Genomic DNA, 72089 nt, shown 5'->3' with positions numbered 1-72089 from the left:
CACAAGGCTGATTGCCAAGATTCACTTCCTTTTCTCGGCATGTCGCACTTGTGGCTTCAGGTGTCATGGCAGCAGCATGAATCTGTGTCTATAACAACCCATCTTGTCATGAGTTTTAGACTGGAAGATTAGTTGTCAACTTTCCCATTACTGGTTTCTTTTTTACTGACCGTGTCTCAATGGTCATGAACTTCGTAGCTTTAACACTGGGTTCCACTGGGCATGCCAAAATGTTGACACTAAAAACTATGAAGCCTACGTGACGCATAGGCTGAGTAACTAATAAGCTAACTACGTCCTTCAGTTATGTGCAGGGCGTGCCAACTCGGTCGAGGAATAGAATGTGTTGATGTCTCGTTGGGCGCGCTGCTGACTTCTCGATCTTACGACTGCGATCGATGAAGGAACATGTCTCGGCCTTTGGATTATAATGCCTGAAGACAAGGTTGCTAGTTCTATGAAGTTCACAAATCATCGGCATCAGGTTCGATCATAGTGATTATATTCGTGAGAGTATAAGCATGCCGAACTGGTACCAAACTATACAGACACAAATACTCGAAAGAAATATATATCTTGATTGTAAATGTGATTCGGCCATCGGAATGCCAAACTCTAAAACTTACTTGTGAGTATCTAATCATAAAACAAAACTCAACGTTCAATGTGCCGAGCCCAGAAACCTGTAACACCTCACTTTGCCGAGAAGGCTGACGAGATGACCTCTACCAACAAGGATTTGAAAATCCTTCTCAGCCGAGACTTGAATAAATAGCCAGTCGGCCTCAAAGCAGTGTTGTCCATCCAAACTAAAGGTGCTCCTTGGTCGGCTAATTTTACGGCTCTAGTGCAGTCTATCCAAACTGAAGATGTCGACGGTTGCCTTCACAGTGCTATTTATCCAAACTGAAGATGTGTTGGCAAAAGAAAGAGGAAGTGGATAAAATCTCAAAGGTTGTTGAGAAGCTTTGCACAAGGCAATTTGTGTGTTGAATTGGAGGGGCTTTGAATGATGCACTCCCTTCTCTATTTATAATAATGAATCCCCTCATAGCCGAACTAGAAATGGACTAGGATTAGAACTCCTCAACCCAATCCGATCAGGTTTCAACCAATCCTAATTCCTGTAGGACTTTGAACCAAGCTTCTTAACAAACCAAATTCACCCTTTAATTCTCAATGTCCTTAGTCTTCAGAATCCTTGTTGCACTAGTATCGACCAACTCACCCTTATCCAAACCAAACCTTTTCATAATAGGATTCGGCTGACCTTAACTGGACGGCCCATAACAAAATTCTAAATGAATGCCACTAGGCCGAGAATGACCTAAGCTCAGCCTAAAATAATATTTTGGGCCCAAACAAAAATATTTGTTTGTATCACACAAAAAAAAAGGTTATACTAGGTGATATAAGTAATCAAAGGGTTAAAAATGAATTTTTTTTATTTTCCCTAAAATAGGCAAGGATTTGGGCTAAATTAACTTTTCAATATTTAAAACATACGGATTTTTACCGTAGAGGAGAATCGAGACCCATGTAGGAGGCAGAAAAAAAATTATCCTTAAAACTTTCCACTAAAAATAGAGATAAATATAATCGTAATGTGAAGACCTTAATTTACTGATACCATTCTATTTATCTTTATGCCCATATTTATTTGTTGCCATACGATGTAGTAAGTATTATGTACCATCACCACAATTGAGATAAAATTGATATGATATACATATGACTTGTCAAATCACAAGATAACATATACATGGGCAGGCCCGGCCCAGGCCCAGTGCAACCAGGGCCATTCCAAGGCCCAAAATTGAAAGGGGCACCAAAAAAAAAGTCCAAATAATTAGGTATAAAAAAAATTTGTCCAGAGCCCAAAATAAGAACTAGAGGGCAAGAGGCCCAAGTTTGAAAATGAAGGGAACGGCCCAGGTTTTGGGCATTTATAAATAATAAAAAAATTAAAAAAAAAAGACCAGCCCAGGTTTTGGCCATTAAAAAAATAAAAAATAACAACACAAGGGGACCACTCGTCCCCGCCCCCCCCCCCCCAATTAACCCTAAGTTCCCCTTTTTCCCGATTCCCCACCCCATTGTTACCCCACTGCCCTAGCCCTTACCGTCTGATAATTTGTTGCGCTGCTGCAGGCTACAGCTTCCAAACCCGACAGCCACAGGCCCACAAGTCCTTGCATTCAACAACCCTTTTGAGTTTTGAGGTAAACTAATTTTTTAATTTGAATTATTAATTCATAATTTAATATAAATTTTGCAAGTGACAGAATTATATGATAATTGATGTATAGAATTGTTGTTGTTGATGAATTGAATTCTTGATTATCATGTGTAGGTAATTTTTGAATTGTTGATGATAATTTTAATAGGAAATTTTTGTTATATCATATGTAGGTAATTTTTGCAAACAAATTATCAAAGCCATGTCTTTTAGAAAATAACTCTCTAGTAATATGAAAAGGAAAAAAAAGGCAAAGGATAACGAAATTGCCTAAAGTTTAAGAGGATCTCTTAATAAAAAAAATTCTATAAAGAATGAGTCGGTTGAAAATTTGAGAGAAAATGATGTTGGTGAAGAGTCACAAAATATTGTTGGGGAGTCTCATGATGATGAAATTTGTGGTTATGTGGAGAAAGATGTTAATGACGAGTCTCATGACCAAGAAAATTGTGGTGATTTAGAGGAAAATGTTGGTGATGAGTCTCAAGATCATGAAAATGGTGGTGATGTGGATTTAAATGTTGATGATGATCATTTTGGTGTAGAAGAAAATATTGAATCTCTTGAACCTATTTTTCATTTAGACATTTATGATCCAATAGTTTGGGATGGTCTTAATGCAAAAATGAGAGACTTACTTGTAGAAAAAGGACCAATTTGAGAAACTAATTCACTTATCCTAAGGACAAATTCTCTAGAAAATTTTCCTCACACTACTATGATCGAAAATTACGAACGGGTAAAATTTACGATAGGAAATGGCTCGTGTACTCAAAAGAGTTGGATAAAGTCTTTTGCTTTTGTTGTAAATTGTTTAAAATAATTGCCTCAAAAAGTGAGTTAGCAAAAGATGGAACTAGTGATTGGAGACATCTTGGTAAGAAGCTTGACCAATATGAAAAGAGTAAAGAGCATCTCATTAATTCGAGAACTTGGGTTGAGTTGAAAAGTAGATTGACAAAAAATCAGACAATTGACAAAGAATTTCAAATGCAAATCAAGAAAGAGCCAAATCATTGGAAACAAGTGATGCTTAGAATTATTGATGTTATGAAATGTCTTGCCATACGTAATTTAGCATTTCGTGGAACAAATGAAAGACTTTATGAAGACTCTAATGGCAACTTCTTAGGTTTACTTGAAATGAATGCGGAGTTTGATCCAATAATGCAATAGCATTTTCGACTTATTGAGAATAAAGAGATTCATCATCACTATTTGAGCCATAAAATTCAAAATTGAAGGAAATTTTGTGAGAAACATGTTCATTTGAGCAACATCTATGGCATGCAATTAACAATTAAAGGCGGAATCATGCTTGTATGCACTCAAAACAAAACATTACCCATGAAATTCAAAGCCTAGTAGTTATGTGAACCAAGACTCAACTCAAGAACAAAGTGAGTTGAGAAATTTTATACCTTTGTTGATTCCTCTTTGCATAAGCAAAGGCTAATCACCCAAGGCGAGGGCCTTCATTCCTTGCTTCTTAGCTCCATGGATTTCTTGGATGAAGATGGTTGAAAGGAACCTCTAAGTCTCCACACCAAGGAATGACTTGAAGAAGAGATGAGTGACCTAGAGGAAGTAAGATTGCTAGCTAAAATCCTCTAGGGTGGCCAGCCTCTTAGAGAGAAAAGGGAGCTTGTGTTCTCATCTTTTCTCCAAAAGAAACCCTAAGGATGAAATGGCTATAAAGTTGCCTTTATACCACCTCACAATGGAATGGCAAACTTGCAATTAAGCCAAGTTCACTACCCCTCTCTATATGGCTGGTTTTCCCAAGCCTTTGGGCTGTTTTGGGCTTCTTGAATTTTGTTTGTTAAGTTGTCATACAACTTAAGCTAATGGGTTTGAAGATTCGAAGCCCAATTTGGGCTTTAATGCCCAAAACTAACTCAAGGTTTAACCCGAACTTATTCGTTTGATTAATTAACATATTAATTAATTCTTGTCATAAACAATTAAACCATTTAATTGTCCTTACTTATCTCCGTTGTTTTTTCAATCTCTACCTTACACGGTGTACGATCCATTAGGTTCCTTTTAGCGAGGCAGTGAGCGATTAGAACTCTTTCAAATCGATTGTAAATTGAAACTTACTTTCAATTCTCCCTTTAGTGATTATACACGTTTAGGGCTTCCACAAATCATGAGTAACACCTAGCAGTATGTCATGGTTACCCAAGCTGATCAGAAGAGGTGGAGAACCTATTTAGTTTAGGATTACAATGCAATACGGTCTTACTCTAATACAATACTCTTGACCACATTGTTTGGTTTGATAGTTTATTCATGTCTACTATCCAATGTGATTCTCTTACTTATATGATTACCTTGAATGTGATTTGGAACGACTTCTTAAATATCATTCATACTCTGGCCAGAGATTCTTAATCATATCATAGAGTATTCTCCCTCAAATAGTTTGAAGGTTAGAGATCCCTTATTGTGCATTCACTTGCCTCCATGGCTAAGTGGCTTAACCCCAACTATGCAATGGACACCCTCTGACGGAGTGACTTTGACATAGTCAAAGATCAAGGACCTAACCACAAGACAACTATGATGCCTCAGGTCAAATGACTACTTTGCATTATTCCAACCACGAGTTCTCATGTGACATGAGTATGAGAACTCCTTGTTGATCGTGTTCAGTGGACTCATTCTCTATTGAGCACCTACATGCTTGTCTTGGTGTCAGTCACACCAATGACTCGAGACCAGTCACTCTCCTTAAGAGAAGACATAACACGTACTGATCTTAACAGACTATCAATGCCCAATTGACAATCCTATGATCAGTAACGTTTAGGATATGTATACGGAAGAGAATGGTCTCATGAATCTAACTTCTTTAGATCGCATTCTCCCAATTACATATTCCTTGGACTTATCGTTTAAGCGTATAACATTTATATGAGACGGCTACAAACAATAATTTTTGCCCTTTATATTAAACTATATTAGTTTAACATGTGAAACGTTCGTAAAGTATCATCATATGATTGGTTTTAGGGCACATTTCCAACAAAAATGAGTTGATAGCTACTTTAGCTTCAAAAGTCAAAACCGCAATCATTAAAAAAGTAAAAGAAGCCAAATTTTTTTTTTGTCATTCTTGATTGTACTCCTAATGCAAGTCATGTGGAACAGATGACTTTAATTTTGTGATGTGTTGACTTGTCAAGTAGGTCAATAAATATAAGGGAGTATTTCATGGAGTTTTTAAGTGTGAAAGATACATTAGGACAAGGGCTTTTTAACGAGCTGCAAGATGTCCTAAAATCTCTTGATCTTGATATTGATCAAGGTCTAAAATATCAATGATATCGAAAATATTGATAGTCCAAAAATACGGAAATTTTGATGGAAATATCGGGATATTATCGATATCGATAAAAATTGAATAAAAACCACGGAAATTATAAGAAAAACTTGGAAATTTTTATTGAAACTTTGCAGGATGTTTATTTAGTCAATTATCTACTAGTTTATTACAAAAAATTGGAACGAAATGCATTTCATGATGGATTTAACTTATTTAAGTTGATTATATAGTGAGCTGACAAACATTTTGAGTGTAGAAAATATGTAGTAATTAATGAAAGAAGTTAAACACACCATAATCATTTATATATAATGAATTAATACAATATTTTACACTTTATACATTGCATGGTAAGATACATGAGTGACTTAGTATCACATAGAGTTCCTATCAAGGTCTAAAATATCGATGATATCGGAAATATCGGTAATCCAAAAACACAGAAATTTCGAAAGAAATATCGGGATAATATCGATATTTTAGACCTTGATATTGATGATATGAGGGGACAGGGTTATGATAATGGATCTAACATGAGAGGGAAACACCAAGTTGTCCAGAAAAGATTGTTAGACATAAATCCCATAGCCTTTTACATGCCATGTGGTTTTCATTAGCTTAATTTAATAGTTTGTGATATGGCAAGTTCATGTCTTAAAGCAAAATCTTTTTTTAGAGCATGTCAATGCATATATATGGTGTTTTCCAACTCTACAAAGCGTTGGAATATTTTGGTTGAACATATTGATGGTTTAACTTTGAAGTCATTGTCAACTACTCGATGGGAAAGTCACATTGAAAATGTTAAAGCAATTAAGTCTCAAGTAGCCCAGGTTAGAAATGCTTTGTTTAATTGGTGGAAATTACTGAAAATCCTCAATTAAGTAGGGATGCAAGATGTTTAGCATCAGGCGAACTTTCAAGTTTTGATTTTGTATTAAGTTTGGTTATTTAGTATGACATTTTGTTGAAGATTAACATGGTGAGCATAAAATTACAATCTAAAGACATGCGTCTTGATGTTGCTGTAAAGGCATTTGAAGCATTTGTTACATTTTTTGGAAAACTACAGAGAAACTGGTTTTGCTTCCGCCATGAGTGATGCTAATGAAATTGCACTTGATTTGGAAATTGACCCTGTTTTTTCAAACTAAATGTCATAGACCTAGAAAAAGACATCATGATGAAGTTGATGGTAATGAGAGGGAACAATAATCTGCTAAAGAATCATTTAGGAAATATTATTTTCTTGTTATAGTGGATATTGCTCTTTCTCAACTGAAACACAAGTTTGAACAGTTAAAATCCTTTGAATCTATTTTTGGCTTCTTGTTTGATGCACCAAAGTTAATTTCATTGGATGATCAAGAGCTAAAAGAAAATTGTATGAATCTTGAAGCACATTTGAAACATGGAAATACCATGGATGTAGATGGAGTTGACTTATATTCCGAATTGCAGGTTTTGCAAATGATATTACCTGAAGAAGCATTTCTCTCTAATAACCCTTGGACATCCATGGAAATAGCAAATTTTGTAAAAGAAACTGACATGTGTCCTAATGTCTTGATTGCTTATCGTGTACTGTTAACTGTACTTGTGACCATGGCATCTGCAAAAAGAAGTTTTTCAAAATTGAAATTATTAAAATCTTACTTGCGGACCACTATGACTCAAGATAGGCTAAATGGATTAGCAATCTTATGCATTGAAAATGATGAGATTGAAGACTTGGAGTATGATGATATAATTGATGATTTTGCTTCAAAAAATGCCAGAAGACAATTTCTTAAAGGTTGAAATTTGAAGGAGATTTGCTAGGAGTGGTTGTATATGATTGTACTTTTGATTGTCGGGGTTTAGGTACCATGTCCCCTCCTCAGTTGTATATTTTCTCAAGTAATATAATTTGGGCGTGAGGTCCTAGCCCTCCAGCTTCGACTGGGTTCCAGCCCTCATTAAATATTTTTTTTAATATATGTTTTCGTATTAAAAAATGTCACATTTTGAGCTTTCGCACTGGGCACCCAAAAACTCAGAACTAGCCCTGTACATGGGTAGCAAAGCCACTCTTGTACACCTGAGTTCGATATGTTTTTTTTTTCTCAAAATTTGGATTAAAGTATAATATCGTCCAAAACAAATGCAGTACATCAATATTGTTTTCAGATATTAATTTCCTAAAAAAAAATCAAAATTTATATTATATCAATGATAATTATATAGTCCAACCATGATGATCCGACGATTCAAAAACCATTGTGAGATGTCCATCGTTCCACGTACCCATTTGTCTTATAGGATACAAACTTGCTAAGCCATTTTTTCCTTTTCTTTTTTCTTGTTTTTGTTTTGTCAAAAATTTTCGTAGTTATATGGATACTGAGTCTTTACATTTAAAAAATTAATGGTATGAAGAAATCATTTAAAATGAGATGTGGCCACTAGGAAATAAACACCGAGTAAACAGTATTATTATGAACAATAACAATGACATACATACATACATACATACATAGATGGCATGCTAAAAGAAAACCAGATAGCACCCATTAATTGAAAAGGACATTTAACCACTCAACTATTGTAGCGATATTGTTGAGATTAAGCATCACACTCTCACTGATCACACCACATGATAACTAGTAAAAACACAACATTGCATATGTAGTCAAAAGATGATGTTCCACAATCCACATAGATCTAGAAGTGGTGGTGCTTCTTCTTTCCATAAGCCTCTTCCTCTTCTTCCTTTGTCTCTTTCTTCTCATGATGCTCATGGAAGGCAAATCCACCCGAACCAACTGCAGCTGCTGCAGCAATCTCCTCTTCTATCTTGTGCCTGTGGGCATGCTCTGGGTCTTTCTTTTCATTGTGCTTCTCATGCTACACACATCATATAGAAACTGACATAAGTTATATATCTTGCTAGCATCGATCTCACATCAATGTAAAACAAAACCTTGAAATTAACACATATTTGATTAGATTTGTCCTCGTATATATAAGATCAGGTGGTTAAGGCTTAATAATATCAAAACTCTACATGAACTATTACGAAGGTATCAGTTAACTCATTTCTTCTCCTGATTGCAACTGTACCATTTACATGAGGACTTTGATTCCGTATCTTACATACCTATATGGTTCATCAATTCCGTCCATTGTTAATGGTAGACTTTGATTCCGTATCTTACCTACCTAGTCCATCAATAATTGCGCAACTCTCCATATCACTAATTAATTTTACGATAGGACTTTAATTTTCTTCACAATTAAAGTTGCAATGGACAGAGTTGATAGATTGGAGTACTGTAAGACAAAAAAATGAAGGTTAAGGAGGAGGACGGTGATTCGGTTGCAAGAGTATGGGTAAAGTGATCAAGGGTAAAGTGATAAAGAGTAAAGTGATCAAATATTCAAAAGGATATGACAGAAAGAATAAATTTTTTTTAACTAAATTGTAAATCAAATGATATGTCGTTAATAAGAAACAAACAATCGATACTTAATTAATAATCCAATCATCTATTGGTTTGCAAATTTGGTTTAGAAATTTTGATCTCCCGTATTACCCTATCAAAATCATGAAAATTTTGAGAATGATAAAGTTAGGAAGACCAAATTTCTAAACCAAATAATGTGTCACTATTAGAAAATAAGCATGTTAATCAAGACTTGAGTAATAAGTTCATTATCAACAACCACATCATTTAGTTTTCAAAATTTGGTCTTATTAGCATTATTCTTTTAATATATATATATATAGAGGTGGGTTAAAATACAATACGTACCAAGGCAAAAGCGCCGGCAGCAGCTACACCGGCCTCGCCGAGGTGCTCGAGATGCTTGTGGTGCTTCTCCTCCTTCTTGTAATCAAGTTCAGATTCATGAGTGGTGGTGCTGCCATATGCCGCAGTAGTCTCACTGTACCGGCCACCGCCGGGTCTTTCAACTCTTTCCTCAGAGTAAGCAGTGGTCTCGTTATAGCCGCCATAGCCGCCGGGACGTCCTTCACCAGAATAAGCATTGGTGTCGCCATAGCCACCACCTAGGCCGCCGGTACGTCCTTCACCAGAATAATCATTGGTGTCGCCGTAACCACCACCGAGGCCGCCGGGACGTCCTTCATCAGAGTAGCCAGACTGAGGGTAGTCTGAGGGTTTGTCTTCATCCTTGTGGTGGTGGAAGAGACCGCGGTGGTGTTTCTCTTCAGACATGATAGGTTTTTGGATATTATGCGGAAAACAGAATGGTTATGATGAGGAGGAGGATTTGTAACGTGGGTTGTGATGGTGTGAGGGAGTTGGGTGCATGGTGGAGGGTATTTATAACGTTGGTGCCCAATATTTACCCATTTTTTCTTCAATTAATGTAACCGAGTATGCTTGCAGAATTTTTCTTACCGTCTGATTTAATCATACAGCTGAGATTGAGTGTCCTCTATAGTCACTTTTTATTTTTTTGAATACATCAATATTTTTACATTAAAGGAAATGAGAGTTCGGCTAAGCCACATAGTGAGCAATCTAATTTGATATCAAATTCGTCATCCACGAGATTCGAACTTAAAACCTCTCACTTTCAAATGAAGAAAAATATCATAAGACTGTAGTACTAAGTGGTCACTCATTTTTTATTTAGCACAATCAAATGTTGTCAAGTGCTGCTTATTTTTTAAAGTAAAACAAACATTAATAAATATGTTTATTATTTTTTAAAACAATAAAACATGTTTAAAATTTCATTGAACTAAAATCAAAAGTGAGTATTATCCTTTTGAAACAGCTACACAACCTTTGGATCTTTTTTGTGAAGATCATAAAGGTCCTTACATTATATCTGTTTATCGTATATTGTACGACTAATTTTTATTAAGTACTATATGTGTTTAATTTTAAATAAAACAATTTAAAATGATTTTTGACCAATCCGAATGGAATTCAAATCTGCCAATTGCCCTTTATTTATCATTATATAAAAGTGAAAAAAAATCTATATTTGGTGCTCGGTTGCACCAAAGAAAAATCGAATATTTACAGGTTCAAATGTAAAATACTAAATAGGGTAAAAGTAAAGGGGCTCGATCATGTTATCTAGACACACTGATATAAATTAAGATTATTTGGATTCTCTTTGTGAAGATCATGTGAATCACTGCCGTCATAAATTATTTTAATTTTTTATATTTAAAATTAAATACAAATAATAGCTCACAAAAAAGATCTGGAGAGGATTCTCATTCCACTGATAACATCCTAATACTGGTAAGTCTTACTATTATGAGTAATATTAAAAAGGTTACATTTTTTTACAGCGTCAGCATATCATACACCCTACATTACAACATATGATACATACAACTAAGTTTTAATGAAATAATTTATTGATTGACATCACTTGTCTTATCAACTAGTATAATTATATTGTGCAATGCGGTCCCCTTGCGACATGCATCGCCAGTTATGCTTACCTAGGTGGACGGTTAGGATTGCTCTATCGTAAAGTGATGGCACCCATTTAAAGTGGGCAAGGGCAATCATATATGGATAAGATTTTCTTGAATTAGGAATAAAAATTTGGTAGTGACATCTACAAATGTATTTTTAATTCATAAATACTGTTCTCAATTTTTGTATAACTGGCAAAATGAATTGAAGAAATCAATGGACAAAGTTAATAAATGTGTAAGAAATAAAAATGAGTGTAAATAGTGTATCTTTAAAAAATTTCTTAACACTATGTTTGGATGAAGAAATTTAATATTACTAAGGAATTTTAAAATGACGGAAATTGAAATGATGAGATTTTATATTTTAGAATTTGTGAATTTTCTTATTTGGTTAACCTAAAAGAACAATTGAATTGAATACGGAATTTATTATTTTTAAACTTTCAATTTGAGAATTGGAGGTCTCAAATTCTAAGTATTTTTTTTTTCCACGCGGAAATTCTAAATTTATATGTTTATGAATCCAAACAAAGAATTTGGTGTATGTCAATTTATAAAGTTTGACCTTCATCCAAATATAGTGTAAGTTAATAGTACCTTCAAAAGTAGGAAACTGTTTTATTCTTTATTCAAAGATATAACAAATTATCCCTCAAGTAGTGTGGTGTTAGTTGAGGAAATTCTCAGCGGAGACTCACCCAGTCTTATTGGAAATTCTCAAAAAGTGGTAAATAAAGGAAATTCTAAAAGAGTGTGGTTAATCCAAACTTCACACATTTTTTAATACGCGATTGGACAGAACACAGGATAAACATTATTCACAAGAAATGAAATTGTAGACATCGAAATTGCGGTGAAATAAATGTTCACCAACGCATTAAAATTTTGACGTGTCAAGGCATATATGGCATATGCCACGTGTCATACAAATTGTACACATGGTGTGTGACTCAACAAAATAAAAAGAAATACCCTTGGAGGATTACACAAGTTTTTCTTCTCATTTTGGGCAATGACAAGGCAAAGCACATTTCAATCCATTGAAGATCAAAACAAGGTTTTCTTCTCATTTTGGGCAATGACAAAGCATGCACATATCAAGTTTAAAATGATATTAAGTGGAAAATTAGGCCATAAAATTACCACTTCAAGTTTAAAATTGTATTAAGTGGGAAATTAGGCAATGGTGCTTGGAAAAGAAAAAAATATTTTGTGGTGGTGATTCATTCTCAAAGCCTATAAATAGGCTTCTACATCAAGGTATCAAAAACCAATTCACAAATACATTTCTCTACTCCCAAAATGTAAGAGAATACTCCCCACACATCCAAAATCCTTGAAGCTTTGAAACTCTAAAGCTTTCAAGCATCCAACCTCCCAAATTCAAGCAAATTCCGAAGGATCAAGAAAGCTCTCTTCGTTCTTCGTCAAATCCTTCTTCAAGATCAAGCCCCAACGGCCCTTGACGAACTTCCACCAATTCAAGATCAAGCATCGACGGCCCTTGAAGAAAGTGTTCAACAAATCCACACAACTGTTCATCCCAAGATCAAGCCCCGACGGCCCTTGGATCAACAATCATCCACCTTCAAGATCAAGCCCCAAAGGCCCTGAAGAACTTCCACCAATTCAAGATCAAGCCCCGATGGCCCTTGAAGAAAGTGTTCATTGTTCATCATCCGTTCATCCCGAAGAATCAAGAAAGCCTTCTTCGTTCTTCGTTCATCGTTCTTCCAAGATCAAGCCCCGACGGCCCTTTGATTAACAATCACCAATTCAAGATCAAGCCCCGACGGCCCTTGAAGAAAGTGTTCTTCGTTCTTCATTCTTCGTTCACCGTTCTTCCAAGATCAAGCCCCGACGGCCCTTGGATCAACAATCACCAATTCAAGATCAAGCCCCGACGGCCTTTGAAGAAAGTGTTCTTCGTTCTTCGTTCATCGTTCTTCCAAGATCAAGCCCCGACGGCCCTTGGATCAACAACATCAACAAATCCACACATCCAACCGTTCTTCAAGATCAAGCCCAAAAGCCCTTGAAGATCCGTTCATCACCGTTATTCAAGATCAAGCCTTAACGGCCCTTGAAGAAACACTCATCCTCAAGATCAAGCCCCAACGGCTCCTTGAAGATCCGCTCAAATCCACCTTCAAAGATCAAGCCCACGGTCCCTTGAAGAAACTTCCAACAGTTCATCCAAGATCAAGCCTCGACGGCCCTTAGATCAACGAAACATCCATAAATCAACACCTTACGGAGATCGAATCAGAGGATCAAGTTAAAAGAGATCGTAACCCAACAAATCCATTAACACCAAAATATTATTTTGTGCACGTTGTTCTTGTCTCTTTCGTTTCAGGAAATTTTCGTGTTCACAAATTGGCACGCCCGGTGGGACAATCTCTACCTCTCATATCTTTCTCCGTTTAAGGAATCCAAACACACCTCAAAATCAATGGCATCAAGCAAGGGACAAGCCGTTCTCGCAATCACTGAGGGAAGGATCCTAAGCACTTCTGCCGCAAATGGACAATCCATTAGCACCACAACCGCTCCTTAACATGCCACTTCAAAGTTGGTGCCGCTAAAAGAGCAAAGGGAGCATCAAAGGTGTGAGTCTGTCATCAACCTGACCTCGCTGGGGGCACCAAAGCATGTTGCTGAGGCACACAAGATGACATCCCAAAACAACCAATGACGTTCTTCTTCAGCATCTTGGATGTCTAAAGGAAAGTCACGTCTATTGGTTGCACAAGTCATGACCATCGGCGTTACCTCCATCGAAGAACAACTGGCTCAAATGAATGAAGCAATCGCAAGGCTAACCCGAACTGTGGAAGAAAAAGACTTGCAAATCGCTGCACTCATCAGTCAACTGGAGCCACAGGACAGCGAGAACCCTAACCCAGAAGATGAGCCTACGGTGGAGAAAATCGATGTGAAGCCGGAGCCAGACCAAGAAGCGGCACTCATGGGATCTCTTTCTATCCAACAGTTGCAAGAGATGATTGCCAGCACCGTCAAGGCATAGTACGAAGGGAGCTCAAATACCTCCGGGTTGTACTCAAAGCCTTATTCAAAGAAGATTGATGCCCTAAAGATGCCGATGGGATATCAACCACCAAAGTTCATGCAGTTTGATGGAAAAGGAAACCCAAAGCAGCACGTTGCACATTTCGTCAAAACTTGCAACAACGCGGGGACGGAGGGGGACTACTTCGCCAAGCAGTTTATGCGCTCGCTGAAAAGAAACGCATTTGAGTGGTACACGGACCTAGAGCCTGAGTCCATCAACAGCTGGGAGCAATTGGAGCGGGAATTCCTCAACCGCTTCTACAACACCCGCCGCACTGTAAGCATGTTGGAGCTCACAAGTATGAAGCAATGGAAAGATGAGCCGGTCATTGACTACATCAACAGATGGCGCACTCTAAGCCTCGACTGCAAAGATAGGCTCTCGGAGACCTCTTCAATCGAGATGTGCATCCAAGGCATGCAATGAGGTTTGCAATACATCCTTCAAGGCATTAAACCACGGACCTTCGAGGAATTGGCCACCCACGCCCATGACATGGAGTTGAGCATCACCCATCATGGGAAGAAGGAACCGATCGCCGACTACAAGAACGACAAAATTCTTGAGACAAAGGTGGAGAAGGCTACGTGGAAATCCACCAAGGAAGCAATGACAGTCAACACATCTCCCGTCAAAATCTCCACACGAGGCAAAACGATTCAAACCGAAGCTTTTCGTGATCAAGAGATGCGTAGACGCACTTTGAAGGAGCTTAAAGAGAAGACTTATCCATTCCCTGACTCTGATGTGGTTGCCATGTTGGATGACCTGTTGGACAAGAAGGTGATCAGTTTGCCTGAGTGCAGATGGCCGGAAGAGATGAATCGTACCAACAGTCCAAGATACTGTAAATTCCACCGCTTCATCAGTCATCCGACAGAAAAGTGCTTTGTGCTGAAAGATCTCATCATAAAGTGGGCTCAGAAAGGAATCATCGAGCTAGATCTTGACGATGTGGTGAAGTCAAACTATACCACCATCACTTCTGGCTCTTTCAACACAAAATTTTCACCTCAACCGCCGGGGGCATCCTCCAAAACAAGCAAACTTGAAGGATGGACTCAAGTCACTCCTAAGAAATGGCACAAGAAGCATACGTCTCCTCCACAAGTCCGCCAATCGGAAAGGGGGCAAAGCAGCTCTTGTCAACCTTCAAAGCAACGTGAACGTGTTGAAGATGATGAAATTACGACACAAAGATCGTCTGTTGCCATCACGATGTGCGACTTCTTTCCCGAAGACTTCTTCAATCACTCGGTCAAGGCTCCTTGCTATGAAGATTGTAAGGAACGCCTCTCAAAAAGTGCTTGACAAAATTCACAAATTCTCCTCACCCGCACGAGTCTAAACTGCATAGCACAAAGCTCCTGGTCTGCACGAGCATAAAAGGCAACACCAATGCTCCTTGTTCGCACGAGCCTAAACTGCACGAACCAATGCTCCTTGTTCGCATGAGCCTAAACTGCACGAACCAAAGCTCCTTGCCCGCACGAGTCTAAACTGCATGGCACAAAGCTCCTGGTCTGCACGAGCATAAAAGGCAACATCAACGCTCCTGACCCACACGAGCATAAAAGGCGACATCAACGCTCCTGGTCTGCACGAGCATAAAAGGCAACACCAAAGCTCCTGGCCCACAAGAGCATAAACTGTGTACGGCAAAATCATCATCAAAATCACTATTAAATTCATCACTCATTTGAACTACGTTATGGCTTGATCTCTTCTTTGGAAGGGTACGTAGGCGGCTCGAACATTCAATTTCGAGTTCAGTCATATCAAAATAAATAAGAAAAATATAAAAGTTTTATTAAAGAAAGTCAATTTTATTACAAAAGAATAAATAAATAAATACATATGTTATTATGTATTTACAAAAAAAACAAAAACAAAAAAACAAAAAAAACAAAAACAAAACAAAACAAATGCATTGAGAGAAATAAAGTCCGTTTTTATTTATTTTTTCTGGAAATTTTACATAAATTTGCATTATACATACTTAAAAAAAAATCAAATCAAATTTACAAGAGGGGATCTTCAAGGACGATTAGGTGCCACCTCACCACTCAGCAGAGCTCCAGAAATGAGAGGCGTCGGAGGTTGACTGTTTGAAGCCACACCACTCGGCGGAACTCCAGGAAGAAGAGGAGCCAAGGGTTGATCATTTGGAGCTTCATTACGCGGTACAGCCCCAGAAGACGAAGGCAAATGCTGCTGGAACAAACCCACAAACCTCTGATGATCAAGTAAAATCTGACCATCAGATTCCTGCATCTGGTTAATCTTCCTCTTCATGTTTGTCGCATAGCTATGTGCGAGCTTATGCAACTGTTTATTCTCCTGCTTGAGCCCTCTAATCTCCTGTTTGAGACTCATCACTTCAGCCGCCAATGATTCAACTTGACGGGTTCGAGCAAATAGGCGTTGGGCCATATTAGACACAGAACCTGCACACTGCACACTGAGAGCCAGAGAATCCTTAACAGCCAACTCATCAGACCGTTTGGAAAGTAGTCTGTTATCTCTGGGAGTGACAAGGTTTCGGGCCACCACCGCAGCGGTCATATCATTCTTCACCACCGAATCCCCAACGGTAAGAGGACCAGTAGGGGATATGAAAGATGGGCGTCATATGTTATCTGGAGAAGACGGGACTACCTCTTCACCAAGGTTCAAATCAAAATGACGGTCGGAGGGTCCAGACATTTTCAAAGGTGTTGAAGAAAGAAGAGGTCGGACAAATCAAGATCTTAGAAGTGCAAGAAGGGAGTTTCTACAAGCGAAAATTCAAGTGTGCTTTGAAACGAACTGCGTGCCTCTATAAAGATCAACACTCGATGGGATTTCAAAGATCGAAGAGGCGAGCTCAGAATTCGAAGAGGCCAATTCAAAAATCAAAGAGGCAAGCTCAGAAATCGGAGAAGCATCTTGCTTTTCCAGACGCGTTAGCACCCGTCACGTGCAAACTCAGCTTTGCAGAAATCATGGGCAATTTGTTAAAGCGCCAATCCCAGATATCGAAGAGGCGCCAGTCTTTTTCAGCCTCGTCAGCACCCGTCACGCGCAAACTCAGCTTTGCGGAAATCACGGGCAATTTGTCGAAGCGCCGATCCCAGATATCGAAGAGGCACCAGTCTTTTTCAGCCTCGTCAACACCTGTCACATGCACACTCAGCTTGACGAAAATTACGGACAATTTGTCGAAGATTTCTGATAAAGAAGAAAACACGTGAAGCCATACTGATCAATCACACATTGGTTGCCGACACGAGTAAAAGAATAGTACCTCTACAGGTACTAAAGAATTTCCTATAACTGTCCACCTTTACCCTCCATAGCAAGGCAGACATACATAACCTTTCTTCATCTCCGAGAACCTTTCTTCATCTCCAAGAACCTTTCTTCATCTCCTAGAATGCCTTCCCAACAAAGCCTCTCGAGTCACTCAGTGTTTCTTATTCCTTGGGGTACCTCTGCAAACAAATGACACCAAAGCAAAAGTATCTCATATCACCAGGGTAGAAAGCAAGAGTATATCATATCATGCGTTCTCCCTGTCCTTTCCTTTGTCCTTGTTCTTACCTACAAAGACAAGGATAAAGAAAACAATATGCCAGAACCTCCACTCAAACTCGGATGCCACATTTGCCTGGAAAACAAATAAGGCAATTGAAAATGATACCTTGCAGCATGTGGAGACAACGTACAGAAGAAACAAGCAGATAAGAATGCAGTCTTCACAATCAGCTCAGCAGAAGGAGTCCGAGCTGAGGAACTCAAGAAGCTGCCACATCTGCCTAAAGAAACAAGCAGAGAATAATGCAGCCTGCACAGTCAGCTCAGCAGAAGGAGTCTGAGTTGAAGAACTTAAGAAGATGCTACATTCTGCTAGAAGAATAGATAAGACAAGGGAAAATGATACATTGAAGCATGTGGAGACAAGCACAACAAAGCACGTGCCGATTCATCCGCTACTTCTTCAAAATCAAAAGTATCTCATATCATCAGGTTTGCAATCACTCTGGGTGGAGGACTCGTTTTAACCCTCAAATTCTTGGGTCGACTTGCTAGGCGTTGTGGGCTGCATGTGCCGTTTCACCACCCTTGAATCAAATCCTTAAAGATCAAATCACCAACTGGAAGAAGAGCCCATCAATCTTGAAGATCATACCGTTGACCAAACTGCTCAGGTGTGAATTAGAAAGATTGAACAAAGCAACAAGTCGTCACCTTCACCTCGTGCCTGCTTGCCATGTGTTCGAGTCAACCTTCAAGAATCAAGCCTCAACGGCCCTTGAAGAAGTTTCCGGCCAAATTCAAGATCAAGCCTCGACGGCCCTTGAGGAAATCACAAGTCCGATTCAAGATCAAGCGTCCACCATATTTGAATCAAATCCAGTTCAAGAATAAACTGTGGAAAATCAACAATTGGAGGAATCCAAAAAATCCTCCAACCCAGTTCAAGATCAAAGCTGTGGAAAGTCAACAAAGCGCAAAAACAAATACGTGCCGATTCATCCACTACCAAAGCCAAAGATCATCTACCACATGAAGCTCCTTGTGGTCCAATTTCAACCTTCAAGATCAAGCCTCGATGGCCCTTGAAGAAATTTCAAACAAAGTCCAAGAACAAGACTCAACGGCCCTTGAAGAAATCTCCAGCCCAATTCAAGATCAAGCCTCGATGGCCATTGGATTGACATCTACAGTAAGGGACTTCAAAACGCATCTCCTACACGTGACAAGCACATGTATACGACGCACCTTGAAGTGGGGGCATTTGTAGACACCGAAATTGCGGTGAAATAAATGTTCACCAACGCATTAAAATTTTGACGTGTCAAGGCGTACATGGCATATGCCACGTGTCATACAAATTGTACACATGGTGTGCGACTCAACAAAATAAAAAGAAATACCCTTGAAGGATTACACAAGTTTTTCTTCTCATTTTGGGCAATGACAAGGCAAGCACATTTCAATTCATTGAAGATCAAAACAAGGTTTTCTTCTCATTTTGGGCAATGACAAAGCATGCACATATCAAGTTTAAAATGATATTAAGTGGAAAATTAGGCCATAAAATTACCACTTCAAGTTTAAAATTGTATTAAGTGGGAAATTAGGCAATGGTGCTTGGAAAAGAAAAAAAATATTTTGTGGTGGTGATTCATTCTCAAAGCCTATAAATAGGCTTCTACATCAAGGTATCAAAAACCAATTCACAAATACATTTCTCTACTCCCAAAATGGAAGAGAATACTCCCCACACATCCAAAATCCTTGAAGCTTTGAAACTCTAAAGCTTTCAAGCATCCAACCTCCCAAATTCAAGCAAATCCCGAAGGATCAAGAAAGCCCTCTTCGTTCTTCGTCAAATCCTCCTTCAAGATCAAGCCCCAACGGCCCTTGAAGAACTTCCACCAATTCAAGATCAAGCATCGACGGCCCTTGAAGAAAGTGTTCAACAAATCCACACAACTGTTCATCCCAAGATCAAGCCCCGACGGCCCTTGGATCAACAATCATCCACCTTCAAGATCAAGCCCCAAAGGCCCTTGAAGAACTTCCACCAATTCAAGATCAAGCCCCGACGGCCCTTGAAGAAAGTGTTCATTGTTCATCATCCGTTCATCCCGAAGAATCAAGATCAAGCCCCGACGGCCCTTGGATTAACAATCACCAATTCAAGATCAAGCCCCGACAGCCCTTGAAGAAAGTGTTCTTCGTTCTTCGTTCATCGTTCTTCCAAGATCAAGCCCCGACGGCCCTTGGATCAACAATCACCAATTCAAGATCAAGCCCCGACGGCCTTTGAAGAAAGTGTTCTTCGTTCTTCGTTCATCGTTCTTCCAAGATCAAGCTCCGACGGCCCTTGGATCAACAACATCAACAAATCCACACATCCAACCGTTCTTCAAGATCAAGCCCAAAAGCCCTTGAAGATCCGTTCATCACCGTTATTCAAGATCAAGCCTTAACGGCCCTTGAAGAAACACTCATCCTCAAGATCAAGCCCCAACGGCTCCTTGAAGATCCGCTCAAATCCACCTTCAAAGATCAAGCCCACGGCCCCTTGAAGAAACTTCCAACAGTTCATCTAAGATCAAGCCTCAACAGCCCTTGGATCAACGAAACATCCATAAATCAACACCTTACGGAGATCGAATCAGAGGATCAAGTTAAAAGAGATCGTAACCCAACAAATCCATTAACACCAAAATATTATTTTGTGCACGTTGTTCTTGTCTCTTTCGTTTCAGGAATTTTCCGTGTTCACAGAAATATCTACATTTTTCAAGTGGAGAGATGCAAGTATTAATCTTGTTTTTTAACACATCATTTAGTCGATCAATTTTTTTTTACCTATAAGACTGCTAATTTCATGATCCATCTAGTGGTATTCCTATTTACTTGTAAATGATAAGTTTTAGGTTCGATTATCGCCAAAGGCGAATTTGAACCACATTATGCTAGCCCATTGTGAGGCTAAGATCACCTCCTCTCCCTTAATGTAGATAAATATAGTTTGTTCAAAAAAGGAAAAAAAAAACTTATCACAAAATGTAGATAGAAAGGAATATTAGAAATGTTATCACAAGATTTTGTAGTGTATTTTTCAATCCTCATATATAATAGTTTGTGTGTATTTCTTCCTCACTTGAACTAAATTCAATCGTGTGAGACTTGATGATCAATCATTCAAACATTCAAAGATTTTGATAATAGATATACAAAGTATTTTCATATCCCTCTTTACGAGATTAAATTTGGAATTTCTTCCAATGTAAAATAAATACTAATGGATAAAAACTAATGTTACACAGATTAATTTGCGAGCATTTGGTTTTCTTTCTCTTGGTTGAATTTTCTAGAATTTGTAAGCAATATTTGTTGATGTACTAGGTTGTGGGTGAGTGAGGTGACCTAACTGCTAATGGATAAATGGGTATATGCCCTTGACAAACAACAAACGCCATTATTATACCACCCCACAAAAATGGGTCCGCTTAGCAAAAAAATATGACACGTTATCAAGATATAACAAATTATCACTCGAGTAGTACCTTCAAAAGTAGGAAACTGTTTTATTTCCTTCATCTAAATTCTAAGTTTATTGTTCTCATTCAAATATAGTGTAAGTTAATAGTACCTTCAAAAGTAGGGAACTGATTTATTCTCTATTCAAGATATAACAAATTATCACTCAAGTAGTGTTGTGTTAGTTAAGGAAATTCTCAGCGGAGACTCACTTAGTCCTATAAGAAATTTTCAAAAAGTGGTTATTTAAGGAAATTCTCAAAGAGTGTAGTTAATCCAAACTTCACACATTTTTTTAATACGCGATTGGACGGAACACAGGATATACGTTATTCGTAAAAAATGAAATACTGCATTTTCCAAGTGGGGAGATAGAAATATTAATCTTGTTTTTAACATTTTTGAATATGCGATTGAACAGAACGCATGATATACGTTATTTGCAAGAAATGAAATATTTGCATTTTCCAAGTGGGGAGATGCAAGTATTAATCTTGTTTTTTAACACAGCATTTAGTCAATCAATTTTTTACATATAAGACTGCTAATTTCATGACACTTCTAATGGTATTCCTCTTCACTTGTAAGTGAGAGATTTTAGGTTCGATTCTCACCAAATGCAAGTTTGAACTAGATTATGTTAGCCCATTATGAGGCTAAACCCACCTTATTTCCCTAGTATAAAAAATATCTTTTGTTAAAAAAAAAAACAAATAAAAACTTGGTTCACAAAAAGTAGATAGAAGAGAATATTAGAAATGTTATCACAAGATTTTGTAGTGTATTTTCATTCCTCATATCTAATAGTTTGAGTGTATTTCTTTCTCACTTGAACTAAATCCAATTGTGTGAGACTTGAAAATCAACCATTCAAACATTCGAAGATTTTGGTGATAGACATACAAAGTATTTTCATATCCCTCTTTACAAGAATAAATTTGGAATTTCTTCCAACGTAAAATTAATACTAATGGATAAAAAACTAATCATGTTACACAATTTAATTTGCGAGCATTTGGTTTTTTTTCTTGGTCGAATTTTCTAGAATTTGTAAGCAATATTTGTTGATGTGTTAGGCTGTGGGTGAGTGAGGTGACTTACCTAACTGCTAATGGATAAATGAGTATATGTCTTGACAAACCACATACGCCATTATTATATCACCCACAAAAATGGGCCCGCTTTGCACAAAAATATGACACGTTGTCAAATTATTAAAAGTTAGTTGAATAGTTGTGGGCGAGTGATATTGACAGAGGATGAACACTAATATAAGCTGGTTTTCGGGAAAAAGGAGAAAAAATCCAAGAAGTTGGAGAATAATTTGTATGAAACAAATTTATCGTTACGGAACATTTTAAATATAATAATGTAATGTTATCTAAAGAAAAATTTACACATAACTTATATAATTGACCGAAACATTCTGATAGCGATAAACTTGTTCTTTCTCAAAAAGTTGAGGTGAGGGCCAAGTACCTCTTTTTCTTCTTCACTAAAGAAAGAGAATTTATTATGGCCGGTGGTGGTGGAGGGCTCATTTGAATGGCAGTTGGAATTTGGGCATCTGTCGGCAAGAGTATATTCATCCCCAGATACTCCCTCATAGCGTTGTGGCCGACAAATTATCCAATATTTCGGCAATTATTAATTTATTACTCTCAACAGGAAGATCCTACCAAATTGTGGTGCATTTTATTTTAGGAAAACTAATGAAAAGGGCTTGAAAACTTTGAGTTTTAATGATAAGGACAAAATAAAGGGTAAAGTGAATAGTACCAGGATTGACTTTTTAGTGTAAAAATGTGGTTTTTCGTTAAAGTGAACAGTACCAGGTGCTTTTCGTTAAAGTTCCCTTTTATTTTTGGATGTGCTATTCACATCATCCACTTTCCATATAAAAAAATTGTAGCAATTGTTTCTTAATTTTAACTCAATTGAAGTAATAGTTTTTCAACTAAAAATTCATTATTATTGTTCTCTCAACTCATTAAAACGTGCAGCTATAGTCCCCTCAACTAAAAATTCATTACCATTGATCCTTCAACTTTAATACAACTGAAGAAATGATCTTTCAACTTTAACTCAATTGAAATAATAGTCCCTCAACTTTAATTCAATTGTAGCAATGGTCATTCCAACAAAACTCATTTTGATAAAATTCTAACGAAATTGATGAAAATGACCATAGCTACACGTTTTGATGAGTTGAGGGACCCCAATTGTAGCAATAGTCATTCCAATATAACTTATTTTGACAAAATTGTAACGAAGTTGACGAAAATGACCATAGCTACACATTTTGATGAGTTGAGGAACCAATGGTAATGGATTTTTAGTTGAGCACCCTTGCTCCAATTTGATTAAAGTTGAGGGACCATTGTTATAATTTACTCGTCCACACACCATCTTAATTTTCGGTCGTCAGATCGAATGAATTGAAGAAGATCAAACAATAGAAATTAATTAAGACTGTGTAAGAAATAAAAAAAAGTGTATGAATACTACACCGCTTTATTTTCGGTTGGAGAATGTGACTAAATTAGGTCTAAGTATGCTGTCTCCTTAAGTTAATAAAGAATAATCAAATATATAATACAAACTGTCAATTAATTTCAATATGATCGCAACACTGTCTTATGATATTTCTAACTCCGGATATGTTAAGAGACTTGTATCATCATAACACATTGGTTATTCACGTAAAAAGATAAAACATATGCCAAATTGGGTAAGTGGCCTACAAACTTTATAATATATAAGCTAACACTGTATATGCCTTTATGTATAATACACATGCACGTGAAACACGATGTTGTAGCTCCCATCTATATATTCAATGGACGTGAGGACGCACGCTTTATTGCTATGGTCGTCCGTGTGTCGTGTCATGTTGCTTCTCACTTATTTGCCCTTCATCTTTTTTCTTCTTTTCTTGGTTAAGTTTATCCATTCTTAAATCATCTCCAACCTTTGGGTTAAAATTTAAAATTTTTAATCTAAAAAATTTAGCTTTTAACACAGAAACAGTTTTTCTGCTCCAACCCTAGCCTAAAATTTTAGTTCGGGATTATTAAAGAATGAACTTAGGCTAATTTTTTTTCTTAAATTAACTTTTAAAAAAAATTATGTAGCCTATGGTAAATTAATTTTATGAACATTTTAATATAAAAATATTTAAATTCCAATAAATATTGAAAAAATCACTAAATCTTTCCACAAAGCAAGTCTTTAACTTTCACAAATCTTCAACTTTCACCAACCGTTCAACTTTCACCAAACTTTCAACTTTCATCAATCATCCTCTATATAAACACATGTTCAATATCAGTTGGTCACACAATCTTTCAACCTTCAATCATTCCCTATATTCACTAATCTTTCAACTTTCAAAGTGTTTTTGTTTCATAAAAATCCTCAATATATCAACAATGGATGATAGAAGAAGGTGTAGCAGGGCAATGCAAATGACATAATACCAAGCAAGCCTTGACATTGAGGATTCAAAAATGATCAACGCATAAGCTAAACTTCCAAACTCGCTTATGCAATATGAGCACCATGTCGAATCTAGCTATTGTGGTTATGTCACGAAGCGTTCATTTGTGCAACGTGATAGAGAAGAGTGTCATGACCGAATGATGAAATATTATTTTATTGAGCGTCCGAGATTTCCTGCTCATGATTTTCGGAGACGGTTTCGAATGAGGAGAGAGATTTTTGAAAGCATCTTGAACACAGTTGTCAATCATGACCACTACTTTGCAAGGAAGATAAATGTCGTAGGCCGACAAAGTCTATCACCTCATCAGAAGCTCACATCTGCATTTCGGATGCTAGCTAATGAGTGCTCTGCAAACTCAACTGATGAGTATTGCCGACTTGCGGAGACTACTGCTATTAAAAACCTGGAGCGCTTCTGTGGGGCAATTCAGGCCACATATGGAGCCACATATCTCTGCAAGCCAAATCATGAAGACTTGAAGAGGCTTTTATGACACACCCCAACCGAAGTCGAAACATGATGCCCGTCACGTAAGAGTAACGTAGCCAAAATGCGCAACAGAAGTAATAATAAAAGAAATGCGAATAAATAAAAACCTAAAACCAAACTTATCTAAACTAAGATAATATAAGTGAGTAAAGATGACCAAGCAAGTTATACAAATATCAGAGCATGGGTAAACGAAAGTGCAATCGAACCAACTAAGTACTAATTATACAAACAGGGAAAAAAATCCCTACTTATTTACAGAGATGTCAGAACCGCCGTGAAAGTCCTCGTGAGCCACCAAGGATGACCAACTACCTAGAACCTGAAAGGGTGCAAAACAAAAAATGTGAGTAGGCAAAAACAAAGTTTTTGAAAACACAGTTGTCTTTATGAACATACTAACCCCTCACTGTAAACCCATATAATTTTCCAGAAAATAATAACAACTAGGTACATAAGGATAATGCTTAGAGCAGTGAAAACAGAGGTATGCCATGTCAAGATGTTCAACCATAAAATGTGTAAGCCAGGTGATACGAATCAACCTAAAATAGTATGCCAACCGGAGTCACCTAATGTAACCTGTACAATTGAATCTATAGCTCATCAAGTATGCATGCACATAAGTCGGAACCACCTATTGTGGTCTGTACAACAGGGCTGGGTGTAGATAAGTACGCTTAAGTGCTACGATCACGTGAAGGCTGTGCAAATAATTGCAGGTCACCTACGAGTCGGAACCACCTATTGTGGTCTGTGCAATATGGCTGTGCACCAAACTTGGATCCAAAGTGAGCGTGCGGCCCAGGAGGTGAACATCATGTGAAAAACTATGCCCTGGCCATGGGCGAGAACACTAACACCAATGTGCAGGATAATAAGCTCAAAATGCATCAACGTATAACCACACACAACGCACCCAATACCATCATGATGTACTCACCTGAAACTTACCTGAGTCTGCGCAGTCTCATCCAATACTATGCATAGCTATACTAATGCAATACTAACACATAATGCACACGACATGGCATTTAAAACATACGTTCATTTAAAGTAGTTTATGGGATTCATAAGCATATTTACATATATATAGAAAACAAAAGCCCGCTCACTGGTAAGTAGCAGGATCGTAGCCCCCAAGTCTCGTTTGACCACGTTTGTCCTCCGGGTAAGTCTCACCTATATGCGAAATAACTAATTTTACATTAATTTTAAGGCACATACACAAACCCTAGGAATAACTTCTCATACGTTGCTCAAATAGGGTGTTTGAATATACCAACATGACCTACTCAACAACTCGAACACCCCAATATTTTTAGATTAATTTCCTGACGTCTCACGCGCCCTCATAAGCCGGCACGTGCAGGCACGGAATCCCTAACGGCGTTAGGGAATATTTCATTAAATAGTAGAATATTTTGTTTAAAAACTAATAGAGTTACCTGACGCTGTTAGTATATTCTGTCAAAGTTAGACATAATATTCTCCTCCTTCTCCGATGGCTTTGTCGGAATCCATCGCTGGCCGTCGGGCGCCGTTTGTGTCGCTGATTTTTGGAAAAATCTTAAAACTTTAATATCTTCATCATTTTTCAACCAAATTCCATGAATTTTATATGGATTTGAAACTCTCAACTAGAAGAATACAATCTTACCTACTTGAGGTTCTAAAACCGACAGAAAGTGGTCGGAGTAAGGCTTGGATCAACCGGCCAACCTGCAACTCCATGTTCTCACCTATTCCAACGTTCAAACTGCTCCAAAACTAATCTAGGGTCCCTATAAAGTTGATTAGGACCCACCTCAAGCCTTTAAACCATAGAAAAAGACCACGATCACAAAGTAGAAAAATACACCTCGCCAGAGCTCCCGAGTTCTCGAATTCCCGACGTCTATTCCTCGACCTAAGGGTATCAATGAGTTCGTGGGATCGAGGTGACTGCGATGGTAGTGATTTCCAATTCGATCCATAATGTTTTGATGATGATTGTGAGGTAAGGGTGGCTCGGGTGTACGGAATGAGAAGAAAGAAGAAGAAGGTCCGAGAGAAGAGAGAGAGTGATGGTGTGTATGTGCGTGATTGGGCAGAAGGAAAAATGAGAGATATTTTTAATTCAATTAGGCCAAAGAAATCAGGAATTAAGGTGATTGGTGGGTAAGGTATAGCCAACCCATAAAAATATATTTCTACGCATTTACACACTCGTCTGTTCGTAACTTCTTCGTTACGAATTTGTTTTAGCCCTAGGTCACATCAACACACTCATGGCGTCGAGTACAATTTAACTACGACAATAGAAATAATAATTTAAAACTACATATGTACATCCACGTCACTAAATCACGAGGGCATTACCGTCACTTTACACACTTAGGGAGAAAAATATATAATAATTCGGGACATGTCGTCACATTCTACTCAAAGCAGACAAAATAGGCTTTCCTGACATGATAGGAAGTCTCGATTGTATGCTTTGGGAGTGGAAGAATTGTCTTACTGCTTGGGATGGCCAATTCAAGGATCGTGTTGAACAATTTGGAAATGGAAAGAAATGGTAGAAAGAAAAAATGGAAGAATTGTGGGAGAAAATTGAGTTTTGTGTGGATGTTTGAACAAATACAAAGGTATTTATAGAGTTTTTGGGTGAATTTTGAGTTAAATAATTTTTTTTAAAATTATTTTAGCTGTTGGATTTAAATTTGGACTGTTATATCTTTTTTTATCTTTTTTTATTTTACCGTTAGATTTGATTATATTCGATCTCAGCCGTTGGATTCAATGTATTTTAAAATAACATTTAAAAAAACAAAATTTGAATCTGGACCGTTGGATCAACCAACGGTCCAAAAATGCCAGTCGTGGGATGCAAAAAAAAATCGTTGGGCTCTGGGTTGTGGCCAACAACGGCCCTAACAGTAGGCCCCCCTATCAGGCACTGAAGACTCACGGGCCGCGTGGGACGAGTGGGCAAGTGAACGGGCCGAGAGTGGGGTAATTTTGGACGAGTCCACGCGTTTGTGGGCTAGTAGAATGAATGGGATGGTGTGTCAAACACAATACTGACTTATGTGTACAAACCAACTTTTGTGTACAAACCATCACTGTCGAGGAAGGAATATGTCTTGGCATTGGGTTCTAAAACCTGAAGATAAGATTGCTAACTACTGTGAAGTTCAAATAAGGTTCGACTTTCAATGTGCTGAATACTCAAGTAATTCAGTAACACCTCACTTCACCTAGAGGGCTAATGAGACGAGAAGACTAAGGACTCCTCACTGACAAACAGTGATGTTAATCCAAATTGAAGATGTGTTGACGAAGTTGGGAGAATCAGGAGTTTCTCAGAGTGTGTGAAAGGTTTGAAGGTCCTTTGTACTTTTTTATTGTGCGCAACTCTGTATTTATAGAACCCATGCACTTGGATGCGTTGTAAAATCCAGTCGTGAACATCAAACCATCTTTGATGATAGACCAAAACCATCCTTATCCCAATCCACACTTGCCGCGCCATCGGGTGAAATCACAACCATCAAAATGTACAATCACAAATGGATAAAATGGTATATGCCATCTTTTATCCCATATTTCCACTTGAGGGTCCATGAAAAATGGAACCTTTTTATTTGCTAATTATCCAATCATTCAGACCACCTGATCCAATATAACCAGCAACTGCCTATTTAGGATAGTTCCATTTCTTCACCCCATCGCTATTAGCCTATTACATTAATATCCTTAATTTTTTTGTTGTGATAGAAGATAAAGATATCTTTTCATCTTCTTTTGACCGACAAAGAAAATTTCATTAATATAGTTTTACATTTAGAAAATAATTATTATGGTTATCACAACAATAATATAAATTAATTGAAAATCATCTAAAATTCTCTCATGCAATGGCCTCAACGTCAACGGGGTCTGTAATTCCATCTTTGAAAATATATATCATTCCAAATGGATAAATATAATTAATTGTTGCATTTGTTAACATAATATGATTTGCATAACCATCATGAATGTGCATTTAAGTTGAAAAGGATAGATTACCTAATCTATAATTGAACTTTCTATCTAGCCATTGTTTTTGGGTGCGGGATTTGTCCGATTGGTATGAATAATATGAACTTTTTTTTTGGAGGCCTTACGACTTACGACCCAGATATAAGTTTTGTATTCAGTAGGTCTGGCCACGATTTGGTATGGTACAGTATGAGGGATGTATCAAAACCAAACTCAAGAAATTTTTTTTGGTATGGTACGGTTCGGTACTAAGGGGTGAACCGAACTATACAAATTCGGTTCGATTACGTATGAACCGGTTCAAATTCGGTTTTCTCCTTTAGTAACAAGAATGAAGATCGAAGTTCGAGTTCTGTTTCCTTTTCTTCTCTTTCCTAACCCCAATTTCTCGCATTCTTTATAAAGATCAAATCCAACATATTGTACACACACACAAGCTCGTAGTGTATTCTCAGTGCTCACAAAACCAATTGACAAAATATGAATTCAAAACCCCCAATTTCCAATTGAAAAAATGGAAACAAACACAAGTGATTTACTCACCATTACGATTGGAGTGGTGGAGATTGCTACGGAGTCCGGCGAAGTGACCCCTGAGGTTAATCTTTTCCATATACACAAATAATTTTCAATTTATATTGTCCAAATTACTCTAACAAAGACAACTTTACAATATTGATACATAAATTGAGCATAATTCAGCTTAAGGGAAAATAAATGATACCAATGAATTAAAGAGAAAGTAGGCACCTTAATCAGGTTGTTCGGCCAAATTAATCTTCTATTGCACAAGAGTAAATTGTAGCAATGGTCCTTTATTTTTAACTCAATTGGAGTAATGATCCATTAACTAAAAATTCATTATCATTGATCTCTCAACTCATCAAAACGTGCAACTATGATCCCTTAACTAAAACTTAATTATCATTGGTCCCCCAACTTTAATCTAACTAGAGAAATGATCCCTCAACTTTAACCCAATTGGAGCAATGATTCCTCAACTTTAACCCAATTGCAATAATGGTCATGCCAACATAACTCATTTTGACAAAGTTGACGAAAATGACCATAGCTACATGTTTTGATGAGTTGAAGGACCTTAATTGTAACAATGGTCCTTCCAACATAATTTATTTTGACAAAATTCTTACAAAGTTGACGAAAATGACCATAACTACATATTTTGATGAGTTGAGGGATCAATAATAATGGATTTTTAGTTGATGGGTCATTGCTACAATTTACTCATTGCACAAGAACTTAATCGCGTGATTAAACTTTATGAGAAATTTTGTTGGACCCAACCTTTTTATCTCTACACCCAACTAACAAATTTTCTCTACTAAACTTTCAAATTTGCCCTTAAATAAATAAAAATGAGAAAATAAATATTAAAGTTGTTATCTTTACACCCAATAACCCTAAACTCACATCACCACTGCACCTTCATTTTCTCCGGTGAACCTGCGACCATTGGTGCTCTTGTTTTCCTCTCTCCATTGGATATAACTACTCAGAAAAGAAAAATATATGGTGTGGAGAGGATCTCTTTCCTTGGTATTCCCACTTTTTATGAGAATAATAGTATTAATTTTCCCTTCCGTAAATTAATGAATGAAGAAAAAGGGCTTATGCATATGATGTGGAGGGGACCTCTAAACCCTAATAGGTTCCTTATGTTCATAACCCAAGGTCCTTTCATCGATTGAAATAAAAAAGGGTTTTGCAACTTAAGTTTGCTTTAATATTCACATTAGGACTCCTACACCATTTGTTCTCCAGTCTTGATTTGTCGATTTTAGTGTTGCTGGCGTTTGAGTTGGGTTTGTCGGAAATAATGGAGCGCCCTACAGTGGTGGATCGTGGGGTTTGGGTGTAGAGATACAAAGAAAACTTCAATGTTTGTTATTTAAGGACAAATTTGGAAGATTAGATAAGAGAAAATATTATTTGGGTGTAGAGATAAAAAAGTTGGGTCCAAATAAATTTCCCAATATTTTTTTTTTTTTTTTTTTTTTGGGTACAGAAGAGGGCAAAGCCCAACAAGCAAAACAAAAAAGCTACTAAAAAACAGCTCTAGGGAGGGCCCTGCCAATAGTATTAGAAACTATAAAATTAGTAGCAATGGTAGAAGGAGAAGCAAAAACATGAAGACCAAGTGATAACCCATGACCTAAGTCAGACGTGTGATTAGCTAAGACATTATTTTCTCTATAGATATGAGTAACTTCACATCTTCAATTTCTTTCAATGGCTTCTTTGCAGTCAATAATGAGATTGTAGAGTGGGAACTAAAATAGGTTGTTGGATCAAAGTAACAGCAGCATAAGAATCACATTCAATAATCACTTCCTTGCAACTCTCATCCCAACCTATAGAAAGTCCCATGAAACCACCCTTAAAGCTCACCTTCCATGATGGTTCCTCTGCCCAAATTAGCAGCAAATCCCTTAATCCATTTCCCTTCAGAATTACGAAGCAAACCTCCAGCACTTATGTGGCTAAATGGGTCTTTACAACTCCCATCTGTATTGATTTTGTATACCAATTGGCAAACGAATCCAATGGATTGAGATGATTTTGTCTAGGAGGCTTACTAGAAGAACACTTGTTCGCATCACACCATTCCCTTGCAAATTGAAAAATGAAATTCTGGGGTGAGTCAAGCGGTTGTTGGCCATCATTGAAGACAAAGTTATTCCTCCATTTCCAGCAATGCCAGAGAGTTGAATTAAAGATAAGGTTCCAAGGTAAACCATGTATGGTGGTACAATGTGTCCTAAGGTTTATAGCTATCCAACTCTGAAAATCAAGAGCAAAGGAATGGGCAACTTCAGGACGGATTCCAACACCATTCCAAAGGAAAGAGAATGCCTACGAAACTTGAAAATGTGATCCCTTGATTCCTTAACCTGAAAATTTCCCAAACTTTAATCGTCAACCTTACTACAATCTCGGAAAACCCCTTAATTTTATGATGCAACTGTCGGAGCTACTTATTCGATCGTGTGAGTGTAAATGACAGAGGCACCTTTTTCAATGTCTTATTATACATATGGGTTGTCTCAGCAAGCAACTAAAGATCATTTTAACTCTATGGGAAACTTTTTTTGAGTACATCGTTATTTTTAAAGTAAGGGAGGAGGAATTCGGCTATGCCACACAATGACAGCCTAATTTGGTATCAAATTCGTCATAACTCTATGGGAAACTTTAAATTAGAAAAGAAATTACTATACCAAATTTATTCTTATAGGTAAAAACTTGAAAGGTTTTATGTTTAGATATCGTCAATGACAAGTTCGATATTAATTTATCTTTTACCGTGAGTACATAATTTAGTTGTATTCTAGAAAAGATTTATTTATTGATATATCTCATGAAACTGCCATTTACTCTCACTTTAGCCTTAAATTGAATTTGTCTCATTTTACCCTTCATAAATTGCCAAAATTGAGCAACTTTACCTCATTTACGTTCATATTCAAGATACCTTTTAAGTTTTAAAGGTTTAGGAAAGTTTGAAAATTTCGTACCTCACCAACAACAGTGGCTCATCTTTGCTAGCATGGTATGAAATGTTTAGACTCCCTTTTATTTAACGTTTATGAGATAGAATTGACAAAACATGGGTGAAATGACTCGATTTTGGTAGTTTTAGAAGATAAAGTAAGATAAATTCTGTTTCATGACCTAGAGTAAGACAAAAAAAAATAATTTCTGGGGCAAATCAATAAATAAGCCAAAAAAGAGAGAAAAAAAATACTTGGCCACGTGTTGAGTTTTCATTTTTATGTCAGCTTTGATAACAGCCATCAGATAGCCAATCAACGGTTGAGATGAACTCAATATCTCTCCGCGATGTCTAGTCTCTCTCTCACTAGTTCGGCTTAAACCCTGCCCGACGACGACAACTGCCCTATGGTATAAACCCTAAACCTAATTGCACAGAGAGAGAAGAGAGAGAGAGAATGAGGAAGAAGGTGGACGAACGAATCCGAACCCTAATAAGCAATGGCGTCAAAAACCGGCACCGCTCCATGTTCGTCATCGTCGGCGACAAATCCCGTGACCAGGTACTCCTAATTTCTTCTGCCTTTCCTATCCCATTCCCTATTTGCTATTCCTATTCAATTTGAGGAGTTATAACAATGATTTAAATTGAATTGGGTAGAAAATTTTACCAGTTTTACTGTTTCTTGTTTTCACCTGCAATACTCACCGAGTAACACTAAAAACCTCAAACAAGGTAAGAAATATCATCGAAAATCTATCGAAAACTAACGGAAAATGGCTAATATGGAGTTTTATATGGTCTTCAGATTGTGAATCTTCATTATATGCTAAGCAATGAAGTAAAGAAATCGCGCCCGACTGTGTTGTGGTGCTACAAGGACAAGCTCGAGCTCAGCAGGTTGATTTCTTCTACCTTCCATTCTTCACCTTATTATAAGGCAAGGCGGAATTTCGTTTTTAAAATATATTGATTCGTTGCGTTTGACTACTTCATGATGCAGTCACAAGAAAAAACGTGCTAAGCAAGTAAAAAAGATGATGCAGAGGGGGCTGCTTGATCCCGAGAAGGTTGATCCTTTCTCACTTTTTGTTGAAAGTGGGGGATTGACTTATTGCTTGTACAAGGATTCAGAAAGAGTTCTTGGTAATACCTTTGGAATGTGTATACTTCAGGTAACTTGAAACTTACAAATTTACTGGTTTGGCCAAGACCCCTTGTATAATTGATTTAAGTTTTATGACTAAGTTTGATCTCCTGCATTAGGATTTTGAGGCCTTGACTCCAAATCTACTAGCAAGAACGATAGAGACAGTGGAGGGAGGTGGACTAGTCATATTGTTGCTTCATTCTCTAACCTCACTCACCAACCTCTACACCATGGTTATGGTATGCATATAATAATACCTCTTTCTCTTACGCATGCACACAATTAATGCTTAGTTTTTAGGCCAGCATGGTTATGCTTATTATATACCGCAAAATCTTGAAAACTAGCCATGTTAAAAGTTTCCGAATTTTTTCGTAATGATGTGCTTGGCTACAAGAAGACTTTTGGTAGATTCAATTGCTTGACTTTCTTTAAGAGAATGCTGCTGAACATATAAGTTTCCCAGTTGGGCCTATGTAGACTAGTTGTTTCTTTTCATGTTCTAGCCCCAAAAAGAAGAAGAAAAAACAACTAGGTTTCCTCATAATATTTGTTCTTCTTGTTGAGGTAGTTTCTAGTTTTACTACATTATGGACTTAGAACGAATATAGCAATAGCCATGCACCACATATTATATTTGATAACAATTCCGTTATGTCATGTTTTATTTGCAACACTGTCTTTCTCGTTCTCTCAAATGCAAAAATCTCCATACAGTCTTATCAGCGCCTCTTGATTTCAGGATGTTCATGATAGGTTTCGAACTGAATCCCATTCTAAGGCTACTGGACGTTTTAACGAGCGTTTCTTATTGTCACTTGCGTCATGCAAATCATGTGTAGTAATGGATGATGAGCTGAATATTTTACCAATTTCATCTCATATGAGGTCAATTACCCCAGTTCCAGTGAAAGAGGTAACCTTTTAGCCTTGTAACTTTTCTATAGGACGGAACTGATAAATCGAGGAATGCTTTATTTTCGTGGCATCTTATGCGAGATGACAAAAAGAATAAAAGTAATTTTTCAAGTGTGTGTATACCGAATGGTTATTAGGATACTTTCTAGGAGTTTGTGAAGCTTTGATAACTTTGATAACTTTTTTCTTGTTTTCTGATCATGATTGAAGGACTCTGAAGGGATATCAGAGTCACAAAGGGAACTGAAGGATCTAAAAGAGCAGCTGAGTGATGCCTTTCCTGTTGGCCCTTTAATAAAGAAATGTTGTACGTTGGACCAGGTAGGCACTCTCTCTGATTTGTATTAGTTTTGAGTTTTTCTATCATGTGTGATTTACTAATATGACTCATAGTTTGAGTTGGTAAATGTTTCAACAGGGAAATGCTGTTGCTACATTTCTTGATGCAATCTTGGACAAGACACTCCGAAGTACTGTTGCCTTGCTTGCTGCTCGAGGCCGTGGAAAATCGGCTGCACTTGGTTTGGCAATTTCCGGAGCTATTGCTGCAGGGTAGTATGCCTTTTACAATGTATTAAAACTGTTTTGGTGTATGTGTAGCTGTCTACACTCATATTCATGTACTATGTTTTGACGATACAAATATATCTTCACAGGTATTCAAATATATTTGTAACTGCACCCAGCCCTGAGAACTTAAGAACCTTGTTCGAATTTGTTTGCAAGGGTTTTGATCAACTGGACTATAAGGTATGTCGTTTTTTTGTATTCCTGCGGGTGGTTCTAATGTGATCTTTAGCTTCCTAGTAAAATATCTAATTCTAATGTGATCTTTACGCCTTCTTGTGAGATTTAACTCCCAAATAATCCTCGACAATTAGCAAATAACAATATCTTAGAACGTACCCCACTAATAAACATTTGTGACAAGAGTTGCTAATTGAAAATTGTAGATTCAAATGTTAGATAAAGTTTAAATTTTTTTTCCTGCTAAGTTTAATAGCTTTTACAGTGAAATTGTTTAACTATCAAGATGGTGGTGTTTGAATGTTTTATTCTGTGAACTACATTTTATCTTTCATTAATTGTTATAAGGTCACTCCGTTTTCTTCATTTTTCAATCATGTACTTCGAACAGTGCACTAGTTATTGAGCTTACAGTTGTAAACTATGTTTGCAGGAACATATAGATTATGATGTACAGAAAAGTAGTGACCCTTTGTTGAAGAAAGCAACTGTACAGATCAATATATACAAGCAGCACAGACAAACAATTCAGGTAAACTTATATGCACAGTTGGTTACAATTGAGGTAAAATTATATTGATGAACTCTTAATTTGTGCCCAATATTGATATAAAAATAGGAGTATTTCACTTCCTTGTTGCCAGGATATAATCTATTTCTATATTAACGTACAGATGGGCCAGTGGGAAGTGTATACATAACTTATTCTTAGTACCAAATCAAGTTAAGATGACTGAGAGAATTCTGTGGTCTTCCCTTTCCTTTTGTATTATTCCATACCCTGAAAGTTGCTACTATGCCTACTCTCTGCATATATGCCCAGTATTATCCTAGTTGACTCTGAAGCCAGTTACCTTCTATGTTAATTTCAAGTTTGCAACCTTTGAAAATTAGAGTGGGGATTTACAAGAGAATTCTTGGGAAAGAATTGGGCATTCTTATGGCTTCTCTCTCTCCAAGGTTTTGGGATCTTTCATTTTATGTAATTTTGTTGGATTGGGGAGTTGCAGTGAGATAGTTGCAGATCTGTTTTATAATGATGGAGGTGAATGTTGAGGCATATGTCAGGGCTGTTTCGTTTTGATGGTGGACTTCCTAGTCCACTAAGTGTTGTATTGTTTTTTAGCTGTTTAATAAAATCTCGTTTTCTATAAAAAAATAGCAATAAAGATTTTGTTTAGTCAGTTGATACCAAAATACAAATACATGGAGGAATTGTTACTCATGAAAAGTTGATAACCAAGTTGTAATAGAGAATATTCTTCTATTGGATAGCCGCATCACAATAGCCATGAGTGTGTTCACCTTTTGCCCATCAAATGTCGTATGCCCTCATATATGATTAGTGGTTGTCTTTGTTTGACTACTCCAAAAATTCTATTGTACTTTTGCCCAAGTGCATCATTTTTGTTATTGGTGTGAGCATATTGAACATAATTTAGATGGTTTGTGATTACTGAAGCTTGCTTCTAAAAGCATGTTCCTGAAACGCCAAACTTTTTGGTCAACCTAATGTGTCTTCCTGGCACTAATCCAGTATGTATGGTATAGAGGCACTCAACATGCCTGTGAGATTGTGAGGTGGTCTAGACCTTTACACCTCATGTAGCCTAAAAGAAAGAACTTTGTACTGCTCATTGCTTTTGGGGCTATTTGTTTTTTACTTTTGTTACTTGTACTTGCAGTATATACGGCCACATGAGCATGAAAAGCTTTCCCAAGTTGAACTGTTGGTTGTTGATGAAGCAGCTGCTATTCCACTACCAGTAGTGAAGTCTTTGCTTGGTCCTTATCTGGTCTTCCTTTCATCTACTGTTAATGGGTAAGATTCATCCATGTTCTTCTTCCTTCATGTCGTGTATTCTTATCATGTGTTCTTTTTTGGTTTTAACAGTCTCATGAAACATATTTCACTTCACTTTTTCACTTTCTGTTACGGCCGCGGGGGGGAATGAAAGATCTTTCACTTTTCATGGGCTGTTTCCACTTTTCCTTGACTCATGCTTGATGTCTTTCTATTTATAAGTCAACTCTGAATTCAACTTTTGGTAAAAAAAAAAAAATCTAAGTGCAATTTAAATACTAAAGGACATTTATTTTACACTGAAAGCTATGAAGGTACTGGTCGGTCTTTGTCCCTAAAACTTCTACAGCAATTGGAAGAGCAAAGCCAAGTGTCTGCTAAGGGGCCTACATCTGGTATGCTTATTCCTTATTGGCCGTGTTTTGTATTCTCATCTTGAATTAGGTTGGATCAAAATCCCCCTTTCCCCCCAAAACTTGAATTTATTTTCAAAATTCAATGTTTCTTCTGCTTTCTCTTAACATTATTGTTTCTGAAATACTTGAACTGTTGGCGCTTGCAAGTGAGCAATGTATAATTTTTTAAAAACTATTTTGTGATATTTGGACATAATTTTCTGAATTGATAAATGTCCCTGATTGTAGGTCGTCTTTTCAAAAAGATAGAATTGAAAGAATCTATCAGATATGCTTCTGGTGATCCGATTGAATCCTGGCTTCATGGTTTACTTTGCTTGGATATCACAAATTATATCCCTAAACTTAACGGGTAAAAACATTTGCTTAGACAGTCAGAACCGAGGAAGATGTAAACATCTCCATTATAACCCTTACCTTTATTAATGATCTCTCTCTCTCTTCTCTCTCTCTTGGCGGCTAGGTTACCTGCACCCAGTGAGTGCGATCTGTACTACGTAAACCGTGATACGCTTTTTTCATATCATAAAGATAGCGAGTTGTTCTTACAGGTAATTACATGTTCAAGTAATGTCAGACTAGTGATTCTCATTTTCATATTAGTGAACTTACATATTCTAATACTTGCAGCGGATGATGGCTCTATATGTTGCCTCCCACTACAAAAATTCTCCAAATGATTTGCAACTAATGGCTGATGCCCCGGCTCACCACCTGTTTGTGCTACTTGGTATATATGTTACGTTAGAACTGGTCTTTCTTTTTTTGCCGCTATTTGGCTGGACTTGATTATAATTTGCACGTGCAGGCCCTGTTGATGAGTCAAAAAATCAGCTTCCTGATATTTTGTGTGTCATTCAGGTTTGACTGTCTTCCCCTAGTTCAGGACTATTATTTCTTTTAGTTATTTAACGCATACCCAAAATTTTATTAGTTTTTTTATTTATAATTTTACCTTATGTGAAATAGCAATAAAGGACAACACTTTAAACACGTACTTCATCTTCTATAAAACACTAATTCTTTGATGCTCAACATTTTATGTGCTATCATTTTGTTCTTAGGTCTGCCTTGAGGGAAAGATCTCTCGTGAATCTGCAATGAAAAGTTTAAGTGATGGTCATCAGCCTTCTGGTGACCAGATACCATGGAAATTCTGTGAGCAATTTCAGGACACAGTTTTTCCCAGTCTTTCAGGTGCTCGGATTGTACGAATTGCTACACATCCAAGTGCCATGAAGGTATTCTCTCATTATGGTTTCCAAAGCAATATGTATAACCAGGATTTTGTTGAAATGGTAATCTATAACCAGGGATCTGTTGAAATGGTAATTTATTTTTCGTTGTTGTAGATTGGATATGGATCACAAGCAGTGGAACTATTGACAAGGTATGCTCCTCTTTGAGTTATTCCCCACCTAAACGTTTTTGTAGATCACATACATGATCCCAATGTGTATGTGGATGCCTAAGGTGTTGAGAAAGATTGACTGAGTGATTCTTTTAGCCCCATATTGCTACACTTTGAATGAAAAGCAATCATGCATATGCACCCTGGTGCGGGTTTGATGCCCATCGATTCCCCTCCCCCTAACAAATAAACTTTTAACCCACTAACGCTACTGTTTGTCATAAAAAAAAAGGTGAAAAGATTGAAGATTATATGTCTGAAGCAATGCTTCAAATGATTTCTAAAATGAATGAAAAGCAATCATGCATATGCACCCTGGCTCAGGCACATAAAGTCGCAACTCAAAATGTGAGTCTCATGCTTTCAGTTCACTTGGGTTGAAAGCTATAGAACATAGACCATGTGGGTGCTGAAGAGATGATCATTTGATTTCAGTTTTGATATACAGATGACTTTCTCACAATACAACTCTCGAGTCATATGATGGTAGTTGGAGAAACAAGTGGAAAGATATAGAGGATTAGAAGTGATAGCATATTAAAATACGGTCATGTTGGGGGTTTTCATCTTAGTTTGGGTTACATTTCTAAGAGTTACGAAAAATTCAGCAAAGCAAAGCATTTTCTAAAGGAAAGGAGGAGAAGTTGTCCATTGCAAAGAAAAGGAGTCCAACTAAAACTTACTTCAGAAAAGTTACAATGAAATTATAACCCCATCCATCTGGAGGAAACAGCAGGGATCTTCCCAAATTGCTTTGGCAATAAATCCACAAACACATGGAATTCGCTATCTCAAATAAAACCCACCTCATCCGCATTTATCTTGAGAAACTCTAGCTTATTTCAATCCCAACAATGGCCAAGAGTCTGCAGTGCCAACAGTTGAGTTTAAATCTGTATGTTTAAATGAAGATTGGATATTTCGTTAGTAATTGAAATTTCCAACAGAGAAAAACCAGAAACAAGCTTAACCAGCAGCACTTTAGGATATAATCCAAAGATAGAGCGTTTTAGGATAATAATCCAAAGATGGATCCTCGTTGTTGACTGCACAAATTAATGTGGGGTCCTAACTTTTTAGATGGGTCACACTGATTCTGACCTTGTATCCTATTTGGTCCTAGATTTTTTCTTGAACTTACTTTACTTGGTTTATCTCTCAAGTCAACCCATACATGTCCGTTATCCCTTTGTGCTCATAAGTCCATGTACTTTTTACTGCAAATGTTTTTGGGGACACAGATATAAGGAATGGCTGATGTGGACATTCTAGGGACACCTCTGGTATGTATCATGTGCTATGTGGGTGACATTGGATTGCTATTGTTGGGGATCCAGATATAAGGAATGTGTGTGATATGTGGGATGCATTGCTCTTGTATCAATGTAACTCATAAGTACTTCATTATTGAGATAAAAGTGTTTTGACATGAAAATTGCACTGAATCTCTTTGGTTCTAAAAGTTGATGCTTCACATTTATGTTTTTATATTTGAAAAAATGGGTGTTAAGGGTTTATTTCTCCTCAGGTACTACGAAGGACAGTTTGCTCCTATTTCTGAACTGGACGTTGAAGATGTTGAGACTCCCCCACTCAGAGTCACAGAAGCTGCTGAGAAGGTGAACTACAATCACCAAGCTTAGTTTTTTTTTTTTTATAAATATTTTTAATTAATAGGTTGGAGAACTGCTTATACGAGACTATTCTATGTATTATTATTGCAATTGGAGGCAATTTTGTAACTCATAGGTTTCTGGTAATGCAATTCTTGTTCTGTCGAAGTGTTTGAGTTGGTTAAGCTTCATTCCGGTGATTGTAGAACAATTTCTGTGTTTGAATATAATTTGACAAACTTTTGTGAATGATCATTTGTTGTGTTAATTTTAATCATAATGACATCAAAGTATATTATCATGTATTGGTTTGTTTGTTTGGTATTAATCAACCTGCCGCCTGTGCCTTGATATTGTTTATCGGAATGATACCTATGTCTATTTTATTTATAGGTTTCATTGCTGGAAGAAAGTATAAAACCTAGAACAGATCTTCCTCATTTGCTTGTTCATCTTCGTGAAAGGCGACCAGAGAAGCTCCATTATATTGGTGTCTCCTTTGGGCTTACCTTGGACCTTTTCAGGTTTTGGTGGAAACATAAGTTTGCTCCATTCTATATTGGACATATTCCAGTTAAGATGGATTCCCCTCTCCATACTGAATCCTTTTTTCCGTTTACTGTTTTTTTGAATATTATCATTTGTGAATGAATGACTGATTAAACAATAATTTTTCATTTTTCTTTTCAATGTAATAGAGTGGTGTGACCGGGGAGCATACGTGTATGGTCCTCAAATCTTTGAAGAATGATGAACTTGAAACCAGTGATTTTCGTCCATTCAACCTAGGTGGGCCCATTTTTCTTTGGAAAACCTTTGTTCTATTTAAATTTGTGCAGATTTTTTGTATTTCAGTTCACAGCTTGATTATTTGTTGGCTACCTAGATTTCAGGAGAAGATTTTTGAGACTATTGGGTTATAGTTTTCGTACAATGGATTATAGGCTCGCTATGAGGTACTATTAAAAGTTCCATTCTGATAAATGCTTATTGTTCAAGTGCTCGTACTAACTAATAATTTTCCAGCATCTTAGATCCTAAGATCAATTACAAGGATGGAGAACCCAAATCGTCTACCACAGATGGATTCTTACGGTCTATCACAGACTTACTTTCGCCTTATGATATGAAGCGACTGGAGGCCTACACCAGCAGTCTTGCTGACTTTCATATGGTAAGTTCTCTGAGCAATGGTTGATTGCCAACTTGCCCTGTCATAGTGCTATGTAGTGTTTTGGGATTTTTTTATCTTAGGATTACTAATTGATTCCATACATTCATATTAAAAATAGAAGTAATGTTTGCATTACAGAACAAGAAATACTTCCCTTAGAATCAAAAAAGATATTTGCGTTACAAGACAAAATATGCTTTCCTTTAGAAAAAGAAAGTAATATTGCATTACAAAAGAAAAATTGTATTCCTTTGTGATAGAATTATCGTCTCAGTGTGGCAATATGATTGTGATTGTGATACAATTTTTAGTTGACAGTGGTGAAATATTTGTTTTCTTACTGTGGACAATCTGATACCATGATTGTGAACATATATTACTCTTGCAATGTTTTATGAATAATCTTTTTCAAAAGTGAACTATTAGGACATTGTGTTTAGTTATTGATCTAATTATATGTATATATATGTTCAGTTACACATTAAAAGTTCAAAATTGCTTGTTTGAGAAGGGGAATTTGTGTACTTTACAAGTAATTTGTGTGTAGGATTCTGTGGCCGATGTTTCATCCCGTGCTCTGTGTTACATAAAAAGATGAAATCAACAGCGATTAGGCTATTAGACCACTTCTCCTCCCCTCCCACCCAATCCCACCCCCTTGTGGGTATGCCCCTGAGGGAGGTGAACCCATTTGTTGTGCGGTTCTCAGGAAGGTGCAGTGCATCCTGGTCAATGGCATGTCGTCCATTTTTGTTGATTATGGTTTGAGTGGATTATCTGCTTCCTTCTGTTTTTTGGGAAAGGCTGCCTGTTTGAATGTGTCAAGATGTTCTTCCTCCTGTTAGGCATAGATGATAGTGGGGAGGAGGGATCCGAGGGCTTATTGCATTTTCATCCTTAACCAACAGACCTTACTTTCTTCAAATTACCCTCGAATTGTTTTTAAAATTACAGTTTAATACCTGGGGTCCATTTGAATTTGAAATGAAGTGTTATTTTCTAAACTGAGGTCCTCTTGTACTCTAGTTATCGTTTGTTTATAACTTTACACATGTTAAAGTTATGTTTTTATTTTACAGATTTTGGATCTTGTTCCAACGCTTTCACATCTGTATTTCCAAGAGAAACTTCCAGTGACATTGACAGGTGCCCAGGCTTCCATATTGCTCTGCATTGGCTTACAGAATCAAGATATCTCCTATATTGAGGTTTGTTTCTCTACTTGTTACTCATATGGTTTGCTTGGCTATACCAGTCACATAGATGCAATGCGAGCACGCAATCAAACCCACTTGCAAAGACAAAACACTCTACTTGGTGGCGTCATTTCTGCTCTTTATTTCATTCTTATCAGGTGTAGATTTTTACTTACGTTTTCCAGGGGTTGATGAAACTGGAAAGGCAGCAAATATTGTCTCTGTTTATAAAAGTTATGAAAAAGTTTCACAAATATCTATACGCTATTGCATCTGAGGGCCTTGTGTCAACCTTGCCTAAACCAAAAGAAGTAAGTTCAGCAAAGCAGTAACCCTTTTTTTTCTTATGGAAAGTACATGATATGTTGGTGGTTTCCATCTCTTTCTAATAATTTCATGTCGTAGGATGCATTATGATTCTAGTTGGCTTAACTATATGATATTGACATGTGTGTTGCGCGTGAGCCACTTTGGTACCTGAACTATTTTGTTTGATATGTAATCGCTAAGTTTACATTATTGTGTTTCTTAATGCAAGCTTAAACATCGTCTATCACATTATAATTGTGCGTGCGTGCGTGTATGTATGCTACTGTGCTTTTCTTCTGCCTATGTTGTAACTCCACTCTGATTCGGAAATTTTGGTTCAGACTCTCTTGGAACCTCACAAGATCTCTGTTGATGATGATCTCAATGATGCTGCAAGAAAAGTTGAGGTACGCTTTATTCCTTCCTTACCTTCGTGTTACCTGAACTGCCTCTCTTTCCCGCGTTCTGAATCCCAAGAGTTGGGCTGACTTGACTACGCACATACAGGATGGGATGAGATCCAACTCGGAGGGGTCATTAGATCCCAAGTTGCTTCAACAGTACGCGATTGGGGACAGAGATGCAGACTTTGAGAATGCATTACAGAATGGCGGTGCAAACTTACCTGCTGGTGGTCTCGTTAGCGTGAAATCAAGTAGAAACAAAATGGATAAAGGAAAACAGAGAGAGAGTCACAAGAGTGGGGAAAAGCGACATAAAAATGAGCATGGCTCCAACTCAAAGTCCAACAAAAAGAAGAAACATTGACATTAGCGACGGTCTTGTATGCATCTATTGTAACATTCAGTAGGGGCGTCGCTTTAAGTATGCAACTGTTATAACATTCTTACGATGTATTTTTGACACAAACACGAACACAAACAGAAACAGGGATGCATCAGGAGATGACAATTTTGGTTCTTTAATTCGATTGTGGTTCCAATTTTGTATTTCAGATGTTTCCAAATCGAATCCAATTGTGATTTCAATTTTGGTTCTTTAATTTGACTGAACCGAAATGATATATGAAACAGCTATAGCGGATTATTCTATTTTGAAACCCACTGTAGTCTATCAAATTGAATCCGTTGACACAAACTTCTGATACGTGTGGCTGATTCCTTGGGGCATCATGCAAGACGAATAGAGTTGGAGGCGAAAAATCACAAGCAGAGAAGACGATATATGCAACCAACATTTTTAACAGATTCTTAACGAGTATAATAACACAGCAATTAACACCAAAACAGGAATAATTTAACTTCTAAGATCTCAAACTCAATTTGGTTCATGACAAGGATTCAATAATATCCCTTCCATATCTAAAATATTACGAACATAACAGGTCAAATGGGAATTACCATAACATATGCTCGCTAGATATCCTCCATATAGTAAGCAATGGACACCGAGCTTAAAAATACATATCCGTACCTGGGCTGTGTATCCCTCTGCTTCACTTCCAGAAATGCTTCTCTCAGTCCCACAAGAACCCGCTTTAGTGCCACTAGACCGAATCAGAACTTCCCCTACACTGGAATCTTTTGTGGTACCAAGCCAACTGAAATCAATAGGACTCTTAATCAATCTAAGGTACTGGCAACTGAGAGCCAAAATATTCCAAACATTCTGTGTAAAGTTAGAGACGCAATCAATGAATTCACTTGAGACATCGTCAAAATCTGCATGTTGAACTTGACCATAGAATAAACAAGCTTCAAATTTGTCTATCAATGAGCATTTTGGACATCTATAACTTGCAGTGGAACATGGATTTGACACAGGCAGATCCCGGTGGACAAACTCACTCCAGACTGAGCTTTTAGCAAGAGTTAACAATGACTCCCCTGCGCTTGTCCAGAAATTTGCAACAGATACAATTAGAGACGATTCAGAGCGGAACAGATGGTGAGTTGCACCAGCAAGTAGTAAGGAGTATGCTGCACTAGTCCTGCTTAAGTTCAAAGCTTTTAACAGATGATCATCCATTTTAGAACATAAAGCTATCATGTCAGTTGCACGGATTTTATACGCTGAAGCCAATGTTGTGTAGGCATTTAGGGAGAGGTAATTTAATGGGTGCAACCAGTATCTCAGCTGAGATGTTTCTCCGTTGCAATCTAATTGCATATCAGAGAGTCCTTGTGTGAACGCATGCTCAAGCCTCTCACAAGAAGATTCAGGATCGCCAATTGACAGGTAGTCGTCAATAGCATCATCAAAGTAAACACTCAACAATTGCGTTGCCTTATCTCTATTGAAGTTTCTTTCTAAAATCAAACCGGAGGAGCTAGAATTGACTGCAAATATTTCCTGGAGTTTTGAAACCGAAGGTTAATGATTATTCAAAAAACACCAATAAGAACATTAGCTACATCCTAGGAAATAAAGTTGACTGCCAGAGAGGAAGAAAAATGGTTAGGAGGTAATTCATGTTCAAGTTGAAAAAGAGCTTTTGTTCAAAGTGAAGGCCAAACTATATACAGGGGGGGGGATACAAAAACAAGAATCTAGAAGTACAAATATCCTAGTGCATTTATAATTTCTGTAAAATCAATAGTATAAAGATATTACGGAAGAACTCCAAATAGACTTAAGAATCAGTATTTAATTGAGAATATCAAGAAAGAAAGAAAAAGTTTTCATGAATTGCCACCTCCAAAGCTTGATCCACGTAGGTTAGGGGTGATGCACTACATCGCGTACAAGAGCAGATAAACCGATACCTTGACCATAGCTCTGACTGCCTCATTGCCTGGAGGAGCTCATGAGAAGAAAAGAAAATGTGACGTTAAAAGAAAGGGATTAAAATATAACATCAACACAATTAAAATTGGAAATAAGTAAAAGAAAAGTCAAATGGGGCAAGATTTAGCTAATCCCTAAAGTGGAAAGAAGTCGGATTGCCTTGCATTGTCTCATCAAGTTTAGTTTCCTAAGACAGGGACAATAAGCAGAAAATGACACTAGCAAATTCTCATCTCACAGTCATCGAAACATCGCTCAGTTAACTTGACAAAACAGATGTGGATTATATGAATTCAAAATTCCAATCGCTGATCCATGTATAATGTGTATATAGATAAAATGCAGATACCTTAGGCTGCAACAAATCAGTGTAAGTAACAGTCACTTCTTCGCCTTTCTTGATTCTCTTGATGCTCCTAACCGTCACTCTTGGACCATAACCTCGGCTTTCTACATTCGTAATATACACGAATGGTTCAATAATACTGGTAAATTTGGTGTACTAATTCAAACAAACAAAAACCGAAAAGAAGCACGAAAACTTAAAAAAACCACAACACCTTTTGCTAACACATTATTGCTACAAACACCATTCTCAATCTGCAACAAATATCCATCTCACAACCCTGAATTTCAATCTTATTCCACTATAAATTAAACAAACGGTGCAAATTTGCAGGGATTACTTGTGTGGCACGACCGGAGGAGCGGCCGAAGGGGACAATGCGCAGCAGCGCCGTTTCGGGCCAACAAGGTGGCGTTGGCGGTGTCATCAAAGAAAAGCGGTAGCAAGCATTCGGGGAGCAGCTGTGGTTGATCCAGCAGAAGCTGGGACCGTAGACGGAAATTCCAAGGGTGCGCCCGGTCTTATCCTGCACCTCCACGGCGTTCGTTAGCACCAATGACAGCACGGCCTCCTCCAATACGGCGTCGTGCGGAGCAACGTTGGCAATAGTCGCATCGATAGAGAAATTCGGAGATTCATCCCGCATCTTCCTGGCGAGGAACATGGCTCTGGCGCCGTCGCGAACCCTATGGTCGTGGTGGTGGAGGAGTTTGTGGCGATTCGTCAGGAGGCCGGCTACGCGAGGGTAGGGGGAGGTGGCGGGAAGGGATTGGAGGAGGCGGAGGGCGGCGCGGAGGTCGGAGGAGTCGCCGTTGGGGTAGGCGGAGGGGTGGGATTGGAGAAGCAGGAGAAGGTAGGGCTCGGCGCTGGAGACGTGGAGGGGAGAATCGGCGGAGGAGCAGAGGGAGGAGCAGTAGTAGGAGGAGGGAGTGTTGGGAAAGGTAGGAGTAAAGAGGGGAGGGAAGGGTTGGGGAGGGAGAGGGGAGAAGCAGGAAGAGCAGTGAGATGAGAGGAGGGAGTGGTGGAGAGAGGAAGAAAGCGGAGGGAGCGGTGGCGTTATGTCTTGTCCTATCTCTATTTCTTCCCCGGCCCTCATCTCCATCTCCACCTCCATCTCCGTCACGGCGCTTTCGGTTCAACTCGTCAAAAGTTTTACACCATGTCCATCTTCATCTCCGTCACGGCGCTTTCGGTAACTTTACAAAAGCTACTTCACATTTTGAATTAAATTACTAAAAAATTCAATGCATAATCGATAAAAGATTTACCCATCCGTACTGATAAATAAACCTCACATTCAAATTTGATATTAAATAACTTATACACTCTACTATGCAATATCAATTTTGACCTTATTAATTTTTTTAAAATATAAAAAATTCTGAATAAATCCCAAATCACTTTTAACGATTTATTTATCTATTTTTTTTGTCTTCCCAGCAAATGCAAGCAAAATGATGAAACTACAAGGTTAGAACTTGAATGGAGTGCGAAGAAATTAACAATATTTCCTTATGTATATCATCTCACGGCATAACCCCAATTTAAAGAAATGATAATAGTAATAAAATGGCTAAACACAATCTTTGTTCTGCAATTCAACACCAATAAATAAATATGTTTTTTTTTTTCATACATCTGAAAATGCAATAAAACTACATCAACATTCAGCTACGTTTTTGCCAATCTGGGCAAAGTCCTAGTGCCATTCACATTACAAGAGACCCTCTAATTGTTCTCCTTTCCCTTGCTGCTTTTACCCTCGAATTTTTGTCATTAAACCTCATCGTATAACCTCGTCTGCCACCTTCAACAGAGTCTCAGCAGCCTTATCTTCCTCCAATCTTGATTGTGACTGAGTTATAAAAAATTTGGGGTGTATATAGAAAATGTAAGGTGTATGTTGAGAATGGGGGTGGGAGGGTAATATGGGAAAGTAAATGGGGTGTATTAAGATAAATTTTAATTGAAAAAGTAAATATGAGGTGTATTAAGTATATAAGGTTTATTCAACAATATGTAGGGTATAAATATAATAAGCCTAAAAATATGACTAAATATTTTTTTATTTAATAAAATGCCTGCTCTTCCATTTAAAAAAAAAAAAAAATTACCTAACAGAAAACTACATGAGGAGCTAGACACAGAAATAGTAGCTAGCTAGGCAGATCTCCAATTTCCAATTTCCAAGCAATGCTGCTACAGACCATATCTTCAACGTGCTTGATGGAGTGTTCCCCCTCAGAACCTCAATCAACACGCAGGGGGTTTTGCATGCTCGCTGTAAGTAGTTCCAGTAAGACCCAATGCGAGTTGCAATGCAGGGTCTAGATTGACTTAAATCGCAAACAATGCAGTCGAACTTGTTCCTCAAGTGATAGTGTGTGCACAGGAAATACATTGACTAATGCTTTCCTACGTAGTACAGTTACAAGTTAAGGCCGCACGCAGGAGAAAGCAAATACAGATAATGGGATAGAATTGGAAAGTTAACCTTACCGACGAAACTTACAGGGCAAAGCAACCAAGCACGGCTGCGTGAGCAGTCTCAAAAGATTCTCCGCACCAATCGTATTCAAAGTTGCGAGTGGAGAGGATGTCGGCTTTGAAAGAGGAGAAATCGAATGATCTTTTTGAATCGCAGCCTCCATCATTATAAGTATAATCATCACCATCATCAGCAGCATTGGATGTCAGATATCTAGGCAACTTTGGAGGTGGTTAGTATGTCAATTTGGTACATTTTTGTCTCTTTCAGATTCTTTGGTTGTTTTTTGGGATGTCTATGTCTGTAAGCCATTTTCCAAACAGTTGCACAATCTATGGATTTTTGCGGGTCTTTCTACTATTTCAGCTATTTGGAAGGCTCAAAATAAATTTATTTTTTAGGGTCGTCCAATCTATTTTCATCGTCTTTGCATGTCTATCAATTCAGCGATTGTTCATGGTGGGAAGTTTATTTCTGGTTATTCTCAAGGTTTTGACACTCGGATCATTTCTTCTTTGGGGATCCAACCTATCCCTCGCAAGGCACCTACTATTCTTCCTGTCCTCTGGTTTAAGCTTAATACCAAGGAAGAAAATATCGGTAATATCGGAAATATCGGTAGTCCGAAAACACAGAAATATCGATGGAAATATCGGGATAATATCGATATCGATAAAAATTACATGGAAACCACGGAAATTGTAAGAAAAACTTGGAAATTTTTATTGAAACTTTGCAGGATGTTTATTTAGTCAATTATCTATTAGTTTATCACAAAAAATTGGAAGGAAATGCATTGCATGATGGATTTAACATTATCAAGTTGATTATATAGCGAGCTGACAAACATTGTGACTATAGAAAATATGTAGAAATTAATGAAAGAAGTCTAAACACACCATAATCATTTATATATAATGAATTAGTACAATATTTTACACTTTATACATTGCATGGTAAGATACATGAGTGGCTTAGTACCACATAGAGTTCCTATGAGGTTCAAAATTTTCAATATCTTCATCATCTCTATGTGTAGAGTGAGTGTATTTTGAAGAGTAGTTACCAACTATGGCAATGGTTTTCAAGAACCAAAACCCAAAAGTCAATAGGAAACCGAATACTTCGGTATTTTTCGGGATTACCAAACAAATGGGATTTGGAAACCAATCCCATATCGAAAATTTCGGTATTTTTCGGGATGGGATTCCCGAACTTCAGGATGGTTTTGGTTTGGGATTTTTCGGTTTGGGTTTGGGACTTTTTCGGTTTGGTTTGGGATTTTCCGGAATTTTTTCCAGCCCTTGACCAAATAAAAAATAGAAAAATTAAAAACCACTTGCCATTGACTAAGTAATTAATTGACACAATTTAAAATATAATACCACAAAAAATTTGGAATATGTGCAAATTTGTTTCTTGTAAAAATAAACCATATATATAAATATTGTAGCTTATTATCATAACAACATAAGTGGTACAGTGGTTAAGCCCTTAAGAAGTTAAGGGGGAGGGGTTCGAACCCCTTTATGCTCAAAACCGAGTCTTTTCCAAATTTTAAGGAATTTTTGGACTAATATCGCGATATTTTGACGAAAACTCATTGGATACTCCTTAAAATATCGGTAAGTCAAAAAAACGATATCGCCGATATTTTCGATATTTAAATCCATGCTTAATACAGATGGTTTGTCTGAAGGAAATTCTGATCCTGCTACATGTGGAGGATTTTTCAGGAATTGTCATGGTTGTTTTCTTGGAGGTTTCTGTCAATGCATTGGTCATCGCAACTTTTTTTTTTTTTTTTTTTTTTTGCAGAGTTATTAGCAATTATTATTGGTATTGAGTTTGCATATCAATAAGGTTGGCATTGTCTTTGGTTTGAAAGTAATAGTTCTAGTGTTATTTCTGCTCTTCAATCATCTAATTTTGATCCTCTTTGGCCTCTTCATACGCAATGGTCTATTTGTTTAGATCGTATTCGGAAAATGACTTTCTATGCATCTCACGTACATCGTGAAGTAAATCTTGTTGCGGACAATTTTGCTAACATGGGATTGTCTTCTCCATCTTTAACTTGGCATGATTCTCCTCCGATGGCGGTTTGTGCTGCTCTGTTTTCAGACTATGTTGGCTTGCTTGGTTATTGCTTCTCAAATTAATGTGCATGTCGGCATCCAGGTTTGTCTCACTTTTTTTTTTCTCCTAACTTTATGGGGTTGTTTGACTTGTTTTGCAAGTTTAGACCTTTAGGTTTGGTTTTAGAGGGATTATGTTTCATGTCCCCCCCTCTTTTCTTTGTATCATTCTCGTTTTTTATTTCTAGAAGGGTAAGGTTTATGTTCCCCCTTCTTTTTCGTGTATTCCTATTTATTGTCTCTGTTTTATGAGGGGTAAGGTTTATGTCCCCTTCTGTCTAGGTGTAACTTATTTTTTTGTTATCAATAAAATTACCCTTGTACCATTAAGGTTTTCCAAAAAAAACAAAAAATAAAAAACAATAAAATAAAGCAGCACTAGTGAGGGTGGTACTTTGTTTGGAGAAGGAAAACTCAAAAGTTTGAACAAGAAGACGCATCTTCCAAAGACAAATTTTTTTTGGGTGCGAGATGGGATTGGAAAGAACAAAGCATACTTTTGAACCTCCTAGATGAGCAAAGCTATAAGTGTGCATCGCCCCCAAAATTCACTCGGCAACCTTGGCTCCAGAATTTGGATGGGCTTAATCCAAGTTCCGAAGTCATTGGAATCGGTACTGGACAGTTGACAGGCTACTACACCCCAATTAGAACCAGAAGCATTATAAACGCCGTGGTGGTCGGCGTAATAATCATCATAGTAATAGTAGTTATGTTCCAGGCAACTAGTGAAGGCTTGTTTACTAAGTGCGAAAGCTTAGGTGAACATTAGCTGACCATCAAGGAGGACTAAACCCGTGCCATGGGTAGGAAGACGAGGAGGGAGCCGTCTCCATGGTAGAGCGGGTTCAGCAACGTCGAAGCAGAAGAGCGGACTTTCTGGGACGTCGATTGACTGGTATAAACAATCGGCTTCTGATTAGATGATTAAGAAACACTCGAGTCCATGCATGAAGGCCCCGAATATGGACTTTCTGGGACCTCCTTAAGCTTCCTAGTGTATCAAGTTCACTATTTGTACTCATTATTCTCAAATTTCAGTTATTAGAGTTGTGGATTGATCGTTGAGTATGAAACTATCATAAACATTTTCAAAATATGAAAACTCGTCGATGATAATTTTGGACTTTGTAGATTGTAATAACATTGTTTACACTATTATTTACGAATGAAAAGAATTATCATTTAATTCCTCAATGTTACTTTTGTCTACATTTTTTTCTGAAATTTTTTCCATTGAGACCTCCTGAGGTCAGTCATGTCCGCAGCTAAACATAAGATACCAAATTATTGTTCATTCAATCTCGATGAATTTGATCTCGTATTTGCATATCTTTATTACAAATGATTTGTGTGCTTGCAAGCTAAACAGCCATAGGAAATGGGAAGGGAGGCATGCAGAAATAACTTCTTACTAGATATGCCATTGTTAATTAGTGACTCTAATTGGACAAGGTATCCAAATTAAGTAGTAAATCTTGTGTCCACAAACCAATTGCCAATAAGGTCTAAGTTGCATTGCAAATGAAATGAATGTCCACAAAATTTCATTAACTTTTCCAAATCATGAATTTCAATCAAATGCAACTGATGTGGATGTGTATATCACAACAGAAACTGACATCGTAAAATTGTTTTCACTAAGCTTTACCCGTGCGATTACGCCAAGTCTCGTAACTTTTTTGTTGGTACAAACCAGTTACATACAAAAAATAAAAAAGCAGAGGAAACATCCAGTGCCTTTCTTCATAAAATCCATTTTTCTTGCAATGCGGCTGAATCGATCAGCTTCTCGGTTCAACCTGAGAAGCTGGACCAATAAAAGAAGAGTGAAGAAAAGGGAAAGGTTAGGAAATGGGGAGGAGGAAGCAGAGAAAGAACAGCGGACGATACGAGTGCTCTCAACTCACGAATATTATAGAGCTCACCTGTCTCCTACTTAACTTTCAAAGTAGTTTCTATTCGTTCGACAAGCTGATCAGCAGTCATAGCACCCTCCTGCAAGTAATGAAAGCAAAGTCATCATAGATATTTAAAATCGACCAAAAAACAAAAAGAAAAACCGCCAAAACTAATCTAACAGTGCCTTGCATACATGCACGGAGAACATACATTATTTAATATTTTGGATCTAAGAGAACATAAATCCTTCAAATTCAACATCTTCGAATCAAAACTAAGCAAAAGAAGAAGAAAAGCATGCAAAGCAACACACCTGACGAAATTGTAAACCAATGCAAGTGCATAGGATATCTTACAAAATCTAAAAAGTGGAATTAACAGCAAATCGTAACAACTTGACAATACCCGTCCATATTCTGGCCGTATAAAAAGCATGCAATCAGTATGAGATGTTATGTGACAGATTACACATTTCTAGACATTTGATCGTCTACCAAAGGCAAATATATTAATCTCCCAAAGGAAAAAAGAGAACAAATTCAACTTACAAAGCGGTCAAATGGCTCTCCATCCTTAAATATGATGAAAGTAGGCAATGCTTGTATGTTATATTTATCAGCAATGCTAGGATACTTCTCTGTGTCAATTTTCACAACCTGGATCTTGTCATTCAGCGTAATACTGACTTCATTGAGGATGGGTGCCATAAATTGACAAGGTCCACACCTGTCAACCAGAGTTTATTACTTAATTGTCTATTCTTACCTTTATATAGAGATGGAAAACCTAAAAGGTGAATAGCTACCACCTTGTTTAGGAACTAAAGTTTAGCTGACAATACAACAATAATGACAAATTGCAAACAAAATAAGAAGTGAGATACACAAGCAAAGCTTACCAGGTTGCATAGAAGTCAACCAACACAGGTTTTTCAGAGGTAGCCAGCAAATCTTGGAAGGATGAAAATGTTTGCTTCTTTGCTTCAACCTACGAAAAGTAATTTTTTTTTTCCACATATACATGTAATTACTGAATCACCAATTCAGTCACACTTCGTAATTCAGCTATACAGGCTAAATATTCCAAAGACAGCAAAGAAAGAGTACACGCAGCTATTGAAACTGTCACAACATGGTCCATATGGATAACCACCTAAGTGATATGTTGAGGAAAAACTAGAATACACAGCTCTAACACAAGTGTTGGAGAGACAAAACAAGTAAACAAATTACTTGTATTAACTCACAGAATATTACAACACAACAACTATCAAGGACACAATTTAGAACGTATGACACTCTCTCACTTCTAGAGACAAACTCTAGACCACTCACACTCTTCACAAGACTACTCACTTACAAGGCTTCTCACTCTCTTACTTAGCTCTCTCTTGGTTTGCTCTCTTACTTCTTCTTGGTTACATTACAACACTCATACATTCATATTTATAAGGCATGTTTGCCGACTTATACTATCACTAGAACTTTCTAGTGCATTGATCATGCACACAGCCTTCCACCGACATAAGAAACATCCTTCTAATCCTTTCTACAAAAGACTACTTAGCTTAGATAATTCTATAGAAAAATCTAGTTCCATTGCACCTGGACAAAGTGCAAGTCTTCCAGAAGCTCTGCCCTCTAGACTTGCTGCTAGAATCTTCTAGAATCCAAACACCAATTGGGCTGGTGTTGATCTTCAACATGATAGGTCATCATCCTGAATTGAAACTTCACTTGTAACTTGAGGCAAAGCCAGTAGTGATAGGAGGACCGTCGATTGACTGGTATAAACAATCGGCTTCTGATTAGATGATTAAAGAACACTCAAGTCCATGCATGAAGGCCCCGAATATGGATTTGCTCACTGTCTCTATCATTCAAATCGTTACAAGATATAGTATCCAAGTTTTACAATCTACACCTTTCATCCCATTCAATAATTTTGGTTCTAGGTTGTCCCTTCCCAACTTTATGCCCCAAACGGTTATCATGAAAAGGTACTTTACCTGGAAAATGGGGGAAGATCAAACTGATGCAACCTAATATCCTATATCGGTGACATTGTGCATTCTAATTGTTTGGGAGAGGTTTGATTCCAAATTAGTTTACCGATAGTCTAAAAAATCAACTGCGTGCGCCAAAATCAAGTACAAAACCATTTCAAAGACAATCAATAGTGAGTTCCATGTCCTTAAGCTCTATATTCCACATGCCTCCTGTAGCATGCTAAATCTATGTCTTGCAAACCATCCTCTGAGTTTACTTTTCCTGCACTTTTCGATTAAATGTCTTTATTCTCTTGAAAAGACTAAAATTTGGAAACTCCGAAAACCGACCCATGTGATTTTCTCACAACTCATAGGAAACGGCAAGGACCAAAGAAATACAAAGCAATTGGTGTTTGGGCCATAAATATGATAACAACAAGATTTGCAGTTGTATGCTTTGCTTCCTAAATTTAAATTTTGCAATCTCTTCCACTACAAAACACAGAAATTTTAGAACAGGAATTTTAACGCTACACAATTTCATCAGGTTAAATTCCTCGATTTTCTCGGGAAACAAACAGACTACGAAACTACAAAAACGGAAAATTCATTACCGGAGGAAGAAGCCGAGGCCGTGAGTCCTGAGTTCCGATCCGAGCACGTCGAAGCTGCGCCGGAAATCGCAGAGAAGTAGAGGAAGACAGCTTTGAACAAGAAGAAGAGGAGGAGGATGAGGCCGCCGCCGCAGCTAAGCGAGTCGTACGGTCAGAGCTGAGAGAAGGAATCGTGGACGCCGTCACGGAAACCGCCATTTGGATTGGATGCTCCGGTCAGTGAGATTTTGTCCGACGGATTCTTCTTCCTCGCTCCCGTTTGGATAATCGGAATTCGGAAAAGAAAATGAATAGAAAAATATTTCCAGCGAAGAACAAAGACACTTGCTCTTCCGGCTCGCCAAGAGGAGATATATTACGGTGTTGCTTCAGGTGTACGATGCTATGGTGGCGTTTAATTATTTACGGCTGGATTGTTGGAACAAGAAAAGTATGTTGATCGGACGGAGGTAGTTAACTCATGTGACCGCAAATTGAAGACCTTTCGGCGATTGTCTGTATGCTTAATTCCTGAGTTCCTGGAAGACGTTCGTGTGAAGTCACGTGCCACTGCATGATGCACCCTCCTCTACCTTTTTTATTTTTTTTATTTTTCCAATCAAAATTTTTTTTTATCAAAAAAAAAAAAAAAAAAGGAACTTTAAAGAAAAGTTTCTAGTACTGTTTACTTTAACGAAAAACCACATTTTTACACTAAAAAATTAATCTTGGTACTATTCACTTTATATCGTTAAAACTCAAAGTTTTCAAACCCTTTTAATTAGTTTAAAAAAAAAAGTATAATTAATTATTAGAATTTAGATGGTGTTATAAACTTTCCTAATTTAAGTGTGATTGTATAAATCCTAGATTAGATTTTATTTTAGTTATTCTTTCCTATATGGATTTGTATTACTTAGGGATGAAGGAATTATTCTTCCTCTTATTACTATAAATAAAAGCACTGCGTAGGGAGATAACACATCCTCAACACACATTCTCTTATGATTCTACAAACACGTCTCTCCTCGCCATTGCCCATACCATGTAGTGAGATAAAATAAGCTACAACACGCTCTTACTGCTGCGCTTAAGAATCTAACATTGAAGCTTTTTTTGCAACAAACGAGTTCATCTATATCATCACGTAATCAGGTTCTTCCAAAACAAAGGTTTTTATCTCGATGTTTTTGCAACCCTGATAGCATGAACATTCACTGACACACCCCGACCGAGATCAAGGCATGCTGGACGTCACGTGAGAGTGACGTAGCCATGTGCATAGTGCGGAAGCAATAAAGATAAGAAATATACGAATAATTAAAAACCAAATTACTAGAGTGTACTACTAAACAGAAAGTGATAGTGTTAGTTACAACAGTGAATACTCCTAATCAGAGCATAAAGTTTAGGTGTAGTCCAGTAGGACAAGTACTAGTTATACAGTACCAGAAATGTCCTACTATTATTTAGATAAGTCAGAACTACCAACATCCTCAAGCCACCAACAACAAGCTTACTTAAAACCTGGAGGGGCGCAAAATAGAAGACGTGAGTGGGCAAAAACAAATGTTTTACAAAACCATTTCATTTATCAACATACTAACCCCTCGCTGTAAAACATGTAAAATTTTCCCATAATTAAGATATAAGCATATACATATATATATATATATATATATATATATATATATATATATATATATATATATTAGACTTAGCATTCGTATCGTGTTTTCCGTGTTCGTGTCGTTTTCGTGTCATACCTGATATCTTAACGGGTCGTGTCGTGTAACACCCGTTAAAATAAACGGGTAAAATGACCTGACCCGAAATCGACCCGATAATATTAACAGGTAATATGACCCGACCCGTTACCCGTTAAGAAAAATATATTTTAAACCAATAAATAATCAAATGAAAAACATAATACTAAATAAGTATATACATTCCATATTATCACATCCAAAACATAAAAACACAATTTTGTTTTAAGTATATTTTCGCTTACCTAAAGTCTTTAATAGTTTTTTAATTAATGTAGAAGTGTAAAAAAATATAGAAAAAAAATATATAAATACTCGTAATGACAAGCTTTATAACTTTCATGAAGAGCTTAACTTCGAAATTCGCTACTATAATCATATAATTCATAGATCAAAATTTAACCGTTGATTGTTGTTTACATTTATGCTTCATTGTTCTCATCAAATTTCGTTTTTTTAGATTTTCATTTTTGAAAACATGATCTATTAGAGGGTGCAGTTAGATGAACGGTTTGGATCGTTGATATTATATTTAGAGTTTTACGGTTAGTGAAAATATTGTTTGATGTTTATAAAGTTTCTACAAATTATATGACATTGACTCATATTTCAGTTAACCGTAAATATAGAAACGTGATATCATCTTCTTACATCCGCCAGATGATCATGTTTTCAAAAAATAAAATTTTAAAAATGAAATTCAGTGAGAAGAATAAAACGTAAATGACAATCGACGGTTAAATAAATTTAAGGTTTCACTACTACAAAATTATCTATTGCTGGCGGTCCAAAAACTTTTTTCAACGATCCAATCGTCAAACTTATTTGTGCACATTCCAATATTGCATATGTAAAAAATCGTAAAAAACAAACATTCAGACATTACGTAACGGAACAAAAGTTTTTTACGGTTATAAACGAAAAATCATAATTTAACGGTTATTTTAGCTCCGATTTTGATGAATTTTTACAGATACACTCCTCGACCCTATAAGAATGTAATGAATAAATTTGATCTTTAATTTAAAGTATTTAAAATAGTGGATACCAAAAAAACTTATTTTATACTTAATAGAATTATAATATTAACTCTAAGTGTTTGTTTAATCTACCGTTTTGACACAATATGCATTCTACGAATTTTTTTTCAACGATCCAACCGTCAAACTTATTTGTACACATTTCGAGATCGCATACGTAAAAAATCGTAAGAAACAAACATTCAGAGATTACGTAATGGAACAAAAGTTTTCGACGGTTATAAACGAAAAATCACAATTTAACGGTTATTTTATCTTCGATTTTGATACTTTTTTTACAGATAGACTCCTTGACCTATAAGAATGTAATGAATAAATTTGATCTTTAATTTAAAGTATTTACACTAGTGGATACCACAAAAACTTATTTTATACTTAATAGAAGTATAATATTAACTCTAAGTGTTTGTTTAATTTACTGTTTTGACGCAATATGCATTCTACAAAAACAATTTCAACGATCCAACCGTCAAACTTATTTGTACACATTCCAAGATCGCATACGTAAAAAATCATAAAAAACAAACATTCAGAGATTACGTAATAGAACAAAAGTTTTTGACGGTTATAAATGAAAAATTACAATTTAACGGTTATTTTAGCTCCGATTTTGATGATTTTTTACAAATACACTCCTCGACCCTATAAGAATGTAATGAATAAATTTGATCTTTAATTTAAAGTATTTACAATAGATACCACAAAAACTTATTTTATACTTAATAGAAGTATAATATTAACTCTAAGTGTTTGTTTAATCTACCGTTTTGACGCAATATGCATTCTACGAAACTTTTTTCAACGATCCAACCGTCAAACTTATTTGTACACGGTCCGAGATCGCATACGTAAAAAATCGTAAAAAACAAACATTCAGAGATTGCATAATGGAACAAAAGTTTTCGACGGTTATAAACGAAAAATCATAATTTAACGGTTATTTTAGCTCCGATTTTGATGATTTTTTACAGATACACTCCTCGACCCTATAAGAATGTAATGAATAAATTCAATCTTTAATTTAAAGTATTTACACTAGTGGATATCACAAAAACTTATTTTATACTTAATAGAAGTATAATATTAACTCTAAGTGTTTGTTTAATCTACTGTTTTGACGCAATATGCATTCTACAAAACTTTTTTCAACGATCCAACCATCAAACGTATTTGTACACATTCTGAGATCGCATACGTAAAAAATCATAAAAAACAAACATTCAGAGATTACGTAATGGAACAAAACTTTTCGACGGTTATAAACGAAAAATCACAATTTAACAGTTATTTTATCTCCGATTTTGATGATTTTTTACAGATACACTCCTCGACCCTATAAGAATGTAATGAACAAATTTGATCTTTAATTTAAAGTATTTACACTAGTGGATACTACAAAAACTTATTTTATACTTAATAGAAGTATAATATTAGCTCTAAGTGTTTGTTTAATCTACCGTTTTGACGCAATATGCATTCTACGAAACTTTTTTCAACGATTCAACCGTCAAACTTATTTGTACATATTCCGAGATCGCATACGTAAAAAATCGTAAAAAAAAAAAACGTTCAGATATTACGTAATGGAACAAAAGTTTTCGACGGTTATAAACGAAAAATCACAATTTAACGGTTATTTTAGCTCCGATTTTGATGATTTTTTACAGATACACTCCTCAACCCTATAAGAATGTAATGAATAAATTTGATCTTTAATTTAAAGTATTTACACTAGTGGATACCACAAAAACTTATTTTATACTTAATAAAAGTATAATATTAACTCCAAGTGTTTGTTTAATCTATCGTTTTGACGCAATATGGATTCTACAAAAAACATTTCAACGATCCAACCGTCAAACTTATTTGTACACATTCCAAGATCGCATATGTAAAAAATCGTAAAAAACAAACATTCAGAGATTACGTAATGGAACAAAAGTTTTCGACGATTATAAACGAAAAATCACAATTTAACGGTTATTTTAGCTCCGATTTTGATGATTTTTTACAGATACACTCCTCGACCCTATAAGAATGTAATGAATAAATTTGATCTTTAATTTAAAGTATTTACACTAGTGGATACCACAAAAACTTATTTTATACTTAATAGAAGTATAATATTAACTCTAAGTGTTTGTTTAATATACCGTTTTGACGCAATATGCCTTCTATGAAACTTTTTTCAACGATCCAACCGTCAAACTTATTTGTACACATTCCAAGATTGCAAACTTAAAAAATCGTAAAAAACAAACATTCAGAGATTACGTAACGGAACAAAAGTTTTCGACAGTTATAAACGAAAAATTACAATTTAACGGTTATTTTAGCTTCGATTTTGAGGATTTTGTACATATACACTCTTCGACCCTATAAGAATGTAATGAATAAATTTGATCTTTAATTTAAAGCATTTACATTTTTTTATATATGAGTGATTGTATATATATATTTTTACATTTTTTACACTTCTACAATAATTATTATTAATTTTATTAATTTTTCCCTCAAATAAAAAACATTATTCATGAGGGTTTGAAAGATTTTAAAAATCTAAACGATTATATAAGTGTAACAATTATCTATTTGTAGAGGAATAATGATAAATCACAAATATTTATATATTCTTTCACATTTTTCATACTTGTATGTATATCTTCTTAGTTCTTGCATATACAAATACTAAACTAGTATATTTTAATTTTGGACAAGAATATGTTATGTAAAATTTATCCTAGTAATGATAATAAGGAACTCTCATAATAAAAATAAATAATGACTAAAACATTTTTTTTTATTTTTTTTATAATTTATATAGAACGATAATTCAAAACTATATATTTAATATAGAATATATTGTATATATATGACTATTGTATTTTATAATAAATCTTTTAGTAATTAAACTTTAAAATTATTAAAATAATTTTTTTCTTAACGGGTCGAAACGGGTTACCCACGTGTTACCCGCGTGTATACCTGTTAAGAACCCGTTATTAACGGGTTCTTAACGGGTCACCCGATAGTGACCCGATAAGTTATCGTGTTGACCCGAAACCCGTTATTTTCGTGTCGTTTTCGTGTCGTGTCAAAAATTGCCAAGTCTAATATATATTTATATCTGAAATCATAACAATTCAATTCATGCTTCACATAATCATATTCATATGTATGTCATGCCAAAATATAACAAAGTAAACAATCCAGGTAAGAATGATTTCATAGATATATGATATGCTAGCAGGAACCCCTGAGGTGGTCTGTACGGCTGAATTCATAGCTCAAAAGTCATTCTAGCTGGAGTCACTATAATGACCTATACGGCAATATACTGCATATAAGTCGGAACCACTAAAAAGGGTCTATACGACAAGATTTGGTGAAATATAATTATGCTCAATTATATTCTCTCATAATAGTCGGACGATAAATCACTAGTCACCTACGAGTCGGAACCATGAATAAGGTCTGTACGACAACACTATGCACTTAAGTTGGATCCAATATGAGCATATATTGCGGGAGGTGACGTAAATAAACAAGTCTGTACTTTATATTTCTGGCTAAATCTCAATCACCCTAGGTGCAGTTTTATAAGTTCAACATCATTTCACATATCACATCATCGATAAGTCACATAACCAAACATAACTTACCTGAACTTACATGTGCCTCCATAGCACCACATTTATATATATACAACCATAAAATGCATATTCAGAATATAAAAGCATTTGACATATTATTTCAAAGCATACTTTCCTTAAAATGCATTTCTGGGAAATATATCAAGTATATAAATATATACTGAAAACAAAAGCCCACTCACTAGTATGTTGAAGGGTCGTAACCCCCGCGTCGCCCGTGGATACGCTCGTCCTCGGGATAAGTCTCACCTATATGCAAATTAACTATAAAAATGCTATTTTAAAGCACATAGGCAAAACTAGCTAATAACTTCTCATACATTGCTCAAATTGGGTATATGAATATACCACAGTGATCTACACAACCTCAGGATCATCCCCAAATTTTTAGAAAAATTTTTGGAACCCTCACGCGCCAGCAAGGGCACGGCAAAACGCGCCCCTACGCGGCCAAACCTGACGAATTCCCTAACCACCGTTAGGGAATATTCCATTAAACCTAACAGATTCCGTTAAAACTGACTGACGGCTTCAACATATTCCATCCAAACTGACGGATTATGCCGTCATCTTCTCCGGCAAGTCGCCGGTGGCCGGAAAACTAGGTAAAACTTTAAACCCATTATTCTCACTCATTTTTCAACCATTTTTCATTAACAATGCACAAAATCGAGGTTAGGGATTTCTCTGGTTTTCGAAGCATTCACGTCCAAACAAGGGTATCAATGTACTCAGGAGGTTACAATGAGCAAGAACCTTACTGATAGGAGGATATTTATGCGACTTAGTTAGCTTGTTCTTGTGCATTTGTGTTGTTATTTCTTAGTTAATTATGTATTTTAAGCTATTTTCGTGTGTTTGTAGGTCATAATAACAAAGTTGGCAAGAAAGTGCATTTTGGAGATTTTAGAGCATTTTTGAGTCTCCATAATTTGTTTTGAGTCTTGTGGCTTTGTTTTGAGTCTTGTAAGTTTAATTTCATGCTTTTAAGTTTGTTTTCACATATTTAAGTCAGTTTCAAGTGTTTTAGCAATCCCTCCTAATCCCCGGCCTAGAACGATCCCTACTTGCATTTATACTACAATTTGACAACAAGAGGGTTTAATTTGTGTGTTAAGTTAATTTTCGCATCAAATTTTTGGCGCCGTTGCCGGGGATTAGCAACTTTGCTAATCCCCCGTTGTTTCTTTTTATTTCTTTTTCGTGTCTTTTGTTTTAGTTACTGACTTTGTTTCTTTTCGTGTCTTTTGTTTTTAGTTTCTTATTTGGTTTTGTTTTGTTTATTTTAATTTTTGATATTTGATTTAGTTCTCTTTCTTTGATTTAAGATACTAAAGAAGTAGAACATGGATTTTGCTAGCATTCAAGCTCAATTGGCAAATCTTACTTCTCAATTGTCGCAGTATGCCAAAAGGACCACAATGCAAAGTGTCCCTACATTTGGTGCGTCTTATAAGCAAGGATATCAAGCCAATCAATGTCTACAAAGAGATTGAAGTGATCATTCAAACTCTATGTGGTGGGAAGCTCAACAAGTTCAACACGAAGCATATTGGCAGCCATATGAGAAGTTCTATTCAAGACTTATGCAGCCACTACAACCTCATATACAATATGCCCAATCAAACTCAGATTCATCAATAGATTACAATCAAATTCTTAATGAATTAAACTTTTTGGTGCAGGGCTCACAACAAGAAGAATATTTGCCGCCATCGGAGGAGTTCTATCACTGGCCATATGAACCATCATAGCCACCACAACAATCTGCCCAATTCAATTCAGGTACGTCTTTGGATAATGATATGTTTAATAAGTTACTCACCTCTTTGAACCAGGAAGTAGAAAATCAAAACAAAGAGATGCAAAATCAAGCTAAGAAGACGGGTGAATTGGAGAAGCAAACTGGGCAGATTATGGAGTTCATGGCACAAATTCAAGAGCAAAATGAACTCCCCAACTCAGCTATTGAAAATTCGAAGGAAGATTTTGAAATCCATGATGCTATCACTTTGGGAAGTGCTATGGAGGTTGGAGCTAACCTAAAAACATCCAAACATAGCCTAGAAATGGATGAGGAGCTGCTGATTGAGGAGGAGGAAGAAGACATACACACAGAAAGGGTAGAACAACCCTTGCCGCAGCCCCCTAAGCCCTCTAAACCACCCACCACAAGTAAAGACGTCCCAATTTCATTTCATTCTAATGTTATTCCTCCGAACGTCCCTTTTCCTCGCAGGTTTTTGATTCCCAAGAAAGAAGAGAGTAAAAAAAACATCGTGGAAGCCTTCCTAAAGGTGCAAAATGATATTCCAATTCTTGGTGCAACAAATCAAGTTCTAGATTGTGTTGAAATGTTCAAAGGACTTTGTACACCAAGAAGAATGATTCAAGAGAAAGTAGTGGCTGGAGAAGATGTAGAGTGCATCAAAGAGGATGTGATTGAGACAACCATTCCTAAAGAAGTTGAATTTTATGACACGAGACAAGTCCCAACCATCACATTCAATTTGGCCAAGTCCAATATCCCTGAAACTTTCAAAGAAGTGGTGTTTGTCATTGAGTTCTTGTCGGACAAAGCAAGTAAGTCATATTCTCCAATTTTACATACATTTTCCACTAACTTGCTGATTTTGATGATTCAGGCACCCTCACTAGAATTTACACCATTGCCCGATCACTTCAAGTATCACCTTCCATTCGAAGATCACTTCCATGCCATGGGACCTAGAGGAGTGTGACTGGAGGTATCGTCCGGCTGCAAGATGTTAAAGCAAGTGCTTATTAGGAGGCAACCCATGTATTCAAATAAGGAAGATTTTTGAATTGCTCCACAATCAGTTTTGCATTTCTAAAAACCTTCCCTTTTCTGTAGTTTTATTTTGCCATGATTGTCATTTTTATTTGTTGCTTGTTTAATTGTTTTTAGTGTGGGTTTATTTTTGAAACACTGACAGTTATGCAAGGTATTTTTACATTCATAAAAAAGAAAGGAACATTAAGCAGATAAATACAAGAGGGAGCCTTCACAAAGGCTGCTTAGGAGAAGTCTCAGTAGTCGGCGGAGCCTCAACAGTCGGCGGAGCCCCAGAAGGAGGAGGCATCGGAGGTTGATCATTTGGAGCTTCATTACACGGTACATCCCCAGAAGACGAAGGCAAATGCTGTTGGAACAAACCCACAAGCCTCTGATAATCAAGTAAAATCTAACCATCAGATTCGTGCATCTGGTCAATCTTCCTCTTCATGTTTGTAGCATAGTTATGTGCGAGCTTGTGCAACTGTTTATTCTCATGTTTGAGCCCTATAATCTCCTGCTTGAGACTCATCACTTCAGCTGCCAATGATTCAACTTGACGGGTTCGGGCAAATAGGCGTTGGGCCATATTAGACACGGAACCTGCGCACTGCACACTGAGAGCCAAAGAATCCTTAACAGCCAACTCATCAGACTGTTTGGCAAGTAGTCTGTTATCTTTGGGAGTGACAAGGTTCCTGGCCATCACCGCAGCTGTCATATCATTCTTCATCACTGAATCCCCAACTGTAAGGGGACCAGTAGGGGATATGAAGGATGGGCGCCATATGTTGTCTAGAGAAGGCGGGACTACCTCTTCACCAAGGTTCAAGTCAAAACGACGGTCGGAGGGGCCAGACATTTTCAGAGGTGTTAAAGAAAGAAGAGGTCGGACAAGTCAATATCGTAGAAGTGAAAGAAGGGAGTTTCTATAGGCAGAAATTCAAGTGTGCTTTTAATGTCCTGCGTACCTTTATAAAAATAAGCACTCGATGAGATTTTAGAGATCGAAGAGGTAAGCTCAGAAATCGAAGAGGCCAACTCAAAAATCAAAGAGGCGCTAGCTTTCTCAAAAGCTGGGCTTGCTTAGAAACCACGACCAATCTTCTTTTCTAGATTTGTCCACACTTGTCACATGCAACCTCTGCACTCGATGGGATTTCAGAGATTGAAGAGGCAATTCCAGATATCGGAGAGGCAATTGCTTTTCTAGAAGTGTCAGCATCTGTCACATGCAGAATAAGCTTTGCAGAAATCACGGGTAGTTGTCGAAGCGCCGATTCCAGCCATCTGCTTTTCGAGACGTGTCAACATCTGTCACATGCAGAGTTAGCTTTGCGAAAATCACGGGTAGTTTGTCGAAGCGCTTTTCCAGACGTGTCAACATCTGTCACATGCAGAGTTAGCTTTGCAGAAATCACGGGTAGTTTGTCAAAACGCCGTTTCCAGATATCGAAGAGGCACTTGTTTTTCCAGATGTGTCAGCACCTGTCACATACACAGTTAGCTTTGCAAAAATTACGGGCAATCTGTCGAAGATCTCTTGTGAAGTAGAAAGCACATGAAGTTTACTATTAAATCATCCAACGGTTGCTGACAAGAGTGAAAGAATAATACCGGTTATTAATTCCTATAAATGTCACCCTTCACCCTCCATTGCAAGGCAGACATACATAACCCTTTTTCTTCTCCGAGAATGCCTTTCCAACAAATCTTCTCGAGTTATCCAGTGTTCCTTATTCCTTGGGGTACCTCTGCAAACAACCCATCCAAAGCAAAAGTATTTCATATCATGAAGGTTGAAAGCAAGAGTATCTCATATCATGCTTTCTCCCTGTCATTCTCATTGTCGTTGTTTTAGGACAAAGAGAAAGAGAGCAATCAGCCAGCACTTGGTATCAATCTTCCAATCTGGAACCGACTGCCTGGAACCCCTTCCTGATTGCTTACCTAGCCTTGCTCTCCAGTACTCATCTTCATCATTTTATTCTTTGCTTAGTTGCTACTTAGAAGGCGTTTCATCATTTAGTTCCAAATGCTAGAACTCATGCCTATTTCATTCAAAGTATGTTATTGATTTGCATAACACATATTCAAGATGAAGTTGTTTAGTGAGCCAAGAGCCAAAAAGCCTATCCTGTTCATTATGTGTTTAAGTTTAACCCCGTTGAGCCTTGTGTTGCCTATGTTCTTTGTTACCCACAGTATCCTCACCTAGCCTAGATTAGGACCATCCATACCCTTGTTCTTGAAGCATAGTAAATCATAATTTAGAAGGAATTCCTTTTGTTGAACTCTTGCAGAAAAACAAGTGTGGGGGAAGTGATTCTTGTGTGTGTGTGTGCCAAAGTCCTTCATAAGGCACGGGTAGAAAAGGAAAAGAAAAAGAAAAATTCGTGGAAAATAGAATGAAAAGAAGAAAAGTTGTGAAAAGAGTTGAAAAATTTATGAGAAAGAGCTCTAAAGTGTTGTTTGTTGAAGAAGGGGTCCAAAGCATTGAATTCGACCCTAAGTGTTGCATGAATCTTCCCTTTGTGTTTAAATGTTGATTTTTACATTCCAAAGTAAATTCCAAGTGTCGATTCCATTACTTTGCTTGCTATCGCTTTAAGAACGTTTGTTATTCCTATCATTTCTTTGTTAGCCATTACCCCCAAGCCCTGTTACAACCCTTGACTTCAATCTCGAGTGTTGTGTGTTTCAATTTGTAGAGTTTGAAATTGATATGAGCATATGGTGTCACTGGTTCTCGCATCTAAGTAGTAGCATTCCATTCATGAGATCATATATATACATGAATTAATAATTCTAGAAATTGCTTCTTTGTTAAAAAACATATGTGAGTACTAGTTTTCATGTTTACATCAATCTTCTCACATATACCTAGTATAGAGAGTGTAGTCAGAAATTCTTGTGTGAAAATAAGAGTGTATCTAGTAAGGAATTGAGGAAATTCTCTAAGGCATGTTACTATATTCAAAATGTTGTTTTAATTGATTAAATGTGAGCTAGTGAATGGTGACTATGATTAAGTATGCTTGAGGGTAAGGAATGCTTAATTCTATGTAAGTGGTGATGTTTGTGGCATGTCATGTTTCATTGAAAATCCTTGAGGCAAATGTTGGAAGGTTAGGTTATGTTTTGTTTGTTTTGTTTCGTTTTATTTCTTTTGTTTTGCTCGAGGACCAGCAAAAGCTAAGTGTGGGGGAATTTGATAGGAGCATATTTATGCGACTTAGTTAGCTTGTTCTTGTGCATTTGTGTTGTTATTTCTTAGTTAATTATGTATTTTAAGCTATTTTCGTGTGTTTGTAGGTCATAATAACAAAGTTGGCAAGAAAGTGCATTTTGGAGCATTTTAGAGCATTTTTGAGCCAAGATTGGATAGTGCAAGCATGGAGACATGAGGATGGACGTTTTTGAAGATTTGAAGGCGAGAAATCAGCATGTGTGTGTGCAAGTGTGTTGACCTACAACTCCAAACATCCATCCACTACACCCATTACATCCACTCATTACCAAACAATCATCCACTACACCCATTACATCCACTTATTACCAAACATCCACCCACTACACCCATTACATCCACTTATTACCAAACACTACTCATTACCAAACACTCATCTACTCATTACCAAACATCCACCCACTACACCCATTACATCCACTCATTACCACAACACTCACCCACTACACCCATTACATCCACTCATTACCAAACACTTGTCCACTACACCTATTACATCCACTCATTACCAAACACTACTCATTACCAAACACTCATCCACTACACCCATTACATCCACTCATTACCAAACATCCACCCACTACACCCATTACATCCACTCATTACCACAACACTCACTGATGCGAAATATATAAGCACACAAATTAAACCCTCTTTTTATCAAATGTAGTAAAGTATGTAAGTAGGGATCGTTCTAGGCCGGGGATTAGGAGGGATTGCTAAATCACTTGGAAACTGACTTGAAAACGTAAAAACAAAATTTAAAACACTAAACTAGACTCAAATAATGCAAAACTATACTTTAAAATACTAAGATAAACAAAAAGATTCAAAACAGCAACCAAAGACTCAAAACTGCCTTAAAAACACTTTTTGGGCAGTTTTGGGACTCTAACACAAACTTGTACGAATTTTGGTTTTCTAATGAATTAAAACACTTAAAAACACAAACTAAAGTGATTACTAACTAATCTAACACTTTGAAATAAATGGGAGATTGGTTCTTGACGAATTTGAAAACAAAACAAACTTTGTAAAACAAAACAGATTGTAAATGAATTTGAATGAAACTTATGGATGGAAGGCTAGCTAGGAGGTTCTTCTCCACACATGTCACACTTGCATACAAAACGATTTCCAGTTGATTTTCGATAAGCTATGAATACTCAACGCCCCAAATTAACCGTGAATTGCACTAATTAACCCTCAGTTTTTCCACAAGTTATTGGGTTGGATGATTGCATACGACAACCTAAAACATTCCCTACAAGTTCCCTACATGAATTGCATAATAGAGATACAAGCAAGAATCATTAAGTTCTATGAAAAACATAAGCATTGACGAGGCACTCGTTACTATGATTTGCATGAAACTTATGCCAAGAATTTACTTAACGTGATTGTGACTAGCAACCTTCACTACTTGTGAATATAAGTTCATAACGATTAGGTGAAACTCCCTTATATTCTAGCGTCAAATTCATGCATGAAAATTAAGCATGCACTCTCAACCAACATACACAAATCAGTTTTTATACGAACGGATAAGTAAATTGAATTCACAACTTATGAATCACAACTGGATGTAATCAAATCATATTGCAAGCATGAACATAGTTTCGAATCACCCCCTAACTAAGAGGGGTTTAGTTCCTCATACTCACAAAGCAAAGATGCATAAATTTAGACATTAAAAACAAAGATAGAAAACACCTAGAAACGCTCCAACACTCCCAAGGCTTGGGCTTAGGCACGGCACCAGGTTTCTTCTTCTTTCTCCTTCCTTGCAAGCTGCGGCACTAGAGGTTTTGGACAGGTTTTGGGTGGTTTTTATGGTGTAGAATGGATGGGAAATGGTATGGAAATGTTTAGGGTTGATGGGTGGTGTGGCTAGGGGTGATTTTTGGCTGAATTTGGAGAGAATGGTGTTTGAAAGTTGCTGCCAAGGAGCAAGGAAAAAAATCTGTTTTCTTTGATGAATATGGGAGGTGATATTTATAGGCTTGAGAGTTGACCACTCCATTTCCTTTGCATGTGCAGCTTGTGTGGGTGTGTGTTGTCATGTTTCCCCTTTGCATTTACACACACATGCTTCATCATTTCAACCACAAAACACACACATTTTCTGCCATGTTTCTCCTTTACATTTACACACACATGCTTCATCAAAACAACCACCAAACACACACATTTTCTGCCCATGCCATGTGCTCCATGTGTGTGCTGCAATGTTCTTCTCTTTGCCATGTGTTTGCTTTCTTTGCCATGTGTTTGCTGCCATGTTATCATCCTAGCTGTTACACTTGCACACACACATGTTCTTTGCATCATTTCAACCACAAAACACACACATTTTCTGCCATGTTTCTCCTTTCCTTTGCATGTGTTGTGCCTTCTCTTCTAGCTGTGCATTTCCACTTGCTCCAAAGACAAATGAGTGTAATCATAACCCCATTTGCTGCTGAGTGTTGATGACAAAGCAAAACACAAAACAAGTGCCTTTACTTTCTCATTTTATTAGCCAAATCTGCTTAGCCCGTTTCTGAACCTTTCAGTGTTAAAATGCCCATAACTTCTTCTAGAAAAATGATATTAACAATATGTAAATTGCTCCAGAAAATAGACATCCGTAGCTTTCCAAGCATATAAGGCTCATTCTCTCATTCATTTGGAGCTGTTCGTAACATGCTTCCAAAGTCAGCTAATCTGCACAGGCAGTTTTGACGAATTTGTTGGCTGTCCATGTTTCTCTTTTGCACATGCCTTGTATAATGTTGTCTCCATCACATGGCAGCTATGATGTTTGTTAGTTGTAGGTCACACACTTACACACATATGCTGAATTCTAATCTGCCCAAAACGTCCATCCTCATGCATGCAATCCATTTCAGCCCAATATTGATCCAAAATGCACCAAAATGCACTTTTCTTGCCAACGTTGTTATTAAGACCTACAAACATACGAAAATGACTTAAAACACTAAAATAACTAAGGAAACACAACGTAAACGCACGAGAACAAGCCAATTAAGTCGCATAAATATGCTCCTATCACTCACCCACTACACCCATTACATCCACTCATTACAACTCCATACACTCCTCTCCCTAGCCTATAAATACATTTACCCTTCACCATAATTTGGGGAAGAAAACCAAGGAGAACACAATCCACCCATCCACCCTTCACCATAACTCACCTATATCCATCCACCACCATAATTTACCACTCATCCATCAAACCACACCTTGTGCCGCAACAAAGAGAAGAAGGAGGACCCTTGGACGTGCTTGCCATTCAAGTTGGATTGTTGGAGCATTTTTAGGTGTTTTCTTTCTTTTGTTTTCAATGTCTAAATTTGTTTATCTTTGCTTTGTAAGTATGAGAAACTAAACCCCCCTTAGCTAGGGGGAATTCGAAACCATGTTCATGCTTGCAATATGATTTGATTACTTTCAGTTGTGATTCATAAGTTGTGAATTCAATTTACTAATCCATTTGAATTAAAACTGATTTATGTATGTTGGTTGAGAGTGCACGCTTAATTTCCATGCATAAATATGATGCTAGGATATAAGGGAGTTTCACCTAATCGTTATGAACTTATATTCACAAGTAGTAAAGGTTGTTCGTCACAACCGTGTTAAGTAAATTCTTGGCATAAGTTTCATGCAATTCATAGTTACAAGTGTTTCGTCAATGCTTATGATTTTCATAGAACTTAATGATTCTTGCTTGTATCTCTATTATGCAATTCATGTAGGGAACTTATGGGGAATGCTTTGGGTTGTTGTATGCAATCATCCAATTCAATGAAATTAGGAAAATTTGGGGATTAATTTAAGCGTACCTGATTAATTTGGGGTGTTGAGGTTCATGGTTTATTGAAAAACAACTGGAAATCGTTTTATATGCAAGTGTGTCATGTGTGGAGAAAGACCCTCTAGCTAGCCCATCATCCATAGT

At 37.0% G+C, this 72089-nt stretch overlaps 4 protein-coding genes and 1 long non-coding RNA gene across 5 annotated transcripts; 1 reads left to right on the top strand and 4 right to left on the bottom strand.

The window, feature by feature from the left end:
- Positions 1-8022: 8022 nt before the first annotated feature.
- LOC126620961 (abscisic stress-ripening protein 5-like) lies at positions 8023-9887 on the bottom strand. Its single transcript, XM_050289297.1, has 2 exons — positions 9365-9887; positions 8023-8456 (listed from the first exon to the last, which is right to left on the bottom strand). The coding sequence occupies exons 1-2, from the start codon at positions 9788-9790 to the stop codon at positions 8274-8276; spliced, it is 609 nt and encodes a 202-aa protein (XP_050145254.1). The 5' UTR covers positions 9791-9887; the 3' UTR covers positions 8023-8273.
- A 23154-nt stretch (positions 9888-33041) lies between these two features.
- LOC126620958 (RNA cytidine acetyltransferase 1-like) lies at positions 33042-44400 on the top strand. Its single transcript, XM_050289295.1, has 26 exons — positions 33042-33235; positions 33482-33573; positions 33677-33848; positions 33940-34062; positions 34566-34739; positions 34952-35062; positions 35160-35293; positions 35398-35491; positions 35922-36020; positions 37174-37310; positions 37599-37687; positions 37937-38060; positions 38172-38259; positions 38339-38438; positions 38517-38569; positions 38773-38949; positions 39061-39098; positions 40648-40738; positions 41126-41305; positions 41431-41521; positions 41619-41688; positions 41759-41906; positions 42986-43114; positions 43288-43413; positions 43753-43818; positions 43919-44400. The coding sequence occupies exons 1-26, from the start codon at positions 33131-33133 to the stop codon at positions 44177-44179; spliced, it is 3072 nt and encodes a 1023-aa protein (XP_050145252.1). The 5' UTR covers positions 33042-33130; the 3' UTR covers positions 44180-44400.
- LOC126620963 (uncharacterized) lies at positions 39655-43972 on the bottom strand. The gene is made up of 2 exons (XR_007622749.1): positions 43841-43972; positions 39655-40012 (listed from the first exon to the last, which is right to left on the bottom strand). It is a non-coding gene; the product is annotated as an uncharacterized LOC126620963 (long non-coding RNA).
- A 246-nt stretch (positions 44401-44646) lies between the features above and the next one.
- On the bottom strand, positions 44647-47715 carry LOC126620960 (protein SET DOMAIN GROUP 41). The gene is made up of 5 exons (XM_050289296.1): positions 46846-47715; positions 46720-46759; positions 46509-46609; positions 46068-46166; positions 44647-45724 (listed from the first exon to the last, which is right to left on the bottom strand). Exons 1-5 carry the CDS (start codon positions 47617-47619, stop codon positions 44690-44692), a joined length of 2049 nt encoding a protein of 682 aa, XP_050145253.1. The 5' UTR covers positions 47620-47715; the 3' UTR covers positions 44647-44689.
- A 4941-nt stretch (positions 47716-52656) lies between these two features.
- LOC126620962 (thioredoxin Y1, chloroplastic-like) lies at positions 52657-55961 on the bottom strand. The gene is made up of 5 exons (XM_050289298.1): positions 55638-55961; positions 53932-54020; positions 53582-53759; positions 53060-53129; positions 52657-52941 (listed from the first exon to the last, which is right to left on the bottom strand). Exons 1-4 carry the CDS (start codon positions 55833-55835, stop codon positions 53067-53069), a joined length of 528 nt encoding a protein of 175 aa, XP_050145255.1. The 5' UTR covers positions 55836-55961; the 3' UTR covers positions 52657-52941; positions 53060-53066.
- Between the last annotated feature and the right edge of the window lie 16128 nt (positions 55962-72089).

Source organism: Malus sylvestris, chromosome 5, assembly GCF_916048215.2.
Source record: "Malus sylvestris chromosome 5, drMalSylv7.2, whole genome shotgun sequence".
Taxonomy (NCBI): Eukaryota; Viridiplantae; Streptophyta; class Magnoliopsida; order Rosales; family Rosaceae; genus Malus; species Malus sylvestris.
This window is presented reverse-complemented; position numbering and strand designations above follow the sequence as displayed.

Bases quoted from the DNA above. Each gene is read 5' to 3' on its own strand.
- LOC126620958 (XM_050289295.1), top strand. From the start codon at position 33,131: ATGAGGAAGAAGGTGGACGAACGAATCCGAACCCTAATAAGCAATGGC. The intron at 33,574-33,676 runs GTTGATTTCTTC...TTCATGATGCAG, and splicing joins GACAAGCTCGAGCTCAGCAG to TCACAAGAAAAAACGTGCTA. The intron at 35,294-35,397 runs GTAGTATGCCTT...ATATCTTCACAG, and splicing joins TCCGGAGCTATTGCTGCAGG to GTATTCAAATATATTTGTAA.
- LOC126620962 (XM_050289298.1), bottom strand. From the start codon at position 55,835: ATGGCGGTTTCCGTGACGGCGTCCACGATTCCTTCTCTCAGCTCTGAC. The intron at 54,021-55,637 runs GTAATGAATTTT...TACTTTTCGTAG, and splicing joins GGCCTCGGCTTCTTCCTCCG to GTTGAAGCAAAGAAGCAAAC. The intron at 53,130-53,581 runs GTAAGTTGAATT...CATTACTTGCAG, and splicing joins GAGAGCCATTTGACCGCTTT to GAGGGTGCTATGACTGCTGA.
- LOC126620960 (XM_050289296.1), bottom strand. From the start codon at position 47,619: ATGGAGGTGGAGATGGAGATGAGGGCCGGGGAAGAAATAGAGATAGGA. The intron at 46,167-46,508 runs GTATCTGCATTT...GAGCTCCTCCAG, and splicing joins CTGATTTGTTGCAGCCTAAG to GCAATGAGGCAGTCAGAGCT. The intron at 45,725-46,067 runs GTGGCAATTCAT...TCAAAACTCCAG, and splicing joins ACGTGGATCAAGCTTTGGAG to GAAATATTTGCAGTCAATTC.
- LOC126620961 (XM_050289297.1), bottom strand. From the start codon at position 9,790: ATGTCTGAAGAGAAACACCACCGCGGTCTCTTCCACCACCACAAGGAT. The intron at 8,457-9,364 runs GTACGTATTGTA...TGATGTGTGTAG, and splicing joins CTGCCGGCGCTTTTGCCTTG to CATGAGAAGCACAATGAAAA.